The sequence below is a fragment of the Panthera onca genome, chromosome D1, assembly GCF_046562875.1.
Source record: "Panthera onca isolate mPanOnc1 chromosome D1, mPanOnc1 haplotype 2, whole genome shotgun sequence".
In the NCBI taxonomy this organism is placed as follows: Eukaryota; Metazoa; Chordata; class Mammalia; order Carnivora; family Felidae; genus Panthera; species Panthera onca.
In genome coordinates this window covers 6,434,886-6,501,928 of record NC_138348.1, presented here as the reverse complement: position 1 = coordinate 6,501,928, position 67,043 = coordinate 6,434,886, and the positions used below count along the sequence as shown (strand labels likewise).

General features: G+C 54.9%; 4 protein-coding genes across 10 annotated transcripts; 3 read left to right on the top strand and 1 right to left on the bottom strand.

The window, feature by feature from the left end:
- Positions 1-9,966: 9,966 nt before the first annotated feature.
- CD1H11orf68 (chromosome D1 C11orf68 homolog) lies at positions 9,967-12,235 on the bottom strand. Of its 3 annotated transcripts, none has more exons than XM_060607276.3 (2): positions 12,053-12,235; positions 9,967-11,364 (listed from the first exon to the last, which is right to left on the bottom strand). In XM_060607276.3, exons 1-2 carry the CDS (start codon positions 12,175-12,177, stop codon positions 10,605-10,607), a joined length of 885 nt encoding a protein of 294 aa, XP_060463259.1. In that variant the 5' UTR covers positions 12,178-12,235; the 3' UTR covers positions 9,967-10,604. The 3 variants fall into 3 exon arrangements, with proteins under 3 accessions (XP_060463259.1, XP_060463260.1, XP_060463261.1); XM_060607277.3 differs by having other exon boundaries at positions 9,967-11,361; positions 12,053-12,231; XM_060607278.3 differs by lacking the exon at positions 12,053-12,235 and adding an exon at positions 11,644-12,024.
- A 137-nt stretch (positions 12,236-12,372) lies between these two features.
- Positions 12,373-14,689, top strand: DRAP1 (DR1 associated protein 1). 2 transcript variants are annotated; one of them, XM_060607279.3, is made up of 7 exons: positions 12,373-12,663; positions 12,910-12,982; positions 13,094-13,187; positions 13,461-13,580; positions 13,680-13,794; positions 14,009-14,097; positions 14,471-14,689. In XM_060607279.3, the coding sequence occupies exons 1-7, from the start codon at positions 12,622-12,624 to the stop codon at positions 14,574-14,576; spliced, it is 639 nt and encodes a 212-aa protein (XP_060463262.1). In that variant the 5' UTR covers positions 12,373-12,621; the 3' UTR covers positions 14,577-14,689. The 2 variants fall into 2 exon arrangements, with proteins under 2 accessions (XP_060463262.1, XP_060463263.1); XM_060607280.3 differs by having other exon boundaries at positions 12,375-12,663; positions 13,701-13,794.
- A 25,868-nt stretch (positions 14,690-40,557) lies between these two features.
- Positions 40,558-49,174, top strand: TSGA10IP (testis specific 10 interacting protein). 4 transcript variants are annotated; one of them, XM_060607285.3, is made up of 8 exons: positions 40,558-40,736; positions 41,958-42,091; positions 42,196-42,875; positions 43,055-43,202; positions 45,206-45,373; positions 47,897-47,996; positions 48,198-48,322; positions 49,027-49,174. In XM_060607285.3, exons 1-8 carry the CDS (start codon positions 40,590-40,592, stop codon positions 49,133-49,135), a joined length of 1,611 nt encoding a protein of 536 aa, XP_060463268.3. In that variant the 5' UTR covers positions 40,558-40,589; the 3' UTR covers positions 49,136-49,174. The 4 variants fall into 4 exon arrangements, with proteins under 4 accessions (XP_060463268.3, XP_060463267.3, XP_060463269.3 ...); XM_060607284.3 differs by having other exon boundaries at positions 45,203-45,373; XM_060607286.3 differs by lacking the exon at positions 49,027-49,174 and having other exon boundaries at positions 45,203-45,373; positions 47,897-48,069; positions 48,198-48,293.
- Positions 49,175-50,030: 856 nt separating this feature from the next.
- On the top strand, positions 50,031-66,302 carry SART1 (spliceosome associated factor 1, recruiter of U4/U6.U5 tri-snRNP). Its single transcript, XM_060607281.3, has 20 exons — positions 50,031-50,747; positions 51,497-51,554; positions 51,925-51,980; positions 52,564-52,690; positions 52,813-52,918; positions 53,168-53,245; positions 53,369-53,468; positions 53,560-53,702; positions 53,792-53,998; positions 54,701-54,825; positions 54,907-55,040; positions 55,156-55,289; positions 63,754-63,927; positions 64,102-64,212; positions 64,515-64,602; positions 64,899-64,989; positions 65,101-65,236; positions 65,772-65,861; positions 65,970-66,091; positions 66,218-66,302. The coding sequence occupies exons 1-20, from the start codon at positions 50,435-50,437 to the stop codon at positions 66,234-66,236; spliced, it is 2,412 nt and encodes an 803-aa protein (XP_060463264.1). The 5' UTR covers positions 50,031-50,434; the 3' UTR covers positions 66,237-66,302.
- Positions 66,303-67,043: the final 741 nt, after the last annotated feature.

The window sequence follows — 67,043 nt, the reverse complement described above, 5'->3', positions numbered from 1 at the left end:
CAGAATCTGAAACAGGCTCCAGGCTCTGAGCTGTCAGCACAGAGCCCGACGCGGGGCTCGAACTCACCAACCGCGAGATCATGACCTGAGCTGAAGTCGGACACTTAACCGACTGAGCCACCCAGGCGCCCCTCAAAGTATTTATTTTTAAAAATGAGGTTGAAATTTACATAACATACAGTTCACCAATTTAACTTTTTTATTTTTTAAGAGACTGTAATTTTAAAATAAAAAAAATTAATGTTTATTTATTTTTGAGAGAGAGAGAGAGAAAGAGTGGAGGAGGGGCAGAGAGAGAGGGAGACAAAGAACCTGAAGCAGGCTCCAGGCTCTGAGCTGTCAGCACAGAGCCCGACCCGGGGCTCGAACCCACAAGCCGTGAGATCATGATCTGAGCCGAAGTCACATGCTTAACTGACTGAGCCACCCAGGTGCCCCTAATTTTTAAATTTTTTATATATTTTAATTTTTGTATATATTTGAGAAAGCACTGGTTTATTTTATTTTATTATTTCTTTTAATGTTTATTTATTTTTGAGAGAGAGAGACAGAGTGCGAGCAGGGGAGGGGCAGAGAGAGACGGAGACAGAAATGTGAAGCATGTTCCAGGCACTGATCTGCCAGCACAGAGCCCGACTCGGGCTCAAACTCAGGAACTGTGAGATCATGATCTGAGCCAAAGTCCAACACTTAACCAGCTGAGCCACCTAGACGCCCCAAGAATTTAATTTTTTTAAGTAATTTCTATACCCAACGTGGGTCTCTAACGCACAACCCTGAGATTCCAGGGCTGCACCCTCCACCGACTGAGCCAGCCAGGCGCCCCACAGTTAAACCATTTTAAAGTGTAGAGTTCAATAGAATTTTGTGAATTCACAATGTTGTGCAATCACTACTTCCCTCTAGTTTCCCAGACTTTTTTTCTTTTTTTTTTATTATCCCAGAATATCACCCCATTCCCATGAAGAAATCACTCCCAGTCCCATCTCCTGGGAACCACACCTTCTTTCTGTCTCTATGGATTTTCCCATTTTGCACATTTCATATATGTGGAATCCTGCAGTCCGTGGTCTTCTGTGTCTGGTTTCTTTTCACTTACCACGATGTTTTCCAGGCTCATTTGTGTTATAGCATGTACTGATACTCAGGTCCTTTTTACTGCTGAATAATATTCTATTGTATGGATATACCACAATTTATTTATTCATCAGTTGATGGACATTGGAATGTTTCTCAGACATTTGTGTACAAGTTTTTGTGTGGACATATATTTCTATTTATCTTGGGTATGTATCTAAGAGTAGAATTTCTGGGTATTATAGCAAGTCTCTATTTAACCTTGTGAGAAACTACCAGACTGTTTTTACAAAGTGGTTGTGCCATTTTACGTTCCTACTAGCAGTGTATAAGGGTTATAATTTCTCCACATCCTTTCCAGTGCTTATTATTTCTGTTTTTGAAATGAAAGACATCCTAGAGAGTGTGACGTGTTTTAATTTTCACTTCCTTAATAACTGGTCATGTTCCTTAATGATCAGTGAACTCTTTTCATGTGCTTGTTGGCTATTTGTATATATTTTGGGGACAAAATTCAAGTTCTTTGCCCGTTTTTAAAATTTTTTTTAATGTTTTACTTATTTTTCTCATTTATTTTTTTAAAGGAAATTTTTGTTTAATTTTTTTTAATGTTTATTTATTTTTGAGACAGAGACAGAGCATGAATGGGGGAGGGTCAGAGAGAGAGGGAGACACAGAATCTGAAGCTGGTTCCAGGCTCCGAGCTGTCAGCACAGAGCCCGACGCAGGGCTCGAACTCACAGATCACGAGACCATGACCTGAGCTGAAGTTGGACGCTCAGCCGACTGAGCCACCCAAGCGCCCCATTCTTCGCCCGTTTTTAATTGAGTTGATGTTTTGTGTGTGTGTGTGTGTGTGTGTGTGTGTGTGTGTGTGTGTGTGGTTGAATTATATGAGTTCTTTATATATTCTGGCTCCCAAACCCTTATCAAAGATAGGATTTGCAGATATCTTCTCCCATTCTGTAGGTTGTCGTTACCCCTTCTTCATAACGTCCTTTGCTGCACAAAAGATTTTAAAATTTTTATGAAGTCCAGTTTCTCGGGTTTTTTCTTTTGTTGCCCATTCTTCTAGCGTCAAATCTAAGAATCCACCGCCAAACTTCAGGTCATGGATGTTTACCCCTATGTTTTCTTCTGTTTTATAATTTTCATTCTTGTATTTAGTTTCTTGACTTAATTGAGGTTTAAGACACATCTAGTGAAGTGCATTGATCCAACATGTTCAGCTCAATGACTTGTTACATGTATGTAAACCCATGTAGCTACTGCGCTGATCCAGGACGTTTCTAGCAGCTCACAAGCTCCCTGTGTCCTTCTCAGTCACCACTCCCCACCCATGGGTGCCATTCTCCTGACTTCTTTCATCACTGATGATTTTTGCCTGTTCTTGACCTTGGTATAAATGGATATACCCTTCGGTGGCCAATTGCACTCATTTCCCCTGAATAAGCGCCCAAGTTCTGATTTTCTCCAACAGTCCTTCAAAGGGGTTGTGCCCTTTTACATGCCACCAGCAGTGGGTAAGAGTTCTGGCTGCCCCACAACTGGAGGTGACATTTTTTTTTTTTTTTTTAAATTTTTTTTTTCAACGTTTTTTATTTATTTTTGGGACAGAGAGAGACAGAGCATGAACGGGGGAGGGGCAGAGAGAGAGGGAGACACAGAATCGGAAACAGGCTCCAGGCTCCGAGCCATCAGCTCAGAGCCCGACGCGGGGCTCGAACTCACAGACCGCGAGATCGTGACCTGGCTGAAGTCGGACGCTTAACCGACTGCGCCACCCAGGCGCCCCATGGAGGTGACATTTTAGTTCGCTTCAACCGACATTTCTTTCCCTCGGTCCTGGTCCCATCCTCTCTCTCCTGGACGCTGTCCACGGCCGCTGGCTTGGCTCTTTCCTGTCCATTTCCCACCTGGCAGCCTGAGGGAATCTTTTAAATTCTGAGCATTTTGGGGCACCTGAGTGGCTCAGTTGGTGAAACATCCCACCCTGGATTTTGGCTCAGGTCATGATCTCACCGCCGTGAGATGGAGCTCCGCCATCCGTGCCGACAGCACGGAGCCTGCTTGGGATTCTCTTTCTCCCTCTCTCTCTCTCCCCCTCCCCTACTTGCCCTCTCTCTCTCTCTCTCTCTGTCTCTCAAAAATAAATAAACGTTAAAAAAATTTAAAACATGATCTTTATTTTTTACTTTGCCTTCTATTTTTAAATTTTTCATTGCCTTTCTTTTTCTACCAGGTAATGCATTAACATGCTTCAAGGTCCAGAAGCTGCACAAGGGTATACAGTGAAAACTACACTCCATAGTGTGACCAGTTTCTTGCGTATCTTTTTACCTAGAAGGTAGCCTGCGCTACGTCCTGTTTTCTCTTTGTTTTGTTGTGGTTTTTTTTTCTTATATCTTGGAGATCCTTCCACTGAGTACATGTGGCTCTGCTTCATAAGAAGAAAAATATCTGGGGTGCCTGGGTGGCTGAGTCGGTTTAAGTGTCCGACTCTTGATTTGGGCTCAGGTCATGATCTCACAGTGGTTTGTGAGTTCGAGCCCTGCGTAGGGCTCTGCACTGAGCCTGCTTGGGATTCTCTCTCTCTCCCCGCCTCCCTTGTTTGCACTCTGTCTCAAAATAAGTAAATAAACCTAAAACAAATACCTGCTTCGTTGAGGTATATTTAACATTCAATCCGATTTATGGGCCAGGTGTTCGACCATTTCACACACCTGTGAGCGACGTTCCAATCAAGTTACAGAACGTTTCCCTCCGCCCGGCAAGTTCCCTCCTGCCCTTTTGCGGTCAACCCAGGAAGTCACTCAGTCTCAGTTCTATTGCCATAGATCGGTTCTGCCCCTTCTGGAACTTCGCATCAGTGGAATCACACGGTGTGTGTTCTTTTGTGTCCGCCTTCCGTCTCTCACCATTATGTCTGTGAGACTCTTCCAGATGTGTGGAGCGCTAGTTCACTCCTTTTGATTGCTGAGTCCGATCCCATTGCACGATGGACCGGTTTCTATATCCATCCTCCTGAATTAACGGAACACAAAGTGGAATGGAGCCGGCTGTGGAGAAGGTAGGATGATCAAAGACTTGCTCTTGGCCCCAAGGCGCTCACAGCGCAGAGAGGTCGTCAGACACTGAAGAAAGCAGTAGGTCGCCGATGCTGGGGACAGGCGCGGCACCGGGGGCGCTACAGGAGCCCCCAGGAAGGAAGGATTCTTTCCCACTGGAGGAGGGCAGCCTTCCTGGCACAGGAGTATTTGAGGCGGGGGGAGACATTCCCGGGGTTGAAGTCGGTGGGTACAAAAGGCCTGGGGGTGGACGGAGTGAGGCCTCAGCCCCGGTCTTGCAATGTCAGGCCGAAGAGCTTGACTTGGGCTGGGGGACAAGGGAGCCCTGAGTGGCGTTTGAACAGGGAAGTAACCCGTGCTCAGTTTGCTGAGGCTGGAGTCTAGGGAAGAGGGAGACGAGTCCCTTGTGGGAAGGTCTTCTGGGCCCGGCCATCCAGGCTTTGGAGGTCCGGGGAGTCATATGGCGGGGCCTGGGCGAGGAAGAGGTTGAGGTGTGTGTGTGTGTGTGTGTGTGTGTGTGTGTGTGTTGGGGGGGGCGTTGCTGGGCTGCTGTTTCCAGGGCCTGGGTATCACTCTCTCCCCATTCCCCAGACGCCAATTGAGCATGCACAGGTGCCTGTCCTCTCTGCTGTCCTTTGAGGGTCATGCCACCCTGCTGCCATGGCAGTCCTGTCCCCATGAGGCAGGTGAGGACCCTGGGGCCCCAGAGAGGGAAAGGGGCTGGGTTAAGGGGGAATCGGGGACAAGGCCATCATCTCCCCACTCTTGTCCTGGGGTTCCCTTTCCCACCAGCCACCTCTCCAGCCCAGGGCATCCTGGGGAGCCTCAGAGACATGGCCGCAACCACAGTGCATCTCTGATCTGTGTGTGATGCAACCTCAGGCCAGTCCCTTTTCCTCTGGGAGCTTCAGTTTTCTCTTCTTACAGATGAGTGATTTACATACTGCGACCCCTGAAACCAGAAATGTCAGTGGAGGTCCACCTGGGGGAGGGGCACAGGGCAGACCCCTGGGCTCCTCTCCCTGCTCCAACCAGCACAGCTTGGAGAAGCAGCAGGGGATAACAACATGAGTTTTGGAGCCAGATGGCTTGGGTTCGAGTCCCAGCTCAGCCACTTTCTGACGGTGGGACCCGGGCCGTTCTCTTAACTCCTCTATGCCTCAGTCTCCTCATTTGTAAAAATGATATAACAATTGTCCCTGCTTCTCAGGGTTGTTGGAGGAGTAAATGAGACATGGCATGGGTGACACTTAGCGCAGGAGTGGTACAAGAAGAGCTCAGTAGGTGTTAGTGAGCATTTTCTTGCTGCGATATTTTGTGCCCTGTGGAACTTCCTCTGAATGGAGGGCATCAGGGGCTGTGCTGCCAGTGCCCAGGATGGCTCTGCCCACTCAGCCTCTCTCCTGACGTTTCTTGGAGCAGCTCCCGCTCTCTGTAGCCCGAAGCCCAGGGCAGTTAGGGCTCGTCACCCAGTTCTGGAGCCCTCCTTACCCTCCCAGACCTGAGGCTTACCCCCACCCCTGGGCTCTTGGGTGCCAGTTCCTGCTCTGGGCCAGGACGGGGATGAAACGCTCATCCTGGGATAAAAGGCTGGCGGGCCTGGGCTGGGCCAGTAAGCCACCCCACCCTCGCTGGGAGGTCCTCTGGGCACCCATGTAAACTGAGTCATGGGGGGCAAGGGGGTGACTCATGTAGCCTGTGAGTGGGAGCCAGATAGGGCAGAGCTTGCCTGCGGAGGGCCGCTGGCCATGCCTCATAACGTCACAACTCTCAGGGTCCCTCCAACACCGGCAGGACCCCAGCGTGCCTCGCCGAGGGACAGGGTCTGGAGGCTGGACTCCCAGTGAGCACGACCGTGTGTTCCTGTGCCTGTGTGTTCCTGTTTGAATGTGTGGCGTCGGGGAGTGAGGCTGGCAGACCGGAAACAGAGGCTGTGACTTGGGAGGAAAGGATTGGGGTTTGGAAAGGAGTCAAAGCCCTAGAGAGGACAATTTTGGCGGGAATGCTTCTCTGCCCTCTTCTGGCCTCTGGGGGTTTGGCTGATTTTTTTTTTTTTTTTTTTTTATTCTTGCGGGACTAGCTTTCTCTTTTTAGCCTGGGAGGAGCTAGGGCCCAGTGGGTAACATGTCTGTCCCGGGAGCCAGAGCTGCTCAGGGACGAGGGACACAGCTCCCTGCCACAGGGGTGTGTACAAGCACTTTGGGGAGTTGTGGAGGCTGCCAGAGCGTTTCTAGCCTTGACTGTGGCCGAGTGACTTTACCTCTTTTGGCTGCAGTTTCCTCCTCAGTAAAACAGGGGCTGCGAGGACCAAAAAGCTAATGCATGCAAACTGCTTGGAGCAGTGCCTGGTACAGAGCAGGTCTTTGTGCCCCTTTGCTCTTGCTGTCTGAGCCTCGGTGGCCTCATCTAAAAAATGGGTGAGGGGAGGGGGCCAGAGGCATCCCTTGTCCGGCCATTGCTTTGGTTCTAGTCTCTGAGATCATTCCCACTGCCTGACTCTGTCCGTCTTTCCAGCCTGGGGGGTTTCATGATCTGCTGGGAAGCCAATAATCAAGGGAAAATGGGTTCAGTGGGTTTCTGGGCCGGGTGCCCTCAGGTTACCCCTCAATGTCTGGGGGATGCGCGTCAGAGAAGTGGGGAGTTTCCCTCCCAGGATGAATCAGCTGTGTCCCTGCCAGGGCCCCTCCCAGAGGGCGGGAGAGGGGTGCAGTTGCCCTGCTGGGAAAATCCCCAAAACCTCGCCAAAGCCCTGGCTGAAACTTTCTCCCAACTCAGCCATTTCCTGTCTTCCCTGGTTTAGCCCCTAGCCCCGGCTGAAATCAGGGGTCCGGTAGATATTCTCTCCGTTCCCTGGCCAATCCCTCTCGAGCCTCCTCCCTGAGGTTTGGGGTTCACGGGACATGTGAATGGGAGGTGGGGAGGGGGAGTCTCCTTGCCCTCTTCTGTCATCCTTCCCATGGTTTTGTAAAAGAGAGCTGAGCACGGAGGCTTGTCCAAATTTACTCAGCCTGACCCACCCTGGGCCCGGGCTGCTTCCTTACCCCAAACAGGGCAGAATCCCCTGTCAGCCTGAGGGGGTGGGCCTTGGGGAGCCCCCGGCCTGGTAGGGAAGCAGTCCTTACCACAGGCCTGGGAGATCCTTCCTGCCCAAGTAGGCTTAGTCACTGTACTCTCTGGGCCTCAGTTTCTCTGCCAGTAAAATGGGAATCTTAGTCTTGGCCCAGTCTCTCTCTCCAGCAGTTGTGAGGCCCCGACTTGTGTGCTTTACAAATCAGATCCTAAGTCCTTGCTGGGACTTGTAGCCCCCCACCACATCAGCACTTTCTATCGTGGGGGCTCAGCGATGCATCAGGTGCTCTGGAGTTGCACGACCTGGGTTCAAATCTTGGCTCTGACACTTATGGCTTTGCAACCTGGAACCAATTACTGAACGTCTCTGGGTCTCAGTTTCCTCTTCTGAAAAATGGCAATAATGACAGAGCCAGGTGAGACTTCGATGAGACGGCGTATGGAAACACTCAGCATGGTGCCTGGCTCTCATGATGAACAGAATGAAGAAACAGGCCCAGAGACAGAGAGTGACTTCATTCAATCGCTCGTTTATTCAATAACATTTATTTGGCACTTGTGCTAGGCCAGGTCCTATGCTGGACACTGAAGATACCCTGCGGGATCAAGTGTGGCCACTGTCCTTGAGGGGCCCCAGACATACAGATGAGAGGTGGGTGGGTGTGACGGGAGCCTGTGGTGCCGATGAATGGGGAAGAAGAAATCCAAGAGGATGAGCTGGGAGGTCTGAGGTGAGTTCAGCCAGGAAAGCAGGTGAAGTTCAGGCACACCAAATGCAGGTGACAGCGTGAGCAAGGCACAAAAATGGGAAAGGCCAGCATGGATGCAAGAAAACAACAGACAGCTCAGATTTCTGGAACAAGAAGGGTGAAGCAGAGAGTGGATGAAAGGACTCCAGAGGAACCGACAGGGGCCGCATTTGCTTTGAAATTTGGATTCGGATTTTAGTTAATTTACGGAGAGGTTGCTCTGCCCAAGCACAGTGTTAGGCTCTTGGGACAGGGCTGAGACTTAGACACTGTTTCTGCTTTCGCTAAGCCCCACACTCTGGGCCTGTGGGAGACAGACATCAAGCAATTACATAAATAACCTCTCAACCCTTGCTGAACGACAGGTGTTCAAGCAGAAGGAACGGCCTGAGGCCCAGGGCTGCATGCCAGGCGGTGAAGGACGTGCCAGTTGGCTCCAGTAGGGTAAGCACAGGCAGGAAGGGGCACCTGAGGGAAGCTGGGGCTTGGCAGGGGTCTAGGTCACAGGCGCCTCAGGAGAGCGGACTCTATATTGCAGGCCAGGGGGAACCATGGAAAGACTTTGAGTAAGGGAGGGGCTTGGGCAGCTCTGCAGGGCTCTGTAGGGGGGTAGCGGGGGTCACTGGGAGGGAGTGGAACAGAGGAGGCAAGCTGCAGTGGTGTGTGGGAGAGTGGGGGGGAGGGGGAGAGAGAGAGAGAGAGAGAGAGAGAGAGAGAGAGAGAGGACAGGGCGAAGGCAGGGCCAGGAGGCTGGAGGAGAGGGGAGGAGCGTGTGAAATGCTTAGTTAGGAAAAGAGAATCAGGTGCTGCAGATACCAGTCGGGCATCTTTGTGAGACCCACGAGCGCCTGGCCGGGATCCCTGCAAGCCTCGGCCCAATTTGGTCAAGTGCAAAGCACCGCTTGTCTGAGGGGGGCAGGGCAGTGGGCTCTAAATCGGAGACCACCCAGCTCTGGGACTTCCCAGGGCTGGGGCTGAGGGGGGGGGGGGAGACTCAACCCTGGGGAAACTTGGGGTGAAGAGGAAGCTGGGGAGGGGGCTGAGCCAGCATCTCATGACTCACCACTTCCACCCCGTCAGCCCAGTGGCATCTCCGCTCCCCTGCTCCAAATTCCAATTTGGTGAGGCTGCCGAAGGCTGAGTCAGCTCCGGCACGGCACGAGAGCAGCATCCCAAGGGGCCCCTTGCCAGAAACCTTGGCTTCCAACCGAGGCCGGGGCCAGGCTCCCAGGCTCCGGGAGCCTCGGCCGAGCGGGGCGGCCCGGCAAGATCATGAGAGTGAACGTGCCTCGTGGGTTGTGAAGAGCTCGCTGTGGCCGAGGCCCTGGACAAGCGTCTGAGGAGGCGGGGGCCAGGGCGCAAGTCCGACTCTGCTCGACTCACCGCATGACCCCGAGAAAACCCCTTTTCCCTCTTGGCCTCAGTTTCCTTGACCACACAAGGGGACCAACATTTCCTTCTCAACGGGCTGTGAGAATTGTACAATGCACGTGGAAGTGCTCTGCAAACTGCCTAGTGGCCCAGGACTCTCAGGGCGGGAGAAGGGAGTACAAATGGGGAAGCTTCCACAGCTTACAGCTGTGCAGGTCGTTCACTGCTCAAGGATGTTCAACCGAGGCTGCTGAAATCTAGCCCACTGTCTGCTCCCGAGACCATATGCCCTAACCTACAATTGCCAGGACCAAGAGGATACCTTTCTCTAACTGGCACAAATACACCCTGTGGGCTAGTAGCAGTCCCTCAGACTTGGCTGGGTCAAGCCCTTAGCTTTATGGGAAACCACCAAGAAACTGATTCTGACCCTTGGGACGGAGGAGAAGCAGGACTGGCTTTGCAGAGGCTCTCAGAGAGGTTCCCGGCCTTGGCAGTGAGGTGAATCTTATCACTGGGGGCAGTTAGGGGTGCCCAGTTAGGGCAGGGAGGCAATCTCTCCCGGCCTGCCTCTCTCCAGCAACCAAAGCAGGGAAACAACCAACACAGCATTTTAAAAAACACTCAAGACACAGACCCAAACTGGGTTTTATTGAAATGCCAGGAGCAGGCACATGTCAAGGTAGCCAAGGAAGAAAGGAAGGTGGTGCAGGCTGCAGGAGATGGCAGGGAGGGGCCGGCCCCGTGTCCATGGCCCTGGCATCCCCTCTCTCTGCAAAGGGCTGAGTGGATACAGTCACCCTCTCCCCGCAACAAAATAGCATGCTCAGGCCTGCAGGGCCTTTGCCCCCTGGACTGCAAAGGCTCCAAGAGGGACCGGAAGCGCTAATTTTTCTCTCTTGTCAGGGAGGAGGAGGACAGAATGCAGGAGGAGACGGAGGTACAGCTGGACATGACGGTGGCCAAGGAAGGCTCTCCTCCTGGAAATCTGTACCCAGCCTGCAGTTCTGTATGACAGAGGGGGGGCAGCAGTGAACAGAGAGGCTGAGGGTCTGGCCCTCAGGGAGCCAGAGCCTCCAGCTGGTGGGGACTCGAGTCAGCCCTGAACAGAGGGCAAGTGTTCAAAGGGTTCGAAGATGCAGGCAGTTCCCGGTTGACCTAGTCCTCAGAGCTGGGGGGCTCAAACTCTTTGGGACAGAGAGGAGGAAGACGGGAGGATCCATCCCGAGTGTGGGAGGGGGCAGAAGGTGGTCGTCCCCACTTGGCCACACTAGGTCAGTTCCACATTGTTGGCGCGGTCCAGCACACGGGAGCCGCGGGCACTGCCCCCCAGCTGGAAACGACTCTCATAGAGAGTGGGGCACAGGTGCCAACGGTTGGCCCGATAGATGCCCAGGTAGGTGTAGACGTCAGGCTTGTAGGTGAGCAGGCACTTAATGCCCGCTGCGCGGATGGCCGCGTCCGCCTCCAGTACACCCAAGCGGTCCGTGAAGTCATCCGTGTAAACACAGATGACCTGGCGCCCACCCTCCCTGGCCCGTGGGCTCACCTTGGCCACCTGAAGCCGGCCCTCGACCACAGCCCGAGCAATGCCAGCCCAGGCATGGTCCAGCTTGAAGCCAGGTGCCAGGTGTATCAGCCACTTGCCAGAGAGCACATGATGGGTGATGGCCAGCTGGCGCAGGGTACTCGGTGTGACGGGCCGCCCGCTGGTCTGCAGAACCTCCCAGGCTGCCTGCAGGCCCTGTACATCGCCCGAGTTGGGGACGTAGCCCTGCCCGTATGCTGCAATCCAGCCCACGGGCTCGGAGTTGGGTGAGCCAGGGTCCCCGTAGCGAGTAACTTGGGATGGTGGGTACTTGGCCAGCCAGGCATCCAGCTCAGCGGCAGGTGTGGTGCGGGCATCAAACACCAGCCAGGGGTCCATGTCGGCTGCCATGGCCTCTGCGGCCAGGTGCTCGGCGGTGAAGCCATCCTCACGGCCGCCTGGAGAGTCTTCCTCCTCCATTTCTTCACCAGGCTCCATCCTGCTGTGAAGGAACCCAGTTAGGGCAGGTCCAGGACAGATCTACAACTTGCCGGACCCTAGCAGGTGCAGCCAGTGAGCTAAAACTCTGTGGCCTTGGGCAAGACCTAATGTCCTCAGTTGCCTCGTTACAGTGGACAATAACCGTTCCGGTCTCCTAGAGCTGTTGAGAAAGTAAACACCTGAGGCGGAATCAGCGCTGCAAAAAGGTTGTTGCTAATATCGTTACCGCTCTCCCCGACTTACAGCTCAGAAAACTGGAGCTCAGAGAGAAGTGACTTACCCAAGGTCACACCTGCCGTGAGTGTCAGGGCCGAAACGTGAAATCAGGTGTGGGAGCAATCAGCCCGGCTACACCACCGGGTCCTGCCAGTAACCGGTAGGAATCCCGAGCACTGGGATCTAACGGAGGGCAGCAAAGAAGCGCGCGTTTACGCAGCATGAGGCAGGCCCAGTAGGGCCAGACCTCTCAGGCGGGCACCGTCGGGCCCACTTGAAGACGAGCACAGTGATGCTCAGAAAGGGCAGTGACCGGTCCAAGGCCAACGGGGCGGTGGCCGGACAGGAACGCAGGCTTGTTAGGGGCCTACGAGAGGGCCAGCCTCCGGCCCGCCGCGCCCGCCGCCATTAGCGCCCACAGCCCGAGCCGCGCCCCCGCCCAGCCCTGCCCCCTCCCGCAGCCCCGCCGTCACCTCCGGCCTTCGCCGCGCTCGGCGCCGCTCCAGCCCCGCGCCCGGCTCCGCTCCTGCCGGGGCTCCGCGCCGCTGCCGCCGCCGCCGCCGCGCCCCGCCCCCGCCACGGCTGCCGCCGCCGCCATCTTAGCGCCCGCCGCCTCAACAACAACTTTATAGACAAGCGCAGCACGGGGCGGGGCCACCGGGCCGGTCGGCCGCGCCGCGGGGCGGGGCCCGAGAGGGGAGGGGTTGACCCCGGGGGCGGGGCCGTCGGGGAACCCGGGGCGGGGCTGGGCTTCGGGGGCGGGGCGGGGCTAACGTTCGCTCTCCCAGGCTTGGGGGCGGGCGGGAGTGGCGGTCGGGTCCGGGATCGACGCACTCCGCCCGGGAGGCTCCAAAGGGAGGGCACTCGGGTCCTGCGAGCGGCGTCCTGAACGGCGGCGCTAGGACCCCGTGGGGAGCGGCGGGGGCGGAGCAGGCGGCACCAGGACCCGGGGGAACCGCGGCAGGCGGGCGGCGAGCAGGCCCGGGGGCCGGGAAGCTGCGGGCGGCGGCGCTGGGCCCGGCGCGGCGAGAGAGGCCCTGAGATGCCGAGCAAGAAGAAGAAGTATAACGCGCGGTTCCCGCCGGTGAGCACGTGGCCGGGCCCGGGAGGAGCGGTCCCGGCTCTCGAGAGGCTCCGGCCCAAGTCCGGCCGTGGGGGCGGGCGCATCGCGGTGTTCGGGGGCACGGACGCCCCGCCCCCTTCCGTGCCCTCCTCGCGTCGGTGCCCCCCGCCCCCTTTCTCCCGGGATACCCTCTCTCGTTCCCCCCCCACCCAGCACCCCTTTCTGGGACGGAGGCGACGGGGTCCGAGCTTTGTGCTCCCTCCCCAGGCGCGGATCAAGAAGATCATGCAAACTGACGAAGAGATTGGGAAGGTGGCGGCGGCTGTGCCTGTCATCATCTGTATCCTGTCAGGGCCTGGCCAGGCTGAGGGACGTGGGGTAGGGAGGGAGCCCGGGGTCGTCTTATTTAAGCAAGGGATCCCCCACCCGTGTTCTCCTTGACGCTTCTCAGCCCGGGCGCTTGAGCTCTTCCTGGAGTCGCTGTTGAAGAAGGCCTGCCAGGTGACCCAGTCCAGAAACGCCAAGACCATGACCACATCCCACCTGTGAGTGGTCTGGGAGCTGGGAGGGCCCAGTGGGAGTTCACACACTCAGGGGAGGTGGGAGGCTGCTGGGAGACCAGCAAAGCCTCAAGCACTGGCGTGTTTGAACTGGGGTGGTGGGGAAGGGATTGGGTGGTCTACCAAGATCAGGAAGTTTAGGTAGTAGAGATGGGGTGGAGGTTTTCCAGGTTTATTCTCCTGACATACAGAGACCCTTGCTGAGGGACCAGACATCTGGGCCCTACCTGAATGCCATGTTCCCCCCACCTCTTTCAGGAAGCAGTGCATTGAGCTGGAGCAGCAGTTTGACTTCTTGAAGGACCTGGTGGCCTCTGTGCCTGACATGCAGGGAGACGGGGAAGACAACCACATGGATGGGGACAAGGGTGCCCGCAGGTGGGGAGCCGGGGCCAGGTGTCCAGGCAGGGAAGGCCAAGGCCACCAGGGTTGGGGGTGGTTGGGGGGTGGTCAGGGAGTGGTGAGGCCTCTGGGCAGATGGACTGTGCCTTCCCGAAGGGGCCGGAAGCCAGGCAGCGGTGGCCGGAAGAATGGTGGGATGGGAAGCAAAGGCAAGGACAAGAAGCTGTCGGGGACGGACTCGGAGCAGGAGGTGAGTGAGGCCCCCAGCCCTCTGCCCTACCCCGTGGTGGGAGAGAGCAGTCTTGCATCAGCCTGAGCTGGCTGGACTCCTGGGCCCATCCTCACCTGTGGTTTTTCTGTAAACTGGGGCTCTAGGGGTCAGTCTGCTGTCCCTGCCACTCCCAGGCTCTCCGGCAATGGCCTCATGCTTTTCTTGTCCCCTCTGAACCCTGTCTTGCTCCTAGGATGAGTCTGACGACACCGACACTGACGGGGAAGAGGAGACGTCACAGGCTCCACCACAGGCCAGCCACCCCCCTGCCCACTTTCAGAGGTGAGCCGCTCAGTGGCACCAGAGGGGGCTGACAGATTCCTCCAGGCTGACTTTGGCCTTCCTGTCCTCCGTGGCCACTTGGTTTTGTTGGCTGTGGCCGATTTGGGGGATGGGAAGGGAGGAACCAAGGAGGGCTTAAAGGCAGGAGACTGCTCTCAGAAGGTCCCTGCCCCCACCCACACCCCGCCGTGGTGAATGGGGCTTGAACTGGTGCTGTGTGACCTGCTCTGGGCCCTTCTCTTCTCTGAGCTTGGCTGCCTGTTGGTACAGGGAGCCGTGGGCTCCATGCTCACTGGGATAGGGTAGGGCTCAGTGGGCAGAAATGGGCCCTGGAGAGCGGCCTGATCTTTCTCTCCTGCTTTCTGCCCTGCAGCCCCCCGACACCCTTCATGCCCTTCACCTCGAGTCTGCCTCTGCCCCCGGCCCCCCCGGGCCCCTCAGCACCTGACGCAGAGGATGAAGAAGACTATGACTCCTAGCGCCCTCTGCCCCCCAGGCCACACCCCCTTTTAGCTGGTTTTAGTTGCTCTGGGGGGAGGAGAGAAGGTAGAGTTGTTCTTAAATTTATTAAACAATTAATAATAAAAGGGAACACCAGTGTCTGTCCCAGCCTATGTCCAGGGCGTTGTGGCCACCTTCCCATCCACCCACCTGCATTCCCCATGCTGAGCTGAGGCCAGAAGCGGTGGTGGGCAGGGTAGCAGAGTGAAGGGAGGGGCCAGAGCCACGATTCTGCCAGGGTAGGAGCTGGGGTGCTGACAGAAGGAAGGCGGGCAGAGTGGTGGTGTAGGGCCTAAGCCAGAGGTGCTGCTTATGCTGGGGGACGACCTGTTTCGTTTTGCTTTACGACCCCGGAAAGGTGCCTATCTTTCTTTGAGTGGCCTCTTCGTGTCTCTCTGATGGAGGCTATTCTGCCCTCCCCGGGCTGCTGCAAAGGGACAGATTGGACAAGTAATGGGAAGAGGCCTTGCACACTGTAGAAATCTGCGTCTGGTGCCACGAAGGGTATGTGGGAAGGAGCTGAGGGAGCAGAGGTAGGTGGGACTGTCGAGGGCCCCAAAGATCGGCTTTCGAGCAGGAACAGTGACACAGCTGGGCAGTCCGCCCCCATTTCTGAGCAGACCTTGGAACTGCGGGGTCCACGAGGCAGATGTGCGCCTTCAGGGAGCAGGGGCTCGGGGAGGCTGAGCAGGAGACATGGAGGACGGTGGGCAGACTTGAGGTACATGTTATCAGACTCAAGCGTGCTGAGAACTGACTAGAAGTGGGGCTGAAAGGGAGGGAACTTTATGGATTCCCCGGTTTCTGTCTGCAGTGACTTGGTCAAGGCCCCCCCCACTCCCAGCTGGAGGACAGAGAGAGCAAGATTAGGTGTTAGGCTGTGACGAGTTTGGGGTGCCTGTGAAGCTGCTGGGGAGAAGGCACTGGAACGTAGGGGCCTGGAGACAGATGTGCAAGCTTAGAGAGTAGATGACCTCGCCTCCGGGAGAGAGGGTGGAGCCCGGACAGGCCACCAAAGGAGACTGAAGAGCAGCCGCCCCCAGGGCCCCCAGGAGCCACTGGCAGTGCCCACGCAAGCGTGTCTGGGAGGAGGGAGAGGTCAGCGGTCCCAACACCTTGCAGGCTTTAGGGAAGGCTTGCTGGTCGTTGACAGGCTGGGAGCTGGAGGTGAGAAGCCGAGGTGAGGAGAAGTGATGCTCAGGGCTGAGAAGCGGAGATGAGAGCTGTGGCTCGGAACGAGGGCAGAGGGGACAGTTTTGGGTTTTGTGTCCTAAGGTAGCAGAAATGTCAGCTATAGTGAGGAAGGGGACCGGGGATGGGAGGGGCGGATGCGGTGAGGTCAGGTCGCCTGAGGCCGACCCCAGCCTGACCAGGGGGAGGTGCAAGGTGACGAGGGGGTTTGGCAGGGGCATTGAGGTATTCGGTTTTTATCTGACAGGGTCTGGCTTCTCTGGGGAAGAGGAGGCCAGGTGACAGGCGTGGATGGGCCTGGAGCCTAGGAGCAGCTGGGTCCTGTCTGCTTCTCCTCTGCTCCCCCTCTGGTTATAGCGTCCCTGGTATCTTGTGGGGACAACCCCAACCTGTAGTACGCGCAGCTGTCCCCACTCCCTGATGTCAACGGGTGGGGACATCACACTACACACTGTGGCCACAGTGCGTGGTGTGGGCCAATCAACACACCTGAGCCCTTGGGACTTTAGGTGGGACCGTCGGGGAAGGGGATTCACAAGATCGCTAGCTTTCCCGTGGCACTGGAGGCAGGAAGGAACCCACTCGGGAGCCTTGGAGAGGATGATGGTGGCCACACCGGGGTAGCAAAGCTGGCAGAATGTAGGCCAGATGCTGCTAGAAGCCTTTTCCCACCCTGAGGAGCGCTCCTGGCTGAGGATGAGGTCAGCGCAGCAGATCCAGGAGGCTCAGAGATACTGACGTCTGATGACACCTGGACCCAGTCTTGCCTGAACCCTGTATACCTTGGACTTCTGAGTCACGTGAGCCAATAAACATTTTCCCTCTCGAAGCCAGTTGGCTTTCTGTCACTCGTAACTGAAAGAACTCTGGCTGACGGGGACCATGAATGGAAGGCGGTTCCCAAAGGCCCAGGAACGGGAGCAGCTCTCCCCAGCAGTGAGTTGGGCCCATCCGGGGAAGGTGGCCACCGGGGTCCGCTGAGCTGAGGGCGTGCCAAGCAGGTGTGATGAGTCGGGGTGGGAGAGGAAGAGACCCTTGGAGCCTGTTGCTGGGCTCTGTCCAGAGGTGAGGTTCTGAACTGAGAGGGTTCGCAGCGACCAGGCTGGGGAGGATTGGGAGAGGCAAGGAGGCCAGGGTGCTGGGAGCAGCCTCCAGGCAAAAGGCTGGAGGAGGCGCAGGTGAGGTAAGATGCCAGGAGCCGCTGGCCTGCGCCTCTGCTTTCCAGGCCTGCTTTTTTAGCCTGGGCAGTGGGCTGATGGGCATAACCTCTGGAACCAGGCCCTGGGTTCAAATCCTGACCTCTCCATTTATTAGCTTTGAGCAAATCCTATAGCATGTATGTGTCTCAGTCTTCTCAGCTGTAAAATGGGGCTAGCGATTACCTATGTCAGTTATGTGTGCTGTAACATACGTACTAATTACTGGTGAGGACAAAGGGCCAATGTAACAAACTCGAGATACCCGTGACTTTGAAGGTCACTGTGGAAAGGGCAAGCTCCTAGACCACGGAGGGGTTTTGGGGCCAGGGCTGGAAGTGGCCCTGTTGGCTCTTCACCTCCCGTAGGAACTGTCACAAGGCCCCACCTGAGGGAGGCTAGGTGGCCAGACCGACCTCACAGGCCTCTGGGAAGGGCCTGACCCAGTCCTTACCAAGTGTTAGGAATGTAGCCTCCTGAGTGAGGGCAGGGACCGCGGGGAGACAGCACCTCTGGCTGGGCCTGGGCTCTGGGTGCATCCTGGGAATGGGAAGGGTGGCTGGGCCCGGCAGGTGCCACTGGGCACCAGGAGCCGCAGCTTTCAGCATTCCATCTGCAGAGCCCTGTCCGGGCCCATTGATTTTCTCCCTTTGTTCTCTGTTTTCACGGGGGAGCCTTGAGCTTGGGGCCAAGTCCTATCCGAATGCCTCGGTCCAGACTTGGCTGCGCCGTGGGGTGTAAGTGTGACCAGTGTGTGAAATGACCAGCAGCTTCTAGGCACCGAGGCCGCCCGGGGCTACCACCCTCGGGCGAAAGGTGTGGACCCAGCCCTCCCTGCTGAGTGGAGAGTCTCCCGCCACCGCGCCCCTGGGGATTCAGGCAGCAAACGTTCCTCGAGCACCCAGCATCCTCACTCAGCAGGGAGAGGAGGTACCACAGTCCCCCTCCCGGAGCCTGAAACAGCGTGCTCGCACCGAGTGCTGGGGAGGAGGTCACGGCCCCAGAGCTCACGCTGCTGGTGGGAATGTCAGAGGGTGCAGCCGCCTTCGAAAATGGTTTGGCACCTTCTCCTGGAGTCTGTTGACCCACACGTCCCCCCTCACCCCCCCACCCCGCCCCGGTCCGATTCCATTTCTAGGCATGTGGCCACTGACACCCACCTGTTCATAGCCCCCAGCCAGAACCAACCAGAATGCCCAGCGACAAGAGCACGAATAAATAAATGATAGAATATCGTACAATAGAACAGCACTAGAAAAGGACTGACAGCTGTTAGACGCAACATCACGGTGGATCTTGTAGACGTTATATTGAGCAAAAGAAGCCAAACGCAAGACTACACCCTGCAGTACGCATTGATAGAAGTCACTCAGATGAAGTTCAGGAACAGACAGGGGAAGTCAGTATAACGGTACCTCAGGAGGTGGGGGTTGGCCGGGAGGGGGGGCAAAGGAACCCCCTGGAAATGTTTTACCACTTGAACTGGGTGGGGGTAGTATATAAAAATACGTGAAAGCTGCACATTTAAGATGTGCATTTTTATGATAGGCTTCTAAAAATTTTACCTATCTACTGAGCACCTGTTGCACGCTAGGCGTTATTATAGGGGGTGACGATTATGCGTGTTCTCCGCGTTTCTTTCTTTCTTTTTTTTTTTTTAATTTTTTTAACATTTATTTTTTTTGAGACAGAGACAGAGCATGAACGGGGGAGGGGCAGAGAGAGGGAGACACAGAATCAGAAGCAGGCTCCAGGCTCTGAGCCATCAGCCCAGAGCCCGACGCGGGGCTCGAACTCACGGACCGTGAGATCGTGACCTGAGCTGAAGTTGGACGCTCAACCGACTGAGCCACCCGGGCGCCCCATCTCCGCGTTTATTTCTGATGGGGAGAGAGAGACAATAAGGCAGATGAGCGGTATGTCAGATGGTAACGCGTGCCCTGGGGAAAATAAAGCATAATAAGGGAGCGGTAGGGAGTCCTGGGGCAGGCAGGGTGGCCCCAGCCATCCCCAACAGGGCTCAGGGGGAGACAATGATAAGGGGAGATTGGAGTAGAAAACCCCGCTCGGTGAGGAGTTATCTGAGGAGGGGGCTCCAGGCAAAGGGACAGGAAAAGCAAAGTCCTGGAGGACTGCGATTTGATTCTGTCCGGTTTCCCCTGGGCTCCCCAGCTCCCACTGCCTCGGCCACCACCCAGGAGCCTTACTTAGCCACTAGCCCTGTACTTGGCCTGCCTTGGCTGGGGCGTGTTTCTGTGGCCGCCTCTCAGGGCCTCGGGAGCTTCCTGAGGGGAAGAGGGTAGTGCCGTGGGCTCCTATCCACACCTGCCCTGGGTGCTACTTGACCTGGAGGCTCCAGGGTGAGGGAGGGACAGCTGAGGGATGGGGGTGAGCTTGCCCACCATCCACTGGCCTGGAGATCTGAGATCAGACGCACCGTGTGACCTGTGTGACGACCTCTTGACCTCCATCAAATGGGGCTGTTGACACCACCCCTTGTGACAGGAGGCCAAGCATGTTGCAGCCCGTCACTGTGATACGAGTCCCCGATTATCTCAGCCTGTCTCTAGGAGAAGTGTCCTCATCACCCCCACTTCACAGATGAGGAGAGTGAGGCTCGCTCGCGAAGTGAGCTGAGCAGCCTAAGTTTGTTCTTCGGTTCGGAGGTGGGTTGGGGGCTCGTATACAGGCCTCGGCGGGGTCCTGGGGACCGTGTGTGGGGAAATGGAGTTAATGGCCTCCTCCTCTCACCCAAGCGCCGTCCCTTGTCAGGTGCGATAGGTTTGTCTCCAGGGCACGAACAGAACCGCGTTCCCGCTGTTCCAGGCCATGGGCACTGTGGCAGGGGAATGACACGGAGCACCCAGATCTCTGCAGGGGGCCTGGTCCCTCCTCTCCTTGGGCAGAGCCTTTGTGAGAATGGCCGGTGGCTCTGGACGCCCTCGGGGGACTCCTCGTAGCTGGGGAGCGGGGTAGGCGATGGGGGACCCTCACCTCCTTTCATCAGAGTGAACTGCATTCTGAAATCACATCCTTCCTGTTGTGTGTGTGTGTGTGTGTGTGTGTGTGTGTGTGTGTGTTCAAATGTCACTTTAAGAAAAATGGCCTAAGGACAAAGGTCTCTGCCCCCCCCCCCACCCGTGGCAATCAGAGAGCTGCAAAGGAAAACACAAGATCCCACGTGACACCTGTCAGATGGGCAAGAATAGGAAGTCAGGTAAAAATGATAGCTGGTGGATGGGGCACCTGGGTGGCTCGGTTGGTTGAGTGTCTGTCTGACTTCGGCTCTGGTGATGATCTCTTCATTGGTGAGTTCGAGCCCCGTGTCAGGCTCTGTGCCGACAGCTCAGAGCCTGGAGCCGGCTTCACATTCTGTGTCTCCCTCTCTCTCTGCCTCCCCTCCTTGTGCTCTGTCTCTGTCTCCCTCTCTCTCTCTCTCTCTCTCTCTCTCTCAAAAATAAGTAAACATTAAAAATTAAAAAAAAAAGATGACTGGTGGAGAGTCGGTAAATGGGAGTCTGGTGCTTTTTGTGGGAGTGTAAACCATTGAGGATGTCTGAAAAGGAGGTTTGACAGCTAAGTGCCCCCTGGCAGGTCCACTCCGGGGTAAAACCTCTCGCAAATAGAAAGATGTGTCCTGGGTGTGATTTGAGGTGGCGAAGAGCCGGAGGCTAAGTATCTGTCCCTGGGGAACTGCATGGCAGATAGCAATGTGGACAAAGCTTCAACACATAGTGTTGCGTGAAAAACAGAAAAATACAGACCAACCTCTACACAGCTGTGTTTATGGAAACTACAAACACAGAGGAGCACAACCATCTTGTATATTTCTGCCAATTACTCCGTGACCTTGGGCATCTGACAGAAGGTCTCTCTGCTACAGTCTTCTCATCTGTAAAGTAGGGATAATAGTAGCAATTCCTTCAAGGACATGTGGTGTTTAAATGAGATTTGATACATGACGTGCTTAACACAGTGCCCAGCACATAGTAAACACCTAATAAATGGTGCCTCCCATCACTGATGTATATGGAGTTCAATGCCTGGAAAGCAGATTGGAAGGTCATGCGTCAAACCCAAGAGCGGGGAGCTATGGGAAGCTGGAATAGGACTGGGGAGAGGCTGAAAGGGAAAGTTCATTTCAAACGGAGGCTGGTGATTCATTTTTTGCGAAGCTTGTGATGCATAGAGTGTCCCAAACTAAGGAGCATGGGCTGCTCCTGTCTATGCTCCCAAGTTTATTTTATTTTAATTTATTTTTTAAAAAATCTAATGTTTATTTTTGAGAGAGAGAGAGAGAGAGAGAGAGAGAAGAGAGTCAGAGCACCAGTGGGAGAGGGGCAGAGAGAGGGGGGAGACACAGAATCTGAAACAAGCTCAATCTAGGCTCTGAGCTGTCAGCACAGAGCCCGATGCAGGCCTAAAACCCACGAACTGAGAGATCATGACCTGAGCTGAAGTCGGACACTTAACCGACTGAGCCACCCAGACGCCCCTATGCTCCCAAGTTTAAATAAAAGCAAAAGAGATTGCCAATTGTCGTCTTCCAAAATGGGCTCAACCCACAAGGTGGCCTCAACCCACAGGAAAACAGTGGCCCTGCCGTGTTTATGGGGTCATGTATGTTTTTCTCATTCACTCACTCAACAAATATTTCTGAGCACCTGTTCCATGCCAGGCCCCGTCTAGGCTCTGGGGAGGAAGGCACAAAAGAATTCACAACCTGCGGCTTCTGGTCTGACTCTGGTGTCCTCGCTGAAGGGTCACATTGACCTTCGAGCTGCTTTCAGGGGTGTCTTGAGGATTCAGCAAGCACCACGGCAGAAGACATCAAGATCATAATCAAGAACTACCAGACTGCCCCTTTGACAGCCGCTTCCCCGCCAGAATCAGACCAGGAACTTCTGCCAGAACTCCCTGGACTTGTAGCGCTGTCCCAAGGGCAATGAATGACTGTTCAAGGGGCGATGTCTCCGTGTGCAAATGGCACTGGCGTGTGTACAAGTCCCTCTGACCCACATCCTGAGTGCCAGCCTGGCACAACTACAGGGCAGAAGGCACATTTCCTGGGAAGATCTGCACTGGCTCCTCCCACCTCTCCTCTGTCCTCCATCCAGGGTTCTGGAGGGTGACCTGGGTACATGGTGATCTGCACCCTGGGATCTGAATCATGGCTTAGCTGATAATAAATACTCGTTGGAAAAGTGGAAGACTCTGTGTGTGTGTGTGTGTGTGTGTGTGTGTGTAAAAGAGCCAGATGATCGGGCAAGAAGCCGGCGGGGAATTAGTACCTTGACCAGTAAGAGGGGCTTCAGGTTGATTGTCTTTCTGTTTTGTTTTGTTTTTATGTGGTTAAACTAACCACCTTCTCTATACCAAAACCAAAACCAAAGCAAAACAAACCTGAGGACCTGCTCCCAGGGGGCGGGGGTTTCCATTCTAGTCGGGGTGGCGAACCGGCAGACCGAGAACAGCACCCACCGAAGGGCTGGGCGGTGGGTGTCAAGAAGGGAAGGAAAGAAAGAAGCTGGGGAGGGGAGGAGAGAGGCGGGCGTGAGTGTGCCCGCTGTGCCAGGAGCTCAGGGGAGCCCCCCGGGCCACGTGACCCTTCCCCCTTCCTTGTTCCTGTGAGGGGATGTGCTGTCTGGTCTCCAGCCACAGTCTCCGCTGTGGCCTGTGCCCCCGTGCTGGCCAGATTTCGCTTTCCCTTTCCCCTAAGTGCTTCAAGTTCAGTTTCTGCCCCGTGGGTTCTCTGCCCCTGCTTGCCTCCTCTGCCTGGAGCCACATCTGACCTTGCAGACAAGCGGGTCAGTCGGGGGCGGGACGCTGATGATGGGGTAGGGACCTCCTCGGGAGGTCCCTCAGGATCCGCACCCCCACCACGCTCGAGAGTGGAGGACCCCGTAAGAGTCTGGGCTCTGGGGTGATGCTCCCTGTATTTCGCAGCATGGCGCTTATCAGCCTTGTAGTCACAGAACTTTGTGACACATAACCTGACCTCTCGGTGCCTCAGTTGCCTTATTATAAAACAGGCACCGTCATTTTCCCTACCTCATAGAGTTGTCGTAAGGATTAACTGATATCTACAGAGACCTGTTGACCACCTGCTTCGTGCCAGGCTCAGCTCTAGGCACTGGCGTTCGACAGTGAACAAACCCAGTCCCCGTGTACTTGACCTTTGGTGAAGGCAGGGGTGTCACCCTCGTTACACTTGGAATCGCCGATGAGCTCTGAAGGCGATTGGCCTTGGGTCCGTCTCTGGAGATTCTGATCTAACCGGCCGGGAGGCCCGGGCCTTGGTACATTTTTCAAAGCTTCCCAGGTGGTTCTAACGCACAGCCGGGGTTGAGAACCGCTAGCCTAACAGAATCCACAACAAAACCCGGAACAGTGCCCGGCTCCTGAGCCTTCAGTAAACCGTGCTGTTCTGTCTCCTGTGGTGCCATCATCTCTCGCCTGAATTATCCCAACATACTGCTCACGGGCCGCCCTGCCTCCAGCGTCCCCAGTGCCGAGTCCTTCTCCAATGTGGGGCCAGATTCAACTTTGTAAGCTCAGATTTCATCAGATTAAATCCTGTGGCTGCCCCTGTCTCCTTGGATTTGAATCCCATTGCATTCGTGACCGGGAAATTCCTCATTTCCTCCCAAAGTAGTTATCTAACTGCACCTAAACTATGAAACTCAACTTACCTCCCTCTACCAGTGTGGTAATTAACTCCTTGTATACCCCTCATCACACACACACACACACACACACACACACACACACACACGCCATGTTCTGACTCAATGCCTTTGCCACATGGGCTTTCTCAGTCTTCACAGTCCCTAATCCTACACGGCCTTTAAAACTCAGCTCAGGGGTGGGGCACCTGGGTGGCTCAGTCAGTTAAGGCTCCAACTCTTGACCTCAGCTCAGGTGGGAGGGAGCCCCACATTGGGCTTTGTGCTGATAGTGAGGGGCCTGCTTGGGATTCTCTCTCTCTCTCTCTCTCTCTCTCTCTCTCTCTCTCTCGCCCCTCCCCTGCTTGTGCTCTCTCCCCCTCTCTCAAACAAAACAAAACAAAACAACTCAGCTCAAGTGTCACATCTTCCAGGAAGCCTTCCTGGATGCCTGGCTGACAGTGGCTTCTGCTTCCTTTCGGTCGTGGGTTAGTGTTTGCATGATATACCTTCTTCCATTCTTTTCCATTTAAACCTGTCTGTGTCTTTACATTTAGAGTGGGTTTCTTGTAGGCAGAATGTGATTTGAGTCTTGCATCTTTAATGCGACCTGACAGTCTCTTCTTTTTCATTGGCGTGTTTATACCATTTACATTTTTTTTTTTACTGTTCCAAAATACACATGCAATTTACCATCTTAACCACTTTTTTTTAAAATTTTTTTTAAGGTGTTTTATTTATTTTTGAGACAGGGAGAGACAGAGCATGAACAGGGGAGGGTCAGAGAGAGGGAGACACAGAATATGAAGCAGGCTCCAGGCTCTGAGCTGTCAGCACAGAGCCCGACGCGGGGCTTGAACTCACGGACTGAGAGATCATGACCTGAGCCGAAGTTGGCCGCTTAACCAACTGAGCCACCCAGGCGCCCCCCATCTTAACCACTTTTAAGTGTACTGTTCAGTGGCATTAAGTACTTTCACATGGTTGTGCGGCCATCACCAGCATCCGTCTCCAGAACCTTTTCCTCTTTCCGAATTGAAACCCTGTCCCCATTAAACACCAACTCCCCATTTCTCCCTCACCCCCAGCCCCTGGTAACCATGGTTCTGCTTTCTGTCTGTCTTTGACTATTCCAGGTATCTTATGGAAGTGGGATCATACAATGTGTATATTTACAGGCCTGGCTTATTTCACTTACCATCACGTCTTTAAGGTTTATCCATACTGTGGCATGGGTCAGAATTTCCTTTTTAAAAATGTTTATTTATTTATTTTGAGAGAGGGGAGGGGCAGAGAGAGAGAGAATCCCAAGCGGACTGCATATCGTCAGAACAGAGCCCAACGTGGGGCTCGATCTCATGAGCCATGAGATCATGACCTGAGCCGAAATCAAGAGTCAGGCGCTTAACCAACTGAGCCACTCAGGTGCCCCAGAATTTCCTTTTTTAAAAGGCTGAATAATAGCCCATTAATGTATATACCACATTTTGTTCATCCATTCATTCATCGAGGGACATTTGGTTGTTTCCCGTTCTCGGTTACCGTGAATACTGCTGTCATGAATGTGGATACGCAAATATCTCTTCCAGTCCCTGCTTTCAATTCTTTTGGATACATATGCAGAAGGGGAATTTCTGGATCCTTTGGCAATGGTACGTTTAAGTTTCTGAGGAACCCCTGCACTGCGTTCCATAGGGGCACCATTTTTGTTCCTACCAGCAAAGCCCAAGGTGCCCATTTCTCCAACTCCCCACTGATACTTGTTATTTTTTATTTTGTTTTTGGTTTTGGGTGTTTTTTTTTTTTTTTTGCATTTTTCTTGTAGCTCAGCATCATTCGCTATTTTCTTGTTCCAAATTCTTCAATGGCTTTCCCGTTGCACTTAAAGCAAAAATCTGACTTCCTTACTGAAGTGTCATAAAAGGCTCTGTGATTGGGCCCTGCTAGCTTTCTGACTCCTAGATCACCATCCCCCTATTCACACGGCCTTCTTTTTCCTGGAAAACACTGAACTTGACCTCCTTACTTGCCATTCATGTGCTTATGGGCTATTTGAATGCATTCTTTGGAGAAATGTCAATTCAAATCGTTTGCCCGTTTTTTAACGTCTTTTTTCCCCCTTGAGGTATAGTTGACATACAATGTTATATTAGTTGCAGGTTTACGTTACTTTACAACATAGTGAATTAATTGACAGTTCTATACGTGACGCAATGCTCACCATGATAAGTGTAGTGACCATCTGTCGCCATACAATATTATTACAATATTGCTGATTATATTCCCTGTGCTATACTTTTCATGTCTGTGACTTATTTATTTTGTACCTGGAACTTTGTACCTCTTAATCCCCTTTGTCTATGTTGTTCATCCCTCTCCTCCCTCCTCTCTGGCAACGACCAGTATGTTCTCTGTATTCATGAGTCTGTTTCTGTTTCTCGTTGGTTGGTTTGTGTGCACACTTTGCCCGTTTCTATATTGGGTTATTTGTCTTTTATTGTTGAATATTAAGACTCCTCTGTATATGTTGTATACAAGTCCTTTATCAAATCAATGATTTCCAAGTATTTTCTCTCATCTTGTGGGTCGCTTCTTCACTTCCTTGATGGTGTCCTTTGAAGCACAGAAGTTTTTTTTATAATTTTTTAAATATTTATTTATTATTTACCCTTTAGAGAGAGAGCGAGAGAGAGAGAGCAAGCAGGGGAGGGGCAGAGAAAGAGGGAGACACAGAATCCAAAGCGGGCTCCAGGCTCTGAGCTGTCAGCACAGAGCCCCACGCGGGGCTTGAACTCACCAATCATGACCCGAGCCTAAGTCGGTACACTCAACCGACTGAGCCACCCAGGCGCCTCAAAGCACAGACGTTTTTAATTTTCATGAAACCCAATTTATTTATTTTTTTTATTACTTGTGCTTTTAATGTAACTTATAAACCATTGCCTAATCCAAGATCATTTCTATGTTTTTTCCCTGTGAGTTTTATAGTTTTGGCTCTTACACTTAAGTCTATAATTCACTTTGAGTTAATTTTCATATATGGTATGAGGAAGGGGTCCAACTTCACTCTTCTGCATGTAAAAATCCAGTGGTCGTAGCATCATCTATTGAAAAGACTATTCTTTTCCCATCCAATGGTCTTGGCACCCTTGTCTAAAATCAATTGACCATAAACATAAGAGCTCTCTTTTCTGAACTCCCAGTTCTATTCCATTGATGTCCACATTTGTCCCAATGCTAGTACCACACTGTCTTGATTATAGTAGTTTTGAAATTGGAGAAATCAGTCTTACAACTTTGTTCTTCTTTTTCAAGATTGTTTAGCAAGGCTCCTTGACTTTCCACGTAGACTTCAGGATCTGCTTGTCAATATTTGCAAAAGGCAGCAGAGATTTTGACAGGGATTGGGTTGAATCGGTTTGGATAGTATTGCCATCTTCTGGGTTTGTTTTCATGGGCAGATTTTCTGCTGGTTATTCATCACACTTCCCTCCTTCTTTGTATGTATACTAATTTTTTATTGGATGCCAAACATTGTGAACTTTACACTATTAATCTGAATTTGATTGAATTCTTTTAAAGAGTATTGGACTTTCCCTGGTAATTTAGTACTTGTGGGTTAGGTTTGATCATTGCAAGATTTGTTTCAAGCTCTTTTATGGTGGGTCTAGAGTGGCTTTCACTAAGGGCTGATTTCGGCCCACCTCTAAGACATGGTCTGTCTGGTTCTCTACTGAATTTTCTACGTACTTAGTGAGATTTTTCTACTCTGACTGGACAGAATCTTCTTCTTTTAATATTTTACTTTTGAGAGAAAGAGAACAGGTTGGGGAGGTGCAGAGAGACAGGAGGGTAGAGGATCCAAAGTGGGCTCCACGTTGACAACAGAGAGCCCAACATGGGCCTTGAACCCACGAACCGTGAGATCATGACCTGAGCCAAAGTAGACGCTCAACCAACTGAGCCACCCAGGCGTCCCTGGAGAGAATCTTCTTACAAAGTCTTGTATGAGCTCTGGGAATTACCTGTCTTCAGCTCTGCAGTAATTGTTCTCTTGAAATGTGTTTTTGTCCAGCTTTGTGGGGCTTCACCTTACACCGTGTGCAGGTTAGTATTCTTCTTAAAGTAGCTTCCTAAAAGCTTACAGCCCCTCTACTGGGTTTGGGGATCTTTCTCTACATAGGCTCCTCCTCTTAAATGTTCTACCTCCCAAATTCTAGCTGCCTTTTGCCTGTCCAAACTGGTCTCTGACTCGTTACTCAGTGAGACTGAAGGACGCTGTTTGGGTTCCCCTCCCTGCACGCAGTAGGGGATTTGCCTTTAGGCAGATCTCAGATGCCTTTAGGCAGATCCAGATGGAGGGCCTGGATGATGGTAGGGCTCACCTTGTCTGCTTCCTTTTTCTCAGGGATTACAGTCCGTGCTACCAGTTTTCTAATATCTGAACGCAGTTGTTTCTTATGCTTTGTCCAGTTTCTTAGTTATTCATGGGGAAAGAGTCGTTTCAGTTCAACTTACTTCCTTGTGGCCAGAATCAGCAGTCCCTCGCTCTCCTTGGAATACCCCGACTCCTTCGCCTGTTCCTCTTCCAAGACTCTTCCCATGTTCTGATTCCAGCATAATTGCCAGTGCACGTTTTACCTCCCCCATTGGACTGCTCAAGGCACCTGAGGTAACTTCCAGCAAGAACCAAGAAGACAAACTAAAAATAGAAATGGAAAACCAAAAATGTGATAATTTAAGAGAGAACATGGACATCAGGATCAAGAACATAATAATAAATAAATATGTAGCCCATAAAGTGTTCTCAGCTCTATTAACTGAGTATCACATTCATCTCTGAGCTTCCTGGCAGCCAAAGCAAAAAGGGAGATATAGTAACTTAGCTCCTCCCCTCTCCCCCTCCCCCCAAAGATAGCACCTATAATTTCTTCGGAGGAAAAAAACCACATTTTTCCTAGGCTAAAGGAAAAGTTTCATATGGAACTCCATGAGGAGATACTGTGTGGTGTGATAGAGGCCATCTCCACCCACATTCCAACAGCCAAAATCTGTAAGGACCTCATGTGTCCTTGAATTGGGGCCTAGGGAACAAGTGAGGTTGCCAAATTTTGTTGTTAACTCTGTCAGCCTTGCCTTGAACTTTCAGTGGCTCTTGTCACAGTCGGTCACTCCCTCCTCTTTGAAACACTTTCTTCACTTGGCTGGGAGCCCTTGCTCTCTCCACTTCCTCTTTACTGGCTGCTCTTGTCTGGTCTCCATGGCCATGTCTCCCTGACCTCTCCTGACCTCTAAATGGTGGTGGGCCCAGGTCTAGTCTCCAGGCCTCTCCTCTTCTCCCCTCTGCCTGTCTCTCCTGGCCCAAGTCTTCCGGTGTCTCTCCTAGATGACAGCCCCTCATTTCCCCACCCTCCAGTCTATCTCTCTACAGTCAGAGGGGCCTTTTAAAAACATAAATCAGCTCACATCACTCCCCCTCTCAAAGTCCTCTACTTGATGGCTCCTTTCACCAAAGTTCATGGGATATAATTAAAGATTATTTTTGTCTCCCAGTGTCCCTCTAAAACTCGCAAGGGAACTCTTCTCTCTGCCCACAAATGAAGTCATGACCTTCTGTGCCAACTTTGCTTACAGCCCTGTGATCACTTGAAGTCATTAAATAAGTTCCGTCAGAATGCCCAGTTTTGTGTAGTAGCCAGATCTCTACACTTGATGTGATCGTTTCCATCTCCCCAGCCATTTTGGCCCCTGCCGATGAGGGATGCAGGGGAAGTCAGGTCTGCCTCTCTGCCTTCCCTCCTGCTCCCCCAGCTTCAGGACCCTCTGCTGTTGGAGGGCAGGGAAGAAGGAGGGAAGTGGGTGCAGAGGGTTTTTCCTTGATTGGCTCTGAGCAAGATGGTGAGTCACTCTATGGGTGGCAGCTGTTTCAAGTGGGCTCTTGGGGGAGCGCGTGGCTCTTGATCTCAGGGTTGTGGGTTCAAACCCCACGTTGGGTGTAGAGATTACTTAACAACATAAAATCATTTAAAAAAATAATAAAGTGGGCTCTTGCTCTGTGGGGGCTTTCACAGCTCCTTTATGGGCCACTTGCTTGACTGTAACTCCTGGAAAGTGGGGAGGGACTCTTTCGGCTGGCTCTGGTTTTCTTTTGACTGGCAAACACTCACCTAAATATAACAGAAGCCCTCTGGACAGGACCTCTTGCTACCTTGCCACAGGCCAGTTCCCACTGTGGTGCCACAGTCTCCCCGGAAGTCTCGTGGACCACTGACCCACCGGGCGGCCATGGCTTCCGGGAGCCCCTCCCCAGCTCTCCGGGGGCGGAGACTGACTTGGAGATTAGCTGGCAGTCCCCAGTCCCACCCCCGGAAGGCAGTGTCGGGGCTCCTCTTTCAGGGTCCACCGTCCTCCATCTCTTTATACTCTTGAGGTGGGACCAGGGTTTGCAAGAGTGGCTAAATGGGCTTTTCCAATATTGTCACATTTTCCACCGTACTTAACGACAAATTTACAGTCGTTCCCATGGTCACCAGGCCCCATATGATCTGACCGCTGAGACCCCCCACAAAAGTTTAAAATATCAAATGTCAGGGTAGGAGCACCTGGGTGGCTCAGTCGGCTAAGCATCCAACTTGGGTTCAGGTCATGATCTCAGGGTTCATGGGTTCAAGCCCCGCATCCGGCTTCAGATCCTCTCTCTCCTTCTCTCTCTGCCTTTTCCCTGCTCGTGCTCTCTCTCTCTCCCTCTTTCAAAAATAAAATAGCAAATATCAGGGGAGCACAGTCGGAAGTGCAAGCATCTCAGAGTCATGATTTCATGCCCTACGTTTGGGTATAGCGATTACTCAAATGAACAAATAAATAAAAAAATAGCTTAAAAATAATAAAATATCAAATGTCAAAGAATGTTACAGGGGCGCCTGGGTGGCTCGGTCGGTTGAGCATCTGATTCTTGATTTCAGCTCAGGTCATGATCCCAGGGTCATGGGATCGAGCCCCCAGTTGGACTCTGCTTATTTGGGATTCTCTCTCTCTCTCTCTCTCTCTGTGCCCCTCTCCCCTATTCATACTCTCAAATTAAAAAAAAAAAATACATAGTTCAAAGATGAGATCGATAGCATAACACCATTTATATAAGCCAAACCTACAAATGCATAAACATATTAGATATTTCCCAAGGACCCATTCATATTTTTTTTCAATATATGAAATTTATTGTCAAATTGGTTTCCATACAACACCCAGTGCTCATCCCAAAAGGTGCCCTCCTCAATACCCATCACCCACCCTCCCTTCCCTCCCACCCCCCATCAGCCCTCAGTTTGTTCTCAGTTTTTAAGAGTCTCTTATGCTTTGGCTCTCTCCCACTCTAACCTCTTTTTTTTTTTTTTCCTTCCCCTCCCCCATGGGTTTCTGTTAAGTTTCTCAGGATCCACATAAGAGTGAAACCATATGGTATCTGTCTCTGTATGGCTTATTTCACTTAGCATCACACTCTCCAGTTCCATCCACGTTGCTACAAAAGGCCATATTTCATTCTTTCTCATTGCCACGTAGTACTCCATTGTGTATATAAACCACAATTTCTTTATCCGTTCATCAGTTGATGGACATTTAGGCTCTTTCCATAGTTTGGCTATTGTTGAGAGTGCTGCTATAAACATTGGGGTACAAGCGCCCCTATGCATCAGTACTCCTGTATCCCTTGGGACCCATTCATATTTAAGTGGGATGGGAATGGGGATTGAGGATAAAGGAGAACAGAAATGAAATCAAAACAATGAAGTGGCCTTATATCCATTGATGATTCTTGCTCATTGTAAAATGGGGAACACCATAAACTCAGCTCTCTGTTCCTGAGGACGGGAAAAAGAGAAATGTGCAAAGATCCCAAGCAGACAGTTCACAGAGTAAGCACAAATGGCTCATAAAGAAAGGAAAATACATGGGGCGCCTGGGTGGCTCAGTCAGTTAAGTGTCTGACTTTAGCTCAGGTCATGATCTCGCAGCTTGTGAGTTCGAGCCCCAAACTGGGCTCTGTGCTGACAGCTCAGAGCCTGGAGCCTGCTTTGGATTCTGTGTCTTCCTCTCTCTCTGCCCCTCCCCTGCTCACGCTCCATCTCTCTCTCTCTCTCTCTCAAAATGAAATAAACGTTAAAAAAAAAAAAAGAAATGGAAAGACACTACTAGTCTTACAGATAATAAAGGGAATGCACGTTTTAGCAACAATGAGATCACATTTTTTTCATCACATTAACGATTTTTAAAAATTACGATCTACTTTGCTGGGGAGAATGTAAACACTGTTGGTGGAAATCCACATTGACTGAGCATTTGGCGGGGGTGACTGGGCGTTATCAAAATGTAAGTTTCTTAGAGCCAGCAAGTTTGCTTATAGGAATTTATCTTGCAGAAATATCCAATGTGCAATGGTGCATTTACATGGATGTCACTGCTGTAATGTGTGTAGTAGGGAAGCTAGTGGGAGCCACATGTGTCTTTGACAGAAGGGGGGACAAGTTAGGGTTAGGGTTACATTATGTCGGTCGTGCTGTGATGCCCAATGACTGTGGTGACGCTGAGGTGGCTTTGCATGTGCTGACCCAAAACAATGAGTATAACATACTATTTGTTTAATGTTTATTTATTTATTTTGAGAGACAGAGAGAGTGAGACAGGGAGAGCACGCACGCTGGCAGGTGGGGGAGAGGCAGACAGAGAAAGAGAATCCCAAGCAGGCTCCACGCTGTTCATGCATAGCCCAATGTAGGACTCAGTCTGAACTGTGAGATCATGACCTGAGCCGAAATCAAGAGTCAGATGCTTAACTGAGCCAGGTGCCCCAAGCATAACATACTATTTTTTAAATTTAATTTATTTTTTAAATTTACATCCAACTTAGCATATAGTGGAACAACAATTTCAGGAGTAGATTCCTTAGTGCCCCTGACCCATTTAGCCCATCCCCCCTTCCACAACCCCTCCAGTAACCCTCTGTGTGTTCTCCATATTTAAGTGTCTCTTGTGTTTTGTCCCCCCTCCCTTTTTAAATATTATCTTGGCTTCCCTTCCCTTATGTTCATCTGTCTCATAACATACTATTAAGTAAGAAAAGTAGATCTTGTTTTGTTGAAAAATTATGTATGCACACACGCACAATCAGAAGATATTATAATGACCCACTGACATGGGTCTCAGCTTTTCTTTTAATGTTTATTATTTTTTTTTTTTTAAATTTTTTTTCAACGTTTTTTATTTATTTTTGGGACAGAGAGAGACAGAGCATGAACGGGGGAGGGGCAGAGAGAGAGGGAGACACAGAATCTGAAACAGGCTCCAGGCTCCGAGCCATCAGCCCAGAGCCTGACGCGGGGCTCGAACTCACAGACCGCGAGATCGTGACCTGGCTGAAGTCGGACGCTTAACCGACTGCGCCACCCAGGCGCCCCTAATGTTTATTATTTTTGAGAAAGAGAGAGACAGAGCATGAGCAGGGGAGAGGGAGAAAAAGAGGGAGACACAGAATCCTAAAGCAAGCCCCAGGCTCCGAGCTGTCAGCACAGAGCCTGATGTGGGGCTTGAACCCACAAACTGCAAGATCATGATCTGAGTCAAAGTCAGATGCTTAACTGACTGAGCCACCTAGGCACCCCTTGGGTCTCAGTTTTTTGCATTGAAAGCCAAGCATAAAGCTATAGTTCAAGGGCTCCCACATTGCTAGGGTCCAGACCCCCTTGCAGGCAGAACGGGAGGGGAACAGAGCAGGTAACACCAGTCCAGTACCCACCCCGACCCCGGGTGATGTACAAGGAAGAGAAACCTGGGGTGATGGGCTGGACTTCCTCTCTCCTCAGACTTTGAGAGGGGCTCAGAGAACTGTGTTCCTAGAAATTTGGAAATATCGAAGCGCTGGAGTCTGACCCAAGGAAATGGAAATGGCAAGGGGACAGGTTGGACAGCCGCTGCCTTCCTAGTGACAGGCGAAGGGGCTGGTTAGGGAGTGGACTGCCTGTGACCCAAGAGTGAAGCAAGCCTCCAACCTCAAGGGGCAGAAGACGCGGTGGGTAGGGATCCAGGTCAGGACTAGCTTGACAGGAAGTGTGTCCGAGGGAGCACCCGATGGTGATGGGGGTGATGGGGACTTTGCAGAGAAAGAAATCCTGGGTGCAGAGCAGGGGCAGCTTCTGGTGCCAGGGGTTGTGGCTGAAAGTTCACAGAAGGGTCTCTGGAGCACCCATAAATTGCCCCAAAATGAAAGCCTCAAGATGGGTCCTGCCGGTCCAGAGTGCCTTCCATGCCCTCTGCTCCTCCTTCCTTTCTGAGTTCCACCTCAGGGGAGATATAATTTATTCCTGTGAAGTATGTATATATTTAAAAAGATGCTGGGGGACTTCTGTCTGGCTCAGTCAGTGGAAAGTGCAACTCTTGATCTTGGGGTCATGAGTTCGGGCCCCCTGTTGGGCACAGAACCTACTCTAAAATTTAATTTAATTTTATTTTTAATGTTTTTATTTATTTTTGAAGGAGAGAGAGAGACAGAGCATGAGTGGGGGAGGAGCAGAGAGAGAGGGAGACACAGAATCCGAAGCAGGCTCCAGGTTCTGAGATGTCAGCACAGAGCCTGACACGGGGCTCGAACCCACAAACTGTGAGACCATGACCTGAGCCGAAGTTGGATGCTTAACTGACTGAGTGACCCAGGCGCCTTAATTTGATTTTAAAATTAAGGGAAATGTTTCGGGCACCTGGCTGGCTCGGTCAGAAGAGCATGCGACTCTTGATCTCAGGGTCATGAGTTCGAGCCCCACATTGGGTGTAGAGATTATATAAACATAAATAAAACTTTTAAAAAATTTAAAAAAGAAGATGCTTGTGTATGTGCCCATCAGCTATTGAAAGAAGGTGTTGTGTTCACGTCACCTTGCTAACCACTATTGGGTCCCAATCTGGAAGCCGAAGGAAGGTTAATGAGAGGCAACAACCTGAAAACATCTGGAAGTTATTCTCACTGGGTTTCGGCCTAAGATGACAGCAATCTACAGTGTATTCTTTTTTTTTTTTTAATTTTTAAATGTTTATTTTTTAGAAAGAGAGGGAGAGAGAGAGAGAAACAGAATGTGAGTGGGAGAGGGGCAGAGAGAGAGAGAGGGAGACACAGAATCCAAAGGAAGCTCCAGGCTCTGAGTTGTCAGCACAGAGCCCGACGCGGGGCTCGAACTCCTGAACTGCGAGATGATGACCTGAGCTGAAGCTGGATGCTTAACCGACGGAACCACCCAGGTGCCCCTGCGGTGTATCCTTGTTCGTCCATTGGCTCACAGACTAGTTATTGAGGGTCCACGATGGGCAGGCTCTGTCCTTGGTGCTGAGGATACAGCTGTGAACACGAATGAAGGCCCTGCTCTCCCTGAGATGAGAGCTAACTGGGAAGGACAATCAAGCGGACCATAATCAGTAGAAGCTGTATTCATTTGCTGAGGCCGCCATGACAAGGTGCTACAGACAGCAGAAATTTCCACCACAAGAATTTATTTTCTCACAGATCTAGAGGCCAGAAGTCTAAGATCAAGATGTTGGCAGGTTTGGGGGCGCCTGGGGGGCTCAGTCGGTTGAGTGTCCGACTTCGGCTCAGGTCATGATCTCACAGTCTGTGAGTTTGAGTCCCGTGTCGGGCTCTGTGCTGACAGCTCAGAGCCTGGAGCCTGCTTCGGATTCTGTCTCCCTCTCTCTCTGTCCCTCCCCTGCTCATGCTCTGTCTCTCTCTGTCTCAAAAATAAAAAATTAAAAAAAAAGATGTTGGCAGGTTTGGCCTCTTCTGAGGCCTCTCTCCTTGGCTGGTAGATGGCCATTTTCTTCTGGTGTCCTCACATGGGCTTCCCTCTGTGTATGTCTGTGTCCTGATCTCCTCTTTAGGGAGAGGGCCACCCCTGTGACCTCATTTTAACTTAATCGCTTCTTTTTAAAAATATTTATTTGCTCTATGAGAGAGAGTGAGTGTGGGAGGGGCAGAGAGAGGGGGAGAGAGAGAATCCCAAGCAGGCTCCATGCTGGCAGCACAAGCCCGATTCGGGGCTCAATCTCATAAATCATGAGATCATGACCTGAGCTGAAATCAGGAGTCAGATGCTTAACTGACTGAGCCACCCAGGCATCCCCTTAATCACCTCTTTAAAAGCCCTATTCCCAAATACAGTCACATTCTGAGCTACCGAGGGTTAGAATGTCAACGTCTGAGTTTAAGGGTGAAAGGATGTCAGCCCATAGCAAACGGTGAAGGTTAGAAAGTGACACGTGCTGGGGCACCTGGGTGGCCCGGTCGGTTCAGCATCTGACTCTTGGTTTCAGCTCAGGTCACGATCCCAGCGTTGTGGGATTGAGCCCTGGGTTGGGCTCCACTCTGAGTGTGGAACCTGCTTAAGATTCTCTTTCTCTGTCCCTCTGCCCTTCTTCCCTGCTTGTGTGTGCGCTCTCTCTAAAAATAAAATAAATTAAAAAAAATAGAAAGTGATATGTGCAATGGGAAAAAGCAGAATAAGAGGGGTTGAATGCGTGTTTTTGGTGCAGGTTGTAGTTCTAAATAGGGTGGTCAGGGTGGGGTCTCTGTAAAGTAGACATTTGAGCACTACCTTGGAAGCAGTTGAAGGCCTGAGCCACACAGACATCTGGGGACAGAGCATCCAGGTAGGGGGAAGGGCCAGGGCAGAAGTGAGACCCTGTCTGATGTATCCCAAAGAAGAGCTAGAAGCAAAGGGGTGGAGGTGGGATAAGCAGCTGAGGACGAAGTGGGAGAGCCAGTGGAGTTGGGGGCCGGGTGACCATAGGCCATTGTAGGACTTTGACTTTGAGTTTTCAAGACCATTGCAGGTCACATCTGCAAGGAGGCTACTATCAAAACAAAATAAAATGCAGACGCAAAACAAAAACAAACAAACAAACAAAAAACCCCAGAACGTAGCAAGGATTGCAAGGATATAGACAAATTGGTACCTTGTGCGTTGTTGTTGAGAGCGTAACGTGGTGCAACCAACTATGGAAAAGAGTGTGACGGTTGCTCAAGAGATTAAACATAGAATTACCATCTAACCTGGTGCTCCCACTTCTGAGGACACACCCGAGAGAATGGAAAGCAGGGACTGGAACAGAGAGCTGCGCGTCCACGTTCACAGCAGCGTGGTTCATAGTGGCCGAAAGCTGGAAACAACCCAAGTGCCCATCAACAGGTAAACGGGTAAATGCAATGTGCTAGATGCAGTCATGGAATAGTACTCGGCCCGAAAAAGAAAGGACATTCTGACACACGGTGCAACATGGATGAATCTTGAGGACATCACACTGAGTGAAACAAGCCAGTTACCAAAGGACCAATATGATAGGATTCTACTTACATGAGGCCCCTAGGATAATCAAACACGGAGAGACAGAAAATAGAATGGTAATTGCCAGGGACTGGGGAGATGGGGAGTTATTATTTAATTAATGGGGACAGAGTTTCAGTTTAGGAGGATAAAAAATGTTCCGGAGATTGATAACGGTGATGGTTGCACAACATTTTATAAGTATACTAATGCCACTGAATTGTCCACTTAAAAGTGGTTAAAATGGTAAAGTTAGGTGAGTGTTGACAGTGGTTTGAGCTCAGGTGGTGGAAAGTGTTCCAACTCTGAATACACTTTGACATGAGGATTAACTGTCAGATAGGATGGGGAAGAGAAAGGGGAGTCCAGGATTTGCTCAAGGAACTCGAAGGATAGGGGTGCCTGGGGGGGGGGGGGCTCAGTCGGTTAGGGTCTGACTTAGCTCAGGTCATGATCTCACAGTTCGTGGGTTCGAGCCCTGCATCAGACTCTGTGCAGACAGCTCAGAGCCTGGAGCCTGCTTCAAATTCTGTTTCCCTCTCTCTCTGCCCTCCCCAGCTCGGGCTCTGTCTGTCTGTCTCTCAAAAATAGATAAACATTAAAAAAAATTTTTTTTAAGAAACTGGAAGGATAGATAACCACTCCTCCAAGATGGGGAGGCCTGTGGGGAAGATAGAGAGCTCAGTTTGGGACCCAGTACACTTGAGATGCCTAGTAGACATCCAGGCAGAGGAGTGGAGTAGAAATTTGGCATTTGGGAGAAAGGAATCGAGTTCCAAGTGTGAGAGAGATGCCAGGAGTACTGATGACTTTGAGACTCATTTGCAGATAGATGGTATTTCAAAGACGAGCCTGGATGAGACCACCAGGAGCGTGAATGTGGACACAAAGGAGCACGGGCTGAGCCGGCTCCTGGGAGGGGAGGAGGGGCCAGCAAAGTCGCTGGGAAGGAGTGACCAGAGAGGTAGGAGGATCCAGGGCATCTTGGGTTAACAACAGGTCAGGTGGCTGGTGACTGAAGCAGGAGCAGGTGGGCGGCCCGATGGGAGAGGGTCCGAGAGAGAACAGGAGGGGGAGATTCATGTTGGCAATTGAGACTGAGTTGACAGATCAGCTCTGTCAGGAGGTTCTGTTGCCAAGGGGAATTGAGAAATAGGGCAGTACTGGGGAAGGAGAAGTGAGGTCAAGAGAGAAATCACAGCACGTTTGCGTTGATGGAAATGATTCCAAAGACAGTGAAAAGTTGCCCAGGAGAGAGGGGGCCGATTACCAGAGCCACGCCCTTGAGCAGGCAATAAATGAATATATATGAGGTGTATATGTAAGTAAAGTAGAGTAAGGGCACAGTGGCACTTCAGGGGACATTTTAGGGGGACATTTTAGCAGAAACCTGAAGGAAATGGGAGAGTGAGCCATAGGGATTCTGGAAAGAGAGCATTTCAGGAAGAGGCAGCAGCAAGTGCAAAGGCCCTGAGGTGGGACTGACTGGTATCCTGAAGGAGCCGTGTGGTTGTACCAGAGTGAGTGAAGGGGGACAGTGATGGGACCTGCAGAATCATGCGGCAGACAGACCAAACAGGACCTCGGAGGCCATGGTGGGGACTTTGGCTTTTGCTATATGAGAGATGGGGTCCATCGGAGAGTTTTGAACAGGATCTGGCCTTAACGGGATCATTCTGGCTGCTGAGTACAGAACAGGGTCGGGCAAGAGCAAAAGCCAGGAAGAGGCCAAGTGATCCAGCGGAGAGGCAGTGGTGGTGGTTTGGGGTGGGGGGGAGCGTCTTCACAGTGGAGGTGGGGAGAAGTGGCTGGATTCTCTATGAATCCTGAAGGCGGCACCAGCAGGGTTTGCTAGGGCGTGGGGCGTGGCGTGTGGGAGAGAGGAACCCAGGATGCTGCCAGGGTTTTGGTCTGAACAGGAAGGATGGATGTGGCCTTGACCGAGATGGGGAGAGTCTTACTTTCAACACGTCAAGTTAAGATGCTCACGCGTCATCCAAGTGGGGTGTCACGTGGCTGTCAGATAGCAGTCTGGAGTTTTGGGGAGAAGTCAGGGCTGAGACATGTAAACTTGGGGGCGGGTGGAAGGCAGAGGATGGCTTGTGTCGGACCGGATGAGCTCCCCTGAGAAGTGAGCGTGGCTAGAGAAGGAAAGAGCCTGCCCACACCTCGTGAAAATACAGACCCGAGAGGCTCAGACCTGCCCTCTGCCGCGGAAGGAAGTGGCCCAGAGTTCGTCCAGGAAATCAACTGGGCGGGGTCTGGAGAGGGCTTGCCCTCTACCTGGGCGCTTCTACGTGACATTTGGGAGCCGAGGCAGTTGGGTGGGCATGGCAGCCGCCAGAAGAAGCGGAGTTGGCCTTTTTTTAGGGCCCAAAGATCTCCACCTGAATCATTATTGGGGCTGGGTGTGCTCCTTGTAGAGGTGCTGCTGGGATGGAGCCTGAGAGCAGATGAGGGTCCCCAGAAACGATGCTCAGGGAGAGACACACCCGGAGGGCATCTGCTGGGATGTACTTCCTTGACCTGCGTCACTGGGGCCGCACCGTTGGCTGAGTAGCCACAGCTCTTACACAGCAGTTAGGATGGGCTGTGGGAATGTTCTATGTGCGCCTGTGTATATTAACTGACTTAATCCTCACTACGACCCCAGGAGGTAGATGCCATTATTACAGCCCCAACCGCTATCTGCTGCTGCCTCCCAATAACGATCGGTTATCATTAGCGGTCTAATAAGGACAAACCTTTGCCGAGCGCGCTGCCTTTATGATTCCATTGGATCCTTGCAACACACCTATGGGATGGCCTGTGAGTTCCAGTTTCTCAGAGGGGAGAGGTGAGTTGCCCAAAGTCACAGAGCCGGTGCGAGGCCAAGCCAGGCCTCCGGCCAGACCGCTCAGTCTCTAGGGCCTCAGCTTGGCGCCACATCCCTGCACTGGTGGTGGTGGTGTCCCATGGGGATTTGCCACGACAGGGCCTTTTGGCGATGCTTAGAAGTTTGGGATAAGATTTAAAGGCTCTACATCCCTCCGGAGCCTCCTCTGGGCCCGGGTCTGCCTGCTGCCTCCCTCCTGGGCCTGGTGTGCAACTTCCTGGCCTTTCTTATCCTGCCAGGACCTGGGGAGCCACGTGGTTCGAAGGAGATCTTGTTGTGAGAGTTCAGCTTGGCTCCCATAAAGCCTCATTTGAGCTGGGAGACAACCCAGGAGGCAGGAGGAGGGAGAGGGCCCACCTCAGGCGCCCCCCGGCCATCTTCATAGGATGTGAGCACCCTCCCAAATGGTCTTGAGGTCCTTTTCACAGACAGATGGGAAAACACAGGCTGAGTGAGGGCAGGGGACTTACAGCAGGTCAACAAAGAGTCCCACAGGGGCAGGGCTTGGCCCTGGGTCCCAGGACCCCCAGCCCCGGATCATTCCTCAGCATCCTCCTATACTTTCCCCCCTGGAAGGAAGTTGGCCTCACATACCCTGACTGACCCTTCCTGGCCTGCTTTTTGCCGGAGCCCTCGAGACTGGCTGAGGACTGGTTGCCATAGAGATGGTGGGGAGGGCAGTTCCAAGGCTGGCAGATGGGGGTGGGGGATGGGGCAGGACACCAACATGCGAAACACCCACCAACAGCTGATCAGGACTACTTCGGGGAGACCAGGGCGGGACACGCGGCTCCAGGCTCCAGTGATGACCACAGGGCTGCTCAAGTTTCTGTCGGACATCCCCCAGGCTGAGCAGGTGAGGGAGGCCCTGTGGGAGGACTTCCAACTGCCTGGAGGCAGGCTGGCTGCCTGGGGTCCACCTAGGCCAGGGCTGAGGGAGGCCCTGGAGAAGCCATGAGATTGAGCTGAGGCCCAGGTGAGAGACGGGGGGTGGGGGTGGGTGGGAAGGGGACAGGGACCCTAGGGAGGCCGAAGTCGTCTAGGGCGAAGATGAGGAAGACACCCAGAGATGACTCCCAGCCTTCTGGTGGAGTGATTTGGGGAACACTGCGGGAGGAGGAGGGTTTTGGGAAAGATCATGAGTTTCCTCCACCTTGACTCAGCAAGTCCGGGACCCCATGGGGCCATTCAGAAGAGCTGCCCCGGGGCCCAGAGGCAGCACTGCACGTGGTGACAGATCTGGGCTCTGGGGACAGACTCAACATGATCAGGTCCTGGCTCCGCTTACCCGCTGGGTGACCTAAGTCAAGTGATTTCCCCTCTCTGAGGCTGAGTGTTCTCATCTGCAGGATTGGGGTAATAGTGTAATACAGGGTCCTCGGGAAGGTTAAATGAGTTACTGAGAGAAAATCCTGAGCAGCTGGCAGGTACTCAGTGAGGAGCAGTGGTTGCTATTTTTTTTTTAAATTTTTTTTTTTTTTAACGTTTATTTATTTTGAGACAGAGAGAGACAGAGCATGAACGGGGGAGGGGCAGAGAGAGAGGGAGACACAGAATCGGAAGCAGGCTCCAGGCTCTGAGCTGTCAGCCCAGAGCCCGACGCGGGGCTCGAACTCACGGACCGCGAGATCGTGACCTGAGCTGAAGTCAGACGCTTAACCGACTGAGCCACCCAGGCGCCCCAGTGGTTGCTATTTAAATACTAAACACTGAGATGGTGATCAGTCGGTTATACTGGTAACAAGAGTCCAGGGGGGTGCCTGGGTGGCTCCGTCGTTTAAGCGTCCAACTTCGGCTCAGGTCATGATCTCGTGGTTCGTGGGTTCGAGCCCCACGCCAGGCTCTGTGCTGACGGCTCGGTGCCTGAAGCCTGCTTCGGATTCTGTGTGTCTCTCTCTCTTTCTGCCCCTCCCCCACTCGCAGTCTGTTTCTTTCTCTCTCAAAAATAGACATTAAAAAAAAAAAAAAAGTCCAGGGGGCCACTTGGGGTGCACAGAAGAGGGAGATCCCCTGAGGGAGGTGTGAGGTGGTCCAGGAGCCTGCTTGGAGCTGGGCCTCCTCTCCTGTCTTCACTCAGGGGAGGCTTGGGAGCGGTGATGGTGTAATTCAGGGCCAGCAGCCGAGGTCTCGGAGTGCTGGGCAGACGGCAAAGAAGGACCGGAGACCCAAGGTCCGGAACAAGAAAGGGCATAGCCCTGCTGAGGCTGAAGAGTAAGCAGCTGTGCGAGCGGCCGGGTGGGATGTTGGGTGTCAGGCCCCATGGGGGGGCCGGCATCCTGACCTTGACCCCTGCTCCCTGTCCTTTCCTTCCTCAGTCTCATCCCTTCTGCTCCTCGGAAACCCTCCTTTCCCTTCCAGTGGGCCTGGGAGAGCTTCCTCACTGATGGTCGGGCCCTGCTTCAGCCTGGCCACCAAGCCCTGCCCTTGCCCCGAGCTGTCACCCAGCACAAGGCCAGGCTCAAGTCCACAGCCACCCTCCCAGATGCCCACGGCTTCTGCTGGAAGACAGAGGTGCCAAACCTGGAGAGGAGCCAGCGGCTCAGGGCCTGGGACGGCATCCCTACCCCTTCTGGCAAAGGGGGGAGCCAGGAACTGGAGGCCCCCAGTGAGTGTGACCTCCAGCCACCTGGGAAGAGGTCAGGCTCAGGATCAGAGTCTGAGGAGGGCGCTGAGCCGGAAGCCCTGGGTGCTGAGGAGGTCGAGAGGGGTATGAGCCCTGGAGAAATGTCCCAGCTCCTCAAGAGGGGGTCGATCTGGGAAGAGGAGCGGTTTGCAGGGGTGACAGAGGAAGCTGAGGAGGGGGAGCACAGGGCCCCCCATAGAAGGAGGGCTGGTTCGCAGAGAAAGGGGCAGAACTCTGGCAAGGAGGCCTTGGATGAGGGTGACCTACAGCGCAAGGCGAGCAGCTCCAACCTTCGAGGGCCGCAGACGAGGAAGTCAAGGGCCAAGGAGCTGGAGAAGCTGCAGAGGCAGTTACAGCAAGAGTTGGACTGCGGTGAGTGTGGACTTCAACGTTTGGGTCCCCCAGGAAACTACACAGCGGGGAGACAGGTTGGGGAGCCAGCACCCTGGGCCAGGAGTTCAGACAGGGCTGTGCTGTGCTCCACATACTAGGCAGGATCACCCGATGGGCTGGGAGGGGGGCTACTCTCTAACTTGTCCCGTTGTGGACAGGCCCTGAAAAGCAGCCCTGGAAGGCTTTGCGGGCTGCTGTGCAGGCCTCCAACCGGAGTGGGAAGACCTATGCCTTGGGAGATGAAGAGACTTTCCAGTTTACCAACTTTCCTAACCGTACCTTCCACAAACGACAGGAGGCCACCAGGTAAGGTGGAAGAAAAAGGAGGATGGGAAGAAAGGACAGGAAGTAGAGAAGGAGCCAGTTCTCTAGAGACGTTGAATCATTCATCATCTCATTCATTCCTTCATTTATCCATTCTCCAATCTTCTGATCATCCAATCTTCTATGGATCTATCCACCCACCCACCTGTCCTCCCTCCCATCCATCCATCCACCCACCCATCCTCTCTCCCATCCATCCATCCATCCACCCCCCACCCGTCCTCCCTCCCATCCATCCCACCCATCCATCCATCTCTGCCTTCTTGGCCAGCTATCTATCGATACAAGCTACTTTTTCATTCATTTCCCATCTTCTATCCATCAATTAATCTATTAACTAAGTGATTAATGCAACATATATTGAGTATCTACTCATGGGTCCTCAGGATGTAAAGATAAAAAGACTTGGTCCTAGCCCTAAGAAGCTCAAGGTCTGTTGGAAAAGGAGACGGATGGGCAAGACAGCAAAGAGGGCAGTAGAGTTAGACAATCGCTATACTTGGGGCTTAAACAAAAGACAATGGGAACAGAGGGGGAAAGCCTGGAAAGGGGGCACCTTTGCATTGTCTAGGTGAGGGATGATAAGGGCATAAACCAGGTGGTCATGTGAATGGAGACAGGGGGGATCCATTTAAGAGATATTTGGGGGCTGGCTCAGCAGGTCTTGGTGACTGGTTAGAAGTGGCAGGTGAGAATCCACTCAGCACTCTAATAGCACCCTCCAATTCTTACTGTCATCCCCTGCTTGCTTCCCATGCTTCCCAGTTTGCTTAGGACAAAGCCCAGATTTCTTGGTAAGGAGCCTCCTGTCTCCCATGCCAGCCAGTCAGAGTGCTAGAATGCCCCATGCTCTCCCTCCCTTCTCTACCGGGATTGCCCCTCTTCCTCATTCACCTAGGTAACTCGGATGCATCTTTCAACTTGCAAGTCAGGCGCCCTCTAGGAAGCTCTCCCCTGTGCTTGCCTCCACCATAGCTTTTGCCACGCGGCATTGCATTGGGGTCCCGGGGTACCTGTCTATCCCCGTGTACAGAGCTCCCTGAGGACAGGTACCAGATCTTATTGATCATGGCCTCTCTGGTGCCCCTACACAGGACCTGGCACCAGCTGGTGCTCAATAAATACGTGCTGAGTGAGTGACCGCATCTTCCCTTTTATTAGTCCAACCATGATTGAATTATGCACGAAGTCACCAACACTGAGTTTCTAGTTAGGTTAAGAACTGTCCTAGGTGCTGGGGAGACACTGGTGGTGAAGAGGAGAGATAAGGAACCCTGCTCTCATGAGGCTTACATTCTCCTTGGGAAGAAGGATAATTAATAAAGAAATGAACAAGATGTATAGCTAGAGGCAGAAGGGGTGGTCAGGGACTCTCCTTCTCTCTCACTTTTGAACAAGGACCCAATCGACAAGAAGGAACTGGCCATAAGAGCTAGGGGAAGAATGTTCCACATGGATCTCAATGTTGTCTATTCAACCGTCCACACCATTCATCCATCCGGTCATCCACCCATTGATCCCATCACCAATTTGTTTCTGTTTCCCATCCATTCATCTATCTGTCTGTCCCTCAAACCCAAAGGCATTAACCTAGTTCCTGCCAGAGATGGGGGTCAGAGAGAACCAGAGCTGGCCCCTGCCCTCAAGGAGAGCTGCTCTGCAAGGGGAGGTTAGCAATACACGTGGGGTCACAGGTGCACCAAGCCCCACAGGGCTGAGGATGTCCACCGTTGGGGCATACAGCTGGCTGGAGCGGGACGAGGCCTCCAGGAAGAGTAGCGAAAGGCCCCGAGGCGGGCCAGATGCGGCCCTCATCACGGCACACTTCCAAGACGAACGCCATTCCCCGGGGCCTTTGGCTCTCTGGGCTCCTGCGATCCCTCCCTCAGGCCCCCACACCCCTCTGCCTGCTCCTGGTCTCCATGAGACTGCTGCTCCCCCCAGACTTCTCCCACCTTCTTCTTTCCCTCCCCCCTCCCAAGAAGCCTGTTGCAGGCCTGGGAGCGGCAGCAGCAGGAGGAGTTGCAGCGGGCCGAGCTGCGGAGGGCCCGGGAGCAGCGGGTACAGCAGCAGGTGGCTCGCTGCCTGGCGGCCTATGCGCCCGGAGGGAGCCGGGGGCCGGGCGCCACCCAGTGCAAGCTAGAGGAGCTGAGGTAGGAAGCCTGGCGCCGGGGAGGGGCTGGCGGGGAGAGGGCAGGGGGAGGCAGCGCGAGAGATGTCAGCTGTCAGACGAAGGACAGAGGAGATGCAGACCTCCCCTCCCCTCAGGGCTGAGTCTCCACAACCATCTTCCAGGCCACTTGGCCGCGCTTTACCCATGAAGACACTGAGGCACTGGCGGAGGAGGAGCTGAGGCGAGGTCACCGGCTAACAAGACCGATCCCCGCAGCTGGCAAAAGTTCACGGTTAAAATGTTCTGCCCGCATTCCCACTCGTTCTGATCTTTTCCGATTTCAAAAGCCAGGGATGCTTCTTGCAAAAAAACTCCGACATTACCGGAATAGTTAACATGGCACGTAAAGCGAGCCTGGGATCTCACTCCTGGGGACAACCGTTCTTTGCCATCAGGTGAAGGGTCATCTGTTTCACTCTCTCCCTATATTTTCACGCTTAAAAGGAAACGGGCAAATGTGTATTTAAAAGTTTTTTAGACTCATAACAGGACCATGAAGTGGGCATTAGCATCAGAACGATAATTCGACAGAGGAGGAAACTGAGCTCAGAGAGCTTAAATAGTTGGCCAAAGGTCACAAGTGAGCTGCGAAGCTAGGATTCCAACATGGGCAGCAGCCATTGAGTCGCTCTGCTACGTGGTCCCAGAGTGCTCGGATACCCAATCTGCAGATAAACGGCGCCAGGATGGTCCCCCCAAAGCCCTACCTAGTGAAACAGACATCACAAATAAATATGGCCACCAGGGCCGTTGACATTGAGCACCTACTGGGTGCACCTGGCAGCAGGGTAGATCTTTCCACAACTCATCTCCTTTCATCCTGGGAGAAGGGCCAGGTCAAGGTTGAGTGGAGTGCTGCGGAGAGACCCGAAGGTCTCTGTCCTGCAGCGGCCCACCAAGGATTCAGTGGGGTTCTGATCACGTACTCTTTGAGGCTCAGTCTTATCATCCCCAGTTTCGAAGATGAGGAAACCAGGACTCTAAGAAGTCAAGGGTGTTTTAAAGGAATCCTTGGCCAGTGATGGAGGAGATGCCTTCTCCATGCCAGACCTCAAGTTCATTGTTTTTTAAATAAGGCAGGAAGCCTAAAGTTCAGAACTCCAAGGGACGGATGTCAGTGAGAGGAGTGTTTCCCACACACCTTTTATTTTCTACTTGAGAGCAGATATATGCCACGGGCTCTCTCAGCCCTTATAGCCCGTGAAGTTTGCTCTCTCCGAGCCGCAAAGACTCTGCCCTGCGCAGGAGACGCTGGCTCAACTAAGGTCACCCGGTGGTAGGGAGGCTATGTGGCTTCCTTTCCTTCCCAGATGCTGGACGGGGCTGACATCCACTCACAGGCTTCCTTTCTGCCTGGGGCTCCAAGATGTGGACTTCCTCTCCATTCTAACGAACAGCCTCAAGAATCAAGCAGGAAAAACATGCAAGACCTCACAGGCGACACAGAGACCAAATGCAAGCTGGCGCTCCCCACCCCCTCCTTCTGTAGCTGCTGAAATGACCTCTTGAATGCCGAAGACTCCATCTTGCAATAACTCCTGTTCCTGGCCAAGGGTTTTCAAATTCATCTCTTCTTCTCGAATGGAGGAAGCTTCCTTCCCTGGCACATAGCCAAAGATCCTGGCCGGCACATTTGCTAGAGGTCCCGAATGGGTCCTGGGGTCTTGTCTGCTTCTCCCCTCCCGTCCTGCGTGTGGGTGCTGCCACCAATTCCCGAGACCTCTCCTGCGTGCTTCGCAGGATTCCTGGTCTCGGGTGTTAGTACAGCCAGGGGGCCCCTCCTGCTGCCAGGATACCCGGCTTGAAGAGCAGACACATTTCAGACAAGTGCACAGACTGGGTTTTTGTAAGTGGATTTGTGCTTCCCCAGTGCAATCCTGATATTTTCGGGATGCAGTCTGTCATCTGCAACATGTTTCTTTTGTTCCTCCCTCCCATTTTCCAAGCCGCGTGCTTATAAAAACCACAGAGAATGGCGGCAAGCTTGTGTAATCCCTGCCATAGCACAGAGGAAACTGAACCCAGAGCCCAGACTGGGGCCTTGCCCAAAGCCACAGCCAACAGCCACCGCTTCTTCCTCACAGGTGCAGGGTGAAGGGGCGCAGAGGTGTAAACGCAGGGAGGGGAGAGGCCCTGCAAGCTGATGCCCAGTTGCTCCGAAGCCGGAGCTGGTCCCTCCGCCTGGGGGTGGCTGGGATGCTAGATGAGCTCCCGGCTGCGCAGGCTGCAGACTTGGGCTCGGGGCTCGGTCTCTCACTTCCCAGCTGTGCGACCTTGGACAAGTCCCTCAACCCCCCTGGGCCTCCGGCTCATCATGGGTAAAATGGAGCAAATAATTTCCACCCCACTGACCTCAGGAGGAACCCGGGGCGAGGCTGGGAATGAAATGGCTTTGCAAGGTAAGGGCGGGGAGGACGTCACGTCCCTAGCGAGGAGGAGTGGACTCAGGACTGGGGACGGGTTGTGCTCGCGGCTGGCTGCCCACAGGTCCGTCTCCCTGCAGGCGCCAGGAGCGACAGCGCTTTGCTCAGTACCAGGCAGAGCTGCAGGGCATTCAGCACAGGGTGCAGGCCCGGCCCTACCTGTTCCAGCAGGCCATGCAGGTGAGGCCTAGCCCCTGGACGAGCATCAGCCTCCCCGAGAGCAGCGCTTCTCATTGGCTGAGTGCGTAGGGATGTAAGTGAGAGTGGGCCCCCTTAGACAGGACCCCGGGGCCACCGCCCATCCGGAAGCCCTGGGACCTTCACACGCGGCACCACCCGTCCCCGGCAGCCTGCAGAGCAGGAACGCTTCTCTTTCTTCAGGCCAATGCCCGGCTCACGGTGACCCGGCGCTTCTCCCAGGTGCTGTCAGCACTGGGACTGGATGAGGAGCAGCTACTGGCTGAAGCAGGAAAGGGGAACACAGAGGGCGCCTCCGGGAAACCCAGGTGAGGCCGTCTAGCTAGCCAAGGAACTGGCTCTGCCCAGCTACAGGGAGAAGGGAAGTGGGGGGGGCCACCGCCAGTACTCTGGGCCCTACAGGGTCTCCCCTAGCTGTGGCCCTGCCCATCTCCAGCCTGGGCTGGACCATCTGGGAAGAAGCTGAGAAAACTCACCAGCAGCCATGTTGATCCGCCCTGGATCTAAGTCCTGGTGGCCCAACCCCTCGGCCCGAAGGACACTGCCTAGCTCTAGCAGTCAATCGGTCCTTCCCTAGGCCCTGTCCCCCAGGTCACCTGAGGAAGGCAGGACCGGGGTGATGCTCTCCAGATCCCAGTAAAGAAACTAAGGACCTGGTCCTGTCCAAAGACACAGGAGCGAATAAGCAGCAGAGCCGGGCTGGGAATCTGTGGCCAAATGAGTGGCCACACACCAAGACCCCATTGTGGGGTGGGGCCCCACAAGTCACCCCCTGTATACTGTCCCTTGTGCTTTAGAACAAGGTGATGCACAGCAGGGATTATGAGGCCCATGCATAAGGACACTGAGGCTTCAGGAGGGGAAATCACTCGCTCAGGGTCTCATAGCACAGGAGCCAGATTTGAACCCACATGTCAATAATGGCCTTTCCCCTCCTACAGCCCAGGTCTCCTTGGGCATGGGGGTGGGGAGCTAGAAACCCATTGTCTCTACCTATGTCTTCACCTTTAAGGAGCCACAGGTCAATGGGGGTAAGGATGGAGCACTCTTCTGAAAGCCCCCCAAAGGCAGAACCCACTGGAAGCCAGCCCAACAGGCACTCCACTCCAAGCCCAGACTGAGCCCAGCTCCTAAGATAATGATTAAAGGCTTTATGGAAACACACTGTGTAATTTCTGGTGGTGCTGGGAAGAGGCTGCAGGTTGGGAGTAGGAGGTGGCAAGTGGGTAGGCAGCAGGCTTAGCTTGTCCCATCACCCAGGAGCTCTGGCTGCCGGAGCTGCTCCCGCCCAGCACACACAGCCCTGCCTCTGCTCCCGAGTGGGTCGTCGCATAGGGCAACAGCTGCGGCTCCTCCACCCCCATTTCCGTCTATGCTGGGTCTTAGGAACTCAAGAGTGAATAGGATCTGGCTTTTGAGAACTCCTGGTGCGTGTGTGGGGTGAGGATGGGGGGTAGGGGTTGGACCTTTAATGGGGCACATCACACCATAACAGGCCAGACGGAGCAACTGTGGGGTGGGAGTGTGAGAAGGGATTATGTGAATTGAGCCTTTTTTAAAAAGTTTATTTATTGAGAGAGAGAGAGGACATGCGCGAGCAGGGTAGCGGCAGAGAGAGAATCCCAAGCAGGCTCTGCACTGCCAGTGCAGGAACTCAGGAACCTTGAGATCATGACCGCAGCCGAAGCCAAGGGTCGGAGACCCAGACGCTCAACCGACTGAGCCACCCAGGCGCCCCAATTGGGCTTTTAACTTAATTTCAAGTGAGACGCCCTCCAAGGGGGGGGGGGGGGGGGGGAGGGGGCTCACATACACAGATGTGCCGAAATTCTACACTCGGTTTTAGGGGATTCCAGAGTACAGGTTAAAAAGCCCAATCCAAGGCTCGTGGGAAGGCGGCGTCTGCTGACCACACTGGTTGCAGGGACTTGGAGGCTGGACTGTGGAGCCACGGGTGTCAGGAGACCATGCTGCGCTGTCCGACACCCGATGGAGCCAGGACCCTGGGGAGTCCACTAGGAGGACGCCCAAGGAGCGCCGGGCGCCGTCCACAGCAAGTCCGTGAGACACGCAGCGTCCGGTGCCGGGCGGGCGCTTCCAGCTCGCAGGTGGCTGGCGTAGAGCGCTTACAGCGGAGAGACCCGTAACCAGTACATCCGGTCGACGCCATCCCCGGAGCGCATGCGCAGTCAGGCTACCAGCTTAAAGACCGCCACCCCCACCGACGCGGCCGCTCTGGCGCCGCTGGGCTCCGATCCCGGCCTTCCCATGAACCTTCGGGGCAGGCGCCGGCGCGAACGACGGAAGCGGCCGCTCTTGGTTTCCGGCAACACGACTGCGGCTGCCGGGCGACCCGGAAGTGTTCCCATTTTGCATCGTCGGGCCTCGGCGGCGGCCGGGCTCCGGGCGGACGTGCCACCATGGGGTCGTCGAAGAAGCATCGCGGGGAGAAGGAGGCGGCCGGGACGACGGCGGCGGCCAGCACCGGAGGCGCCACCGAGCAGCCGCCGCGGCACCGGGAGCACAAAAAACACAAGCACCGGAGCGGCGGCGGCGGCAGTAGCGGCGGCGAACGACGGAAGCGGAGCCGGGAGCGTGGGGGCGAGCGCGGGAGCGGACGGCGCGGGGCCGAGGCCGAGGCCCGCAGCGGCGCGCACGGGCGGGAGCGCAGCCAGGCAGAGCCCTCCGAGCGGCGCGTGAAGCGGGAGAAGCGCGATGACGGCTACGAGGCCGGTGAGGGGCGTGGCCTGTGGGGGCGGGGCGTACCCGGGGCCCCGGAGCGGGAGGGCCTGGGTGTGTGCAGGCCGAGTACTCCGGGCCTGGGCACCCCCAGGCTGTCTTCGTCGGCACTCGTTAAAGGGTCTTCTGTGGTTATTTGGGGTTGAGGGTTGTCTCCCTCCACTGCGCTCCGCGAGGGCAGAGATTTTGTTTTCCTTGCAATTGGCACGTCCCAGGCCCTCAGTAAACGTGTTGAGTGAACGGATGAATGAAGTAGTCCTAGCGTGCGTAGAGGCAGGAAGAAATCTGGTATTGAGCAGATCGTGCAGGGCTCATAGCAGGGATAAGAAACGGGTCTGAACGCAAAGGACCCTGTAGAAATTTGAGCTTTGTCTTGAGGGTGGTCGGGAGCCGTAGATTTGAGCCGAGGAGTGAGTTGATCATGTTGTTAGTGTCACCGCATTGAGAACTGGCTCAAGAGTAGTCAAGAGTGGAGGCCACGTGAGGGCTGATAGTGGTCTGCACCGAGGCAGTAGGAGGATGGAGAGACCCGAAACAGATCGAAATCGTGTTTTGCGGTAGGAATTTAAGACATCTTAGCACTTGGATGAGGGTGGGAAGAGGAAGGAAATGAAGATGACTCCTTGAATTTTGGTTGGAGCAGCTAGGTGGGTAGTTGTGTCGTCTCCTGAAATGGAGGAGTTTGGAAGAGGCCCTCATCTTTGGGCCTGTGTTCGGCACCTGAGCCAGGCTTCTTCTTCTAGCCGCCGGCTCCAAAACGAGCTCAGGAGATGCCTCGTCACTCAGCATCGAGGAGACCAAGTAAGTTCTGTCTCCCGTATGTTTCTGCTTTTATTTTCTGGGACAGCTTCTTGGGGGTGGCCTTCCCTACACTAAAGCATTCTCATTGAAATCAGAAGTGCCGTATGACCATCCGAGTTACAGAAGAGGACACTAAGCTCTGAGAGGAAGGATGGTCCGCTGGTTAAGGGGCAGGCCAGGCCTGGTGCCTGTGTTCCCCATATTGGAGGCCAGTGTCCTTCCCAATGTCCTAGGCTGCCTGGGTCAGGTCCTGTTTTGGGGACCCTCGTGATCTCTCCGTCTCATCCTGTTTTCACCCCGTCTGTCCTGAAATGTCTTTCGTGCACCTATTTCGTTGACGGCTCTTAACAGTTGTATCTCTTGCCCTCAGTAAACTCCGGGCAAAGTTGGGGCTGAAACCCTTGGAGGTCAACGCTGTCAAGAAGGGTGAGTGTGGGGCTGAGGATGGGGGTGAGGGAGGGCATTTTGGTGGAAGAAAAGGACCATCTGAAGGGTCTCTGAGGAGGATGGGGTTATGGCACAGGTTCAGCTCCATTTAGTGGCGCTGTCCGTGTGTGTGTGTGTGTGTGTGTGTGTGTGTGTGTGTGTACATAGTTGCCAATAGACATGAGGCTTCTCCCTACAGCGGTCATGGGGGTTTGGGAATCAGCTTATTCTTTAAGTTCAAATGGCTAGCACCACGTGCTAGCCTTGTGCTGTGAGGCAGCATTAACCAGGCTGAGACACATGCGTAGCTGCTACAAACTGACCTGAGCTGTGCACGTGTCAGGTGTGTTTGTCTTTTAAAGCATGACTTGGGGGGCTTGTAAGGCGTGGAGGGTCCCATCATGCTGTGCGGGGTGACACGGAAGTGTGGGGATGTAGTGGGAGGAGGCAAGTGAAGGGTTCGATCCCCCCCTCTCCTGGCCCCTTCTGGCCCCCTGAGCTGGAAGGGGGCAGGGTGAGTGGCTCCCTCCTCTCCCCACCAGCCACGGGCAGGCATAGCCTCACGTCTGGGCCTCCCTTCCAGAGGCGGGCACCAAGGAGGAGCCCGTGGCAGCCGATGTCATCAATCCCATGGCCTTGAGACAGCGAGAGGAGCTACGGGAGAAGCTGGCAGCCGCCAAAGAAAAGCGCCTCCTGAACCAGAAGCTGGGGTGAGGGGGTCCCTGCCGGGGTGGACAAGGGAAGGACCTGAGGAGGCTGCCAGGGAGCTCTTGAGTCAGGTGGGGGGAGCAGGAAAGGGGTTCTCCAGAAGGCCACTTTCTTTCCTCTTCAGGAAGATAAAGACACTGGGGGAGGATGACCCGTGGCTGGACGACACCGCGGCCTGGATTGAGCGGAGCCGGCAGCTTCAGAAGGAGAAGGACTTGGCAGAGAAGAGGGTGAGCGCCCGGGGAAGCTGGGGGCGGTCACTCAGGGCCTCTGGCAGCCCGACCGGCTGGTGAGGCAGGAGGCTTGTTCTTGGGAGGTGACCGGGCTCAGAGAAGTAGGAGGCCCACGGTCAATGCTGTCTGCTCTGGATTCCCTGCAATGGCCTGCTTTTTCTGCACTCCCACCTGGTAGAGTCCCACGTGTCTTCCAGTGATGCCGAATGGCATGAGGTCATAGGTCACCCCCCTCCCATCCCATAGGCCAAACTGCTGGAGGAGATGGACCAAGAGTTTGGTGTCAGCACTCTGGTGGAGGAGGAGTTTGGGCAGAGGCGGCAGGTGAGGCTGCTGCAGCGGCCGAGGGCAGGGAGGGGTGGACGCACCACTGTCCTTAGTGCTGGGGTCCCAGGGCTCGGGGAGTCCGGTCCCCTGACTTGTCTGGACATTCCCTCTGCCTTGTAGGACCTGTACAGTGCCCGGGACCTCCAGGGCCTCACCGTGGAGCACGCTATCGATTCCTTCCGAGAGGGGGAGACCGTGATCCTCACCCTCAAGGACAAAGGTGGGTTGAGCTCAGGTGCTCTGGTCGGGGACGTAGGCACTGCTGAGTTGAGGGCAGCTGTGAGTGGCTGCTGCTCCTGCCCTGTCCGCAGGTGTGCTGCAGGAGGAGGAGGATGTCCTGGTGAACGTGAACCTAGTAGATAAGGAGCGGGCAGAGAAAAACGTGGAGCTGCGGAAGAAGAAGCCCGACTACCTGCCGTATGCGGAGGATGAGAGTGTGGACGGCTTGGCCCAGGCAGGCCGGGCGGCACGGGGCTGTGAGATGGGGGCTCTGGGGCTTTTCGGGAACAGGCTGGATCCCGACCTGTCCCCCTTGTCCTGCAGCAGAAACCCCGCTCCATCCTGTCCAAGTACGACGAGGAGCTCGAGGGCGAGCGGCCGCACTCCTTCCGCTTGGAGCAGGGCGGCACGGCTGACGGCGTGCGGGAACGGGAGCTGGAGGAGATCCGGGCCAAGCTGCGGCTACAGGCTCAGTCCCTGAGCACGGTCGGGCCCCGGCTCGCCTCCGAGTACCTCACACCCGAGGAGATGGTGAGCCCCGAGCCCTCCAGCCACGGCTTGTGATGGGGTGGGGCTTCCTCCCCCTCCTCCCGGGTCCTGTGCGGCCAGATGAGCTGCGGGGGGATCGAGTGTGAGGGTCTTGGCCCTCATGGGTGAGCAGGGAGGTGTTGCAGGGAGCCAGTGGCTGTCAACAGAACGGGGACCGTCGAGACAGACGGTCCTGAGTTCGTGTTCAGGTTCTGCCGTCCAGCCAGCTCGTGCTTTGGGTGAGTCATTTAACCGTGAGGCCGAGGCTCCCCGTTTGGAATGGGAATGGCAGGAGCCCCCGTCTTGAGGGCCATTGCGAGGGTTAGTGACAGCGTGGGTGAGTGTAAGTTTACCTTCTGTGTGGAGTTTGTGTTTGGGAGGATCGTGAACGCAGAGGTAGACGCCGGGCTCGGTGAACTGCTTGGCCGCGTGATTAAGAGCAGGACCCCCTGAGCCCCGAAAACAAGATTCGCAATCCCGGCTGTCCCTCTCAGCTGGGCAACCTGAGGCAAGGAACGTAGACTCTCTGTCCTCAGGTTTCGTCATCACAGGTGGGATGAAGTCCCACCTCCCTCACGTGTCGTCTGTGCGCGGGAAGCGCTTGGGACAGAGGCTGGCACGGAGGAGCACCAAGGAAGTGTTCGTTCTCGGGGGCCCGTGGCCGCCCGCCTTCCCCGTCTCAGGCGTCGCCTCTCCTCCCCTTAGGTGACCTTTAAAAAGACCAAACGGAGGGTGAAGAAGATCCGCAAGAAAGAGAAGGAGGTGGTCGTGCGGGCCGATGACTTATTGCCTCTCGGGGACCAGACTCAAGACGGGGACTTTGGCTCCCGGTGCGCTTGCAAAGAGGGGTGCGGGGTGGGGGCTGGCCTGGCCCGGGGGCCCGTGCTCACCCGAGGGGCCTCTCCCCCCAGATTGCGGGGCCGGGGTCGGCGCCGAGTGCCTGAGGCGGACGAGGAGGCCCCGGAGGAGGAGGAGAAGGAGCCGGCGCCTCAGCCCTCGCAGTCGGATGACACCCGCGTGGAGAACATGGACGTCAGCGATGAGGGTGAGGCGCCCTGCCGGCCGGGGCTGGTGGGGTGGGGGGAGCGGTCAGGGGCGGGGACGAGCACCCTGGGGCGAGGGGATGATTCGAGCAGAGGCCTCCCGTGTTTCCCCGCCAGAGGAGGCAGGAGGCGCGCGGGCCGGGTCCCCAGAGGCGCTGGAGGAGGACGAGGCGGAGCTGGAGCTGCAGAAGCAGCTGGAAAAGGGGCGCCGCCTGCGGCAGCTGCAACAGCTGCGGGACAGCGGCGAGAAGGTAGGGGGCCCTGGGGGCGGGCGGGAGCGGGTGGGTGTCGGCCTCTCCGGGGCCGGGGTCCCCGTGAGCACGGCACCTGCACTCCGGCCAGGATCCTCTTTTTTGTTTAGCATCACGTCGTCAGCGGACCCCTAGGTTTGAGCGGCGTTTTTGCTCTAAGGTGGCATAGGGTTGGGGCCTCCCCTGCCTCCCTCCCTTCTGTGGTCGGGTGTTGCGTGCCTGCCGCGAGTAAGGCATCGTCCCGAGGGCCGGGGAGTCCTAGGTGAGCAGGACCGCGGGGGGGGGCCCTGTGCTCACGGAGCTGCGTTTCTAGCTGGGGGTGGAGGCCGGCACGCGTGCACGAACACACTCTGGTGGTGCCTCGAGCCGGGCAGACCGAACCCAGGAAGACGGAGCCGACGGCTGGGCGGCTGGCGTCTTGCATCAGCTGTCTGGGGGAGATCTCGCAGGGGGCGGCATCTGAGCTGAGACTTCTTAACACGAGGGGCCGGCCTCGCAGGGATTGGCCTAGGACTCTTGAGGACCCGGTGGTGTGAGCTGAGCGGAGGGGCCGGCGGTCCGTATGGCCTCGGTCATTGCTGACCCTCAGCGGGCACTAGCGTGTCTGGGCACCGCTTGGGTGCCCTGTCGACTCACTTAGGCAAGTTGCCCAGGGTCCCGTGACTGGTACGTGGGTTTGAACAGCCTGACTCCAAAGTCTGCGCGTTTAATCCTACCCCTCCCACTTCTGGAGGGAGAGAGAGAGAGAGAGAGAGAGAGGCCGGGACGGGGAGCTCTGCGTGCCCAGCCGGTGGGGCACAGCAGTGGGAGCTCCTGCGGGGGGATCCAAGAAGCAGCAGCCCCTGAGGTCGAGGAGAGCCGCGGGAGTGGGGCTCACAGAAGCCAAGAAGGACTTTCGAGGAGGGACAGGCGGGTCAGGTGCGGCACAGAGTGTCAACAAGACTGAGGAGACACGGAAGCGAGGGCGGCAACTTGGGGCAGTTAGAGCGGGAGCAGGTGGACCGCACGAACACTGGAGCGCAGGGGCTCAGGCGCAAGGCCGTTGCAGCGGGGCATGGCTGCGACCCAGTAAGACTTTATTTGTGGCAGCAGGTGGTGGCCGGTCCTTTGTCCACCGCTGCCCTAAAGAGGGTCAGAGAAATGGGCAGTAGCTGAAGGGGGCGTGATGGAGAGTAGGGTTTTTTTTTTTTTTTTTGTACTTAATGGTTAATAGCGCTAATATTTACAGATCGGATCTAAGAATCGTAGAGTTTGTGGCTGGAAGGACTGCGCAGAGGTCACGTGGCCCGATGGTTCTCAGCCTGGGCTGAGCCCGAGTCACCTGGGGGTGTTTGTAAACATGCCTGGGCCGCACCCCGCAGCAGTTAGGTGCAGGGCAGTTGAAAGAGTATCATAATGAACTTAATTTTTTTTTTTTTTTTTTTTCAACGTTTTTTATTTTATTTTTGGGACAGAGAGAGACAGAGCATGAACGGGGGAGGGTCAGAGAGAGAGGGAGACACAGAATCGGAAACAGGCTCCAGGCTCCGAGCCATCAGCCCAGAGCCTGACGCGGGGCTCGAACTCACAGACCGCGAGATCGTGGCCTGGCTGAAGTCGGACGCTTAACCGACTGCGCCACCCAGGCGCCCCAAATTTTAAATTACTTTTGATGTTTATTTATCTTTGAGAGAGAGAGAACGGGGGAGGGGCAGAGAGAGAGGGCGACAGAATTTGAAGCAGGCTCCAGGCTCTGTGCTGTCAGCACAGAGCCCGACGTGGGGCTCAAACTTGCGAACCACGGGATCGTGACCTGAGCTGAAGTTGGACGCTTAACTAAGACTGGGCCCCCGAGGCGCCCCCATGATGAGCTTTTTTATACGTCCTCCTAATTCAGTATTTTTAAACATTTTGTCACAGTGCTCTCGCCTCGCTTTCTCTTTTCCGTTTTTCTGAATCCCTGAAAGTAAGTTGCGGATTCTGTGACTCTTTCCCCCGAGGCACTTCAGCAGGCGTCTCTAAAAATAAGGACATTGCCCTACGTAGCTGTGTTCCCTTAAAAATCCCATACGGTACTTGCTGAACCCCAGGCTCAGGGGACCCCACCTTCCCCGGAGGAAAAATCCCATAAATCCTCTGATAGCAGTCCATGACAAAACTTCCCAGTTATGCCCCCAACGCCTTTTGGGTTTGAACCAATGTCTAATCCGGTTTTAAATTCTCAGAAGGTTTTCTTAAGTGACGGCGATTCACGAGTGTGCTCGCTGCCGATCCAAGGGAGCCAGAGAAGTGAAGAGAAGGGAGGAGCTGTTTTCAGGAGCAAACCCTTAAGGAGCAAGGCAGGGGTGGGGCCTGGAGTGCTGGTCGGGGTGGCCTTTGAGTGGAGCCAGGTCACGTCGTGGTTTGTCTCGGGGAGGGCAGGAGCGGGCACAGCAGGTGCAGGTGGCTGGTGGGGGGAAGAAGTTAAGGGAGCCCCGTCTGGTTGTCTGTTTTCCAGCGAGGAGGTGGAGGGTGGGGTGGACGCGGGGTCTTGGGGAGGTGGGGCGCTGTGTGGGAGCCCGGAGTCGGGTACGGGGCGAAAAGCAGGTCTGCTGGGCAGATGAGCGGAGACTCCGCGTTTGCAACAAGGGGTCGCGAGTGGGAAGTGGGTCTGCGCGTTTAAGGGTTTCTGCAGCCCGTCCGGTGCTCCGTGTTGTCAGCCAAGTAGGTGACGTCTGGGATGAATCCGGGTTGGGTGTGTCGAGGGGAGAGACAAGGTAAAGTGTTTGCAGAGGAGGGACCCCGCTGACGCACAGAATGCACGCTGGGTGCTACAGACCAGGAGGGGCGACGGGTGGGAGGACGGGACTGGAGTCCTGGTGAGGTGGGGGAGTTACTGGATTGAGGTTTACAGGGTAAGTGAGCCGGGAAGATGGGAGGCAGCCGATGGAGAGGAGACGGGGCGGGGCTGTGGATGTCGGTGATGACAAGCCAGGGCCGGGAGGACGAGCCCTGGCGGGGGAGGGGAGGGGAGGAGAGGCTGGGGAAACGGTTGTTAGCGGTCAGGAGTCAGCAAACCTCTGGGGTAGTGGTTGGATGGGTCCTTTGGAGGCAGAGGTCCCCGAGAGTGCAGACGAGAGTAGGAGCAGAGGGAAGGCAGGAGGCTGGGTGCCGGAATCCACAGTGAAAGTGAGGAGGTGGGGAGGTGATGGGAGCCCGGGAGCAGCAGGCGCCCCCCACGTGCCAGGGCCTGCGCCCCGCAGGACGTCGGGAATGAGGCGGAGCTGCTCTCGGCGCCTTCACAGAGTTCACGGTGCCGCGGGATGTTAGCGTCATTCCGCGGCGAGTAACTTGCCAAGCGCCCAGCGTCCAGCAGGGAACACGGCAGCTGAAAGCACAGGAGTGTCTGTCCTCGTGAAACTTGGGTTCTAGTGAGAGGAGATGAGAGAGGGCAGAACAACATCCGGCGGTGAGAACCGCCGTGAGGAGAGGAGAGAGAGGAGAAGGCGAGGCGGTGGGGAGATCAGGAGTGAAGGAGCGCTCCCGTTTTCAGTCGGCTGGTCAGGGGGGGCCTCCCCGAGGAGGTGACGGTTGAGACGAGATGAAGTGAGCCTCGGCGGCATCCTAGGGCACGGTTCCGAGGTGAGGGAGCACCCGGTACCTGAGGCGCTGAGGCAGGAGCGACTGGGCCCGCTCGGGAAGTTGGGTGAGGCCCGTGTGGCCTGGGCCACGGGGAGAGCGGCAGGGAGGGGGGTGGGCAGAGGCCACGTCAGGCGGGGGCTTGCTCTCGCGGTAGGTTTAGCCAGTGCGGTTCTGTCGGGGGAAGACCAGGTGGGATGGTGGCCCGCCGGGGACCGTGGAGACCAGGAGGAGCCGCCGTGTGTGGAGTGCATCTTGAGGGTGGCATTGACGGTGTTGGCTGACGGACCCACTGCGTGCGAGATCGCGAGCGGGTGTGAGAGGTTAAGGACGACCCCTAGGAACCTTGACTTGAACTGCTGGCCGTCGACTGAGTTAAGGAGCAGGGAGGGCTGTTCCTGAGATGGGAAGGGCTAGGGGAGGACAGGTTTGGGGAGGACGACCCAAGGGTTCGGTTTTGGCCGTGTTTGAGGTGCCTTTTTATTAGACGTGTTGGACACCGAACGGGCAGTTGGATGCAAGAACTTGAACGTCAAGGGAGAGGCTGAGGCTGGAGGCATAGATGCAGAAGTCAGTAAGTATGTAGACGCGAGTCAAAAGCCACAGGAGTGGGTAGAGTCCCCAGGACGGTGAGTATGGATAAAGGAGGGGAGCCCGAGGGGGAGAGCGCGCGAGGAAGACCGGGAGGACGGGGTGTTGTCCTGGAAGCCACGTGCCGAGAGGTTCTTGACAGGAGGCATCTGTGACAAATGCCATGGAGAATCAGGGTATCCGGGATGAGCGCTGACCTCTGGATTGGGCAGCACGGAGGTCATCCGTGCTGTTGCCCAAGGTGGCCTCGGTGGGAGATGCGGGCAGATCAGGCAGGCTGTAGTGAGGTTGGTGATACGAGATTACCAGAGGAAAGCCGGTCGTGTTTCTGTACCCCAGCGAGAGAGAGAAGATATGTTGAAAAAAAGATACTGTTTATGAAGGCGTTACAGGTGGTGAAGTGATACGGGCAAGCAATAGGCAGCTTGCTAAACAGATGTTTTCTATCTTTTCTAAACGGGTAACAGATAAGGAAGACAGCAACCAAATAAAAAGGAGTAAATGGTGCGTAACATTTGGAGGGGAGGGGCGCCTGGGGGGGCTCAGTCGGTTAAGTGTCCCGACTTCGGCTCAGGTCACGATCTCGCGGTCCATGAGTTCGAGCCCCGCGTCGGGCTCTGGGCTGACGGCTCAGAGCCTGGATCCTGCTTCGGATTCTGTGTCTCCCTCTCTCTCTGCCCCTCCCCCGCTTGCAGTCCTGTCTCCCTCAAAAATAAACATTAGAAAAAAAAAAAGATCTGTACGGGGAAGATCCTAGTCTGTTTTCAAAAGACATTAAAGAAGACAGGTACACTGTTGTTTTAGGCAGCTAGAGCTGCCCTGACAAAATGCCACAGACAAGGTAGTTTAAGCAACGGAAATTTATTTCTCAAAGTCCTGGAGTCTGAAATTTCGGGAGGGCGTTCAGGAGTTTTGGCTGCTCCTGAGGCTTGTCGGTGGCCGTCTTCTCACCGTGGCCTCTCGTGGCTTTTTCCCTGTGTGCCTGTATCCTTGGGGTGTCGTTCTCTCTCCACAAGGATACCAACCTGCTGGATTAGGGCCTCACCCTTATGACCTCTGACCATGACCATCTCCTTAAAGGCCCTGTCTCCAAACACAGTCATACTGGGGGTAGGGTTTCAACATAGGAATTTGGGGGAGACGCAGCACAGTCCATAACAGCTGCGTTAACGGATAGGACATTTCAGAACAAAGTTAAGGAAATTATGTTTGTGACTTTGTAGCAGAGAAAAATTTTTTTCCTTTTTTTAATTGCATTAAAATACATAGAACATAAAATTTGCCACTTGGGCCTTAATATATATACATTTTAGAGAGAGAGTGCGCGGGGGAGAGGGGCAGTGGGAGAGAGAGCATCCCAAGCAGGCTCCACTCAGCACCGAGCCCGACCTGGGGCTTCATCCCACGACCCTGGGATGGTGACCCAAGTCAAAATTGAGAGTCGGACGCTCAACTGACTGAGCCACCCAGGCGCCCCTTAACCATTTTTAAATGTTCAGTGATGTTAAATCCCTTCACGTGGTTGTGCAGCCAGCCGTGTCCTTCATCTATCCCTAGAACTCTTCCTGTCTTGGAACCCTGAAACTCCGTTCCCATTAAACACTCTCATCTCTCGGCCCCAGGCAGCCACGCCCTACTTCCTGTCCCTGTGATTTTGACCTTCTCCAGGGACCTCCTGTGGGGGGGGGGGGGGCATCACAGGTTTTTGGGTTTTTTTTTGCTTTTTGTTTTTTTGTGATTGGATGATTTTAGAAGAAAGATTTTTTAAACGATAAAAATGTAGAGCGTAAACCATGAGGGGAGGAAAAAAACCTCTAGTATTTACTTAGAAATTAAGAACCGGTAGTTATTTGAAAAAGGTGTCACGAGGAGTACGAGATGGGCCCGGAGAAGATCTCTGCCCACGTGCACGTAACCGTCCCAGAAGGGTTGGTGTTGAGAATATCCGGACAACAAAAACGGGCAAAACGGAGAAACAGGCAGAAGACCCCAGCAAGCAGTTCACGGAAGCGGAAGGGGAAATAGCCAGTAGGACACCCAGGGGGGCCCAGCTTCGTTCGTGGTCAAGGGAAGGCGAGCCACGAGGACATCGATCGGGTCCCGCCCGCACCGTCTGGCAGAAATGTCCGAGTCTGACGGGGTCAAGTGTCAGGGTTTGGAGCGGCCAGAATCCTCACACGCACTTGCCCGTGCGCTCCGGGGCCCCGGGCGTCACGTCGCTGGTCGCCGCGTCCTGTGTGGAAAGACAGAAGGGCCGTCCGCGGCGCCAGGTGCCTAGGTTAAGTACGTTCACATCGTGGAACGCGATTCTGTAGCGAAAAGCTAACGAAGTACAGCCGCTCGTGTCAGGATGAATCTTAAAACTAAAAAAAAAAAAAAAAGCAAATCACGGAGGAATCTACAGCACGGTTCAGATTGTATGATGTTTTAAAAACGTGCAGCTGGGGGCACCTGGGTGGCTCAGTAGGTTGAGGGTCCGACATCGGCTCAGGCCACGATCTTGTAGTTCGTGAGTTCGAGCCCCACTCGGGCTTGCTGCTGTCAGCACAGAGCCTGCTTCGGAACCTCTGTCCCCCTCTTGCTGCCCCTCCCCCGCTTGTGCTTTCTCAAAAATAAAGCATTTAAAAAAAAATACACAACCAGGGCACCTAGGTGGCTCAGTCGTTAGGCATCTGACTTCGGCTCAGGTCACGATCTCACGGTTCGTGAGTTCGAGTCCCATATCGGGTGAGCTTAAGCCCTGCTTCGGGTAAAACATGAGCCCCCCACTTAGGTAAAACACAAGCCCTGCTTCAGGTGAGCCCCGCTTCTCTTTCTGTCTCTCTCTCTGCCCCTTGCTCACTTGCGCCCTCTGTCTCTGTCTCTCTCTCTCTCTCAAAAAAAAAAAAAAAAAAAAAAAAAAACCACAACCAGGGGCGCCTGGGTGGCTCAGTCAGTTAAGTGTCTGACTTTGATTTTGGCTCGGATCACGATCTCACACCATGAGATCAAGCCCTGTGTCAGGCTCTGTGCTGGCCACATGGAGCCTGCTTGGGATTCTCTGTCTCCCTCTCTCTATGCCCTCCTCCTACTATGCGCTCTTTCTCTCTCAGAATAAACTTAAAAAAAAAAAAAAAAAGTACAACAAAATAATACCCTGTTTGTGGATGGGTCTTTGTGTGGTAAAACCGTAAAGAAAAGCTAGTGAGGGGCGCCTGGGTGCCTCAGTCGGTTAAGCGTCCGACTTCGGCTCAGGTCATGATCTTGTGGTTTATGAGTTGGAGCCCCCCATCGGGCTCTGCACTAATAGAGCCTGCTTGGGATTCTCTCTCTTTCTCTCTCTCTGCCCCTGTCCTGGTAGCTCTCTCCATCTCTCTCCCTCTTTCTCAAAATAAGTAAATAAACTTTATTAAAAAAGGAGAGTAAAGCCAGTGAATTATGAGCCCAAAAAGGGGGAGGAGACAGCCAGGCTTGAAAGGATATTAATGATATATCTGCGAGTGGGCCATGGGTGCCTGGGTGTGTGTTTAGTTATTACTATTTTTAAACATGCACGTGCCAGGACCCTTTTATGTTTATGGTGATATTCGTTAAAAAAAAATAAACGTAGTAAAACAGGATGGAAGGAAGGGGTGTGGAAGTGGATGTGGTGACTGGAAACTTCTCTGAGGAGCTTGCTGTCGGGGCAGAGCACGAAAGTGAGGGGTGGAAGGAGGGGAGATCCTAGACGGTCCTGGGTGCTTATGGGAGTGCTGCGTGGAGGGGACCGGAGGGTGGCATCGGGAGCGGAGTTGTGAGGGGCCTTGGGGCCATGCTGGGCCAGAGGGTGGCCTGAGGGAGGAGCGAGGCAGGCGGTGTGGGGGGGGGGGGGGGGCGGTGGGTGCCAGAAGCGTGTGGGAGTTCCACAGGCGTCTCCCCACCCTGTGGGCTCAGGGAAGGGTTCTGGAAGAGGTGTTTGAAACTGGAGTTTGTGGGGTGAAGGGTGGGTGGCGGTGGAGTGGCCGAGAGGCCCTGGGTGCCCCGGTCCCAGAGGAAGACGTAAGGCTGTGGGGCTTTGGAGAACGGCCGTGTGGAATTCTGGATGTTAATTTAAAGGGCAGAAGGGAGCCATCGATGGCTTTGCGGCAGAGGAGTGACCTAGCGAGATGGGTGTAGGTGCAGAGTGGGGGAGCGGACGGGGAGCCAGGGAGGAAGCAGAGACCAGCCAGGTCCGCTGTGGACATAGGAGCGGCCTCTGGGTCTCGACGGCACCTCCCCAGAAACTTCTGGGTTTGCCCACAGCTGCTCCCTCCCCCAGGTGGTGGAGATTGTGAAGAAGCTGGAAGCCCGCCAGCGGGGCTGGGAGGAAGACGAGGACCCCGAGCGGAAGGGGGCCATCGTGTTCAACGCCACGTCGGAGTTCTGCCGCACGCTGGGGGAGATCCCCACCTACGGGCTGGCGGGCAACCGGGAGGAGCAGGAAGAGCTCATGGTGGGTCCTCGGGCGGCCTGCCCCTCCCCCCTGCTCCCCTCGGCTCCGGCTTGGGCCCCCCCCCCACTCTGGTCAGGTCCCCAGTAACGAGCCTCGGGGCCCCGGTGGGTTAGGAGGCTGGGGGCGGGGAGGGGCTGGGGCTCCCTGGGCTGACCCTGGCCTCCTGACCCCCAGGACTTTGAACGAGACGAGGAACGCTCGGCCAACGGCGGCTCTGAGTCCGACGGGGAGGAGAACATCGGCTGGAGCACCGTCAACCTGGACGAGGAGAAGCAGCAGCAGGATGTGAGGGGCGCGGAGCGAGGCGGGGGGTGGGGGGGGGGGAGGAGCAGGGGCCCACGGCGCAGCGGGGTTGGGGGCCAGGGGACCTGGAGCAGTGGCCCGTTGTCTCAGAGCCCCGCCGTCCCCCTCTGCGATGGGGCCTGTGATGCTCACAGGGTCGTGGTGAGGATTCAGCGAGGCGTCTGGCGTGGGGCCGGTCACCGGAAGGACCGCGGTTGTGTGCGGTGGGGGGAGGGTGGGGGGTGAGGGGTGAGAAGAGTCCGCGCGGCCCGCTCACCACCTTCGTCCCGTGTGCCGCCCCCCAGTTCTCTGCCTCCTCCACCACCATCCTGGATGAGGAGCCCATCGTGAATAGAGGGCTGGCAGCTGCGCTGCTGCTGTGTCAGAACAAAGGTGAGGGCTGTGAGCCCTGCGGGGGCGGCAGGGTGAGCCACTCCCCGGGCCCTGCGAGCTGCCCCCCTGCCCCCAGGTCTGGGGCGGTCATAGCAGCATCCGGCCTTTCTGCGCCGTGTCACCCCATTTTTGACGGCTTTGCCCATCCCCCCCCCCACAAAGCCACCACTCGCTCCTGAAGTCTTGGCATCTCTGGGGAGAACCGGGGCAGTGGAAGTGGTCAGGCTGTGGCCTTGAGAGACCCTGGCTTGAGGACCCGGCGGGCCTCCTGGAGTCTGACCACCGCCTCTCCCCAGGGCTGCTGGAGACCACGGTGCAGAAGGTGGCCCGGGTGAAGGCGCCCAACAAGTCTCTGCCGTCGGCCGTGTACTGCATCGAAGACAAGATGTGAGTGGGACGGTTGGGCAGCGGGTCACGGGGGTGTCACCGGCCGGAGGCTGTGGGGAACTCAGGCGGGGTGGGCGGTGCTGGCCCTGAGGCCCCCCGTCTCTCACCCAGGGCCATCGACGACAAGTACAGCCGGCGGGAGGAGTACCGAGGCTTTACCCAGGACTTCAAGGAGAAGGACGGCTACAAACCCGACGTTAAGATTGAGTATGTGGACGAGACGGGCCGGAAACTCACGCCCAAGGAGGTGAGCAGGGCTGTGGGCGACTGAGTCACGGAGAGGCGGGGCCCCTGCCCTTCCCGGAGGAGGCAGAGCTGCACCGCGGGGTCTTGGCTGGAGTGCTGGTGAAGTGTCAGAGCCCCTGTGCCTCAGTTTCCATCTCTGGGGGGCACAGCAGGCTCCATCATGGGCCCGTTGCCGGCCTGCCCCCTCGTGGCTTGACCTACCCTGGGGGCCGCCTTTCTGGTGGCTGGCGTCCTGGCCCCCGCCCCACTGGCGCTCTTCCCCACGTGCTCCCAGCCCAGCCTCGGGGTGCACCGTCAGTCTGGACGGCCCACCCAGCCCCAGCCCCTGGCCGGCTCAGCCTCCGCACGCAGGTCTCACCGAGGATCTTCAGTGTCCCTGTCGCGGCACCTCCGGCCCCCGAGTCCGTCTCTGTGACTCTGCGGAGCCCCTGGGGGGCGCCAGGTCGCTGCCTTCCTCCCGGCCCCGTCCCGACCACCCCTCCCCTGCCCTCTGGGGCACAGGCGGCTCTCACACGGTTCCTGCCCCGTGTCCCCAGGCTTTCCGGCAGCTGTCCCACCGCTTCCACGGGAAAGGCTCAGGCAAGATGAAGACTGAGCGGCGGATGAAGAAGCTGGACGAGGAGGCGGTGGGTGGCCCGTGGGGACGTGGGGTGGCTTCGGTACCTGCCGGTGCTGGGGTGATGGGTGTTCTGGGGCCCACTCCTGCCCTGTGCTGACTGGCCCCTGTCCTGCAGCTCCTGAAGAAGATGAGCTCCAGCGACACGCCCCTGGGCACAGTGGCTTTGCTCCAGGAGAAGCAAAAGGCCCAGAAGACCCCGTATATCGTGCTCAGTGGCAGCGGCAAGAGCATGAACGCGTGAGTGGGGAAGCACGGCGGGCAGGGCCGGGGCGGGGGCGGGGGCGGGGGCCGTGGCAGGGGCCACCTGACCAGGTGGGAAGGCCCAAGCCGGTGTCCAGCCTCATGCTTCTCTTCTCTCCGCAGGAACACCATCACCAAGTGAATCCGATCTCCCTTCCGATCCCCTCCCCGACTTTAATATTAAATAAAGTTCCCTCCTTATTTTTTCCTCCTGCGTCATGGTGCAGATTCCAGGGTTAGACCTGGGAGGAGGGGCAGGCAGTGCTGGGCGGGGCATCCGCTGCCCTCAGGCCGGCTCTGGTTGCTGTGTGACCTCAGGACGTCCCCGAATCTCTCTGAGCCTTAGTTCTGCCATTTGTACAATCAAAGCACCTCTGCTTCATAGACTGTCTTGTGAGGATGAAATGAGTTCATCCATCCATCCATCCATCCATCCATCCATCCATCCATCCATGTACCCACCCACCCACCTGGCATTTAGAGGCAAGCAGGACCCCTCAGAGATGCCTCAAAGTCTGACATCTGCTAGGTATGACCCAGTGACACAGATAAAGAGACGAGGGAGAGACTGTCCAGATCCTCTAGGACAGTCCTCCACCCCCGCCCCCGGCGTGGTGGTTCAGATCGTGGCTGATTGTCAAAGGTCACACCTTACCCTCGCCAGGGATGGCTGTCGGGTGAGAAGTGGAGGTGGTTTTAGAGCCTCGGTCACCCTGGTCCCTCCAGCCTCTGATGGCACATGATCACTGCCCTCGGGGGCCCGGGACCGCGTGGGCCAGTGGGCCGGGCTCCACGCCGCGTTCCTCGAGGCCCTGTGCCGCCCCCATCTGCTTGGGGACGTGTCCCGTGTGTGGTTCCCCAGGGAGGTGAGCTCTGAAGGAGGCTCGGACGTGCCACGACGGGACGCACCAGAGCCCTGAATCGAGGCTCCCGTTGGAGAGCTGGTGTC

What these genes read in the sequence shown, in the direction of transcription:
- TSGA10IP (XM_060607284.3), top strand. Translation starts at nt 40,590, where the DNA reads ATGGGGCAGGACACCAACATGCGAAACACCCACCAACAGCTGATCAGG. An exon ending in ACATCCCCCAGGCTGAGCAG is followed by an intron (nt 40,737 to 41,957) that starts GTGAGGGAGGCC and finishes GTCTTCACTCAG; the next exon opens with GGGAGGCTTGGGAGCGGTGA. An exon ending in TGTTCCAGCAGGCCATGCAG is followed by an intron (nt 47,997 to 48,197) that starts GTGAGGCCTAGC and finishes CTCTTTCTTCAG; the next exon opens with GCCAATGCCCGGCTCACGGT.
- CD1H11orf68 (XM_060607276.3), bottom strand. Translation starts at nt 12,177, where the DNA reads ATGGCGGCGGCGGCAGCCGTGGCGGGGGCGGGGCGCGGCGGCGGCGGC. An exon ending in GAGCGCGGCGAAGGCCGGAG is followed by an intron (nt 11,365 to 12,052) that starts GTGACGGCGGGG and finishes GTTCCTTCACAG; the next exon opens with CAGGATGGAGCCTGGTGAAG.
- DRAP1 (XM_060607279.3), top strand. Translation starts at nt 12,622, where the DNA reads ATGCCGAGCAAGAAGAAGAAGTATAACGCGCGGTTCCCGCCG. An exon ending in GGCTGTGCCTGTCATCATCT is followed by an intron (nt 12,983 to 13,093) that starts GTATCCTGTCAG and finishes GACGCTTCTCAG; the next exon opens with CCCGGGCGCTTGAGCTCTTC. An exon ending in ACCATGACCACATCCCACCT is followed by an intron (nt 13,188 to 13,460) that starts GTGAGTGGTCTG and finishes CACCTCTTTCAG; the next exon opens with GAAGCAGTGCATTGAGCTGG.
- SART1 (XM_060607281.3), top strand. Translation starts at nt 50,435, where the DNA reads ATGGGGTCGTCGAAGAAGCATCGCGGGGAGAAGGAGGCGGCCGGGACG. An exon ending in CCTCACCCTCAAGGACAAAG is followed by an intron (nt 53,469 to 53,559) that starts GTGGGTTGAGCT and finishes CCCTGTCCGCAG; the next exon opens with GTGTGCTGCAGGAGGAGGAG. An exon ending in AGGAGCAGGAAGAGCTCATG is followed by an intron (nt 63,928 to 64,101) that starts GTGGGTCCTCGG and finishes CCTGACCCCCAG; the next exon opens with GACTTTGAACGAGACGAGGA.